The 72,089-nt window shown below is 36.1% G+C and overlaps 3 protein-coding genes across 14 annotated transcripts; 1 reads left to right on the plus strand and 2 right to left on the minus strand.

Moving 5' to 3' along the window:
- The first annotated feature begins 8,661 nt into the window (after nt 1-8,661).
- Nucleotides 8,662-10,559, plus strand: LOC109169001. The gene is made up of 3 exons (XM_019317879.1): nt 8,662-8,781; nt 9,227-9,961; nt 10,051-10,559. Exon 2 carries the CDS (start codon nt 9,229-9,231, stop codon nt 9,892-9,894), a length of 666 nt encoding a protein of 221 aa, XP_019173424.1. The 5' UTR covers nt 8,662-8,781; nt 9,227-9,228; the 3' UTR covers nt 9,895-9,961; nt 10,051-10,559.
- An 8,631-nt stretch (nt 10,560-19,190) lies between these two features.
- On the minus strand, nt 19,191-39,073 carry LOC109168998 (small subunit processome component 20 homolog). Its single transcript, XM_019317875.1, has 32 exons — nt 38,915-39,073; nt 38,708-38,830; nt 38,322-38,479; nt 38,168-38,212; nt 37,321-37,399; nt 37,158-37,231; nt 36,542-36,648; nt 34,858-35,040; nt 32,808-33,011; nt 32,487-32,703; nt 32,267-32,341; nt 31,805-32,148; nt 30,949-31,135; nt 30,287-30,530; nt 29,843-30,185; nt 29,499-29,679; nt 29,237-29,377; nt 28,837-29,098; nt 28,307-28,732; nt 27,458-27,921; nt 26,948-27,084; nt 26,645-26,826; nt 26,174-26,530; nt 25,818-25,943; nt 25,437-25,502; nt 23,505-25,327; nt 23,135-23,414; nt 22,240-22,470; nt 21,070-21,573; nt 20,615-20,777; nt 19,322-19,620; nt 19,191-19,256 (listed from the first exon to the last, which is right to left on the minus strand). Exons 1-31 carry the CDS (start codon nt 38,981-38,983, stop codon nt 19,364-19,366), a joined length of 8,052 nt encoding a protein of 2,683 aa, XP_019173420.1. The 5' UTR covers nt 38,984-39,073; the 3' UTR covers nt 19,191-19,256; nt 19,322-19,363.
- Nucleotides 39,074-49,557: 10,484 nt separating this feature from the next.
- LOC109168999 lies at nt 49,558-60,505 on the minus strand. Of its 12 annotated transcripts, none has more exons than XR_002052148.1 (12): nt 60,229-60,505; nt 59,061-59,328; nt 56,070-56,306; nt 53,963-55,761; nt 53,253-53,321; nt 53,010-53,138; nt 52,858-52,908; nt 52,492-52,632; nt 51,283-52,387; nt 50,904-51,027; nt 49,969-50,332; nt 49,558-49,890 (listed from the first exon to the last, which is right to left on the minus strand). XR_002052148.1 is itself a non-coding variant. In XM_019317878.1 (9 exons), exons 2-8 carry the CDS (start codon nt 56,236-56,238, stop codon nt 52,512-52,514), a joined length of 2,262 nt encoding a protein of 753 aa, XP_019173423.1. In that variant the 5' UTR covers nt 56,239-56,306; nt 59,061-59,151; the 3' UTR covers nt 52,340-52,387; nt 52,492-52,511. The 12 variants fall into 12 exon arrangements, 3 of the variants coding, with proteins under 3 accessions (XP_019173421.1, XP_019173422.1, XP_019173423.1); XR_002052156.1 differs by lacking the exon at nt 60,229-60,505 and having other exon boundaries at nt 53,963-55,101; nt 55,504-55,761; nt 59,061-59,151; XR_002052155.1 differs by lacking the exon at nt 60,229-60,505 and having other exon boundaries at nt 53,963-54,567; nt 54,889-55,761; nt 59,061-59,151.
- Between the last annotated feature and the right edge of the window lie 11,584 nt (nt 60,506-72,089).

The following is a 72,089-nucleotide window of genomic DNA, read 5'->3' on the forward strand; positions in this document are numbered from 1 at the left end:
AAAATAAATCCCTCTTTGTGTGTACAGCATAACTGATCATAGCAAGCTTGAATTGCACATTGTCATCAAAATACATACCTACTTCAATAATAGGTGGATCAGATTTAGGATTAAACTTGGGGTACTTATCATTGTACTTTGACTGGACTTCATTTCCTTCATCATTCTGCAAATTTTCTTGGACTGTAGGTGGATCCTCTGAATCATAATACTCAGACTCTTCTTGTAAAGGAATATCTGATAGTGGCACATATTGGGGTAAAATTGACTCATCTACTCTTGCTTTTCTTTTTCTCTTACCCCTACCCTGATTTGGAATAGTGTTCTGCTCCCTCTCTTGGTCACTATCACTCCCAATACCCTGCTCACTTTCATCCTCACTTTCACTCCCAATATCAACATCTGTCCCTTCTTCACTCCCAAATTCAGCATATATCCCTTCTTCACCTCCTAATTCTTCCTCAACCCCAACCTCATCCCCAGCTTGATCTTCAACCCCTTCAGGCCCCGGTAAACAAAAACCAACTACTTCAGGCTCATCTAGTCCATGTTCAACATAAATCTCACACTTTCTATGTTGACTAGCAATATGAGCTAAGTGTAGACTACTAGCATCATTGTTTAATAGTTTTAAAGCTTCATAGGGTTCAGATGTCAACTTGTATGTAAGTGAGCCTATTTTTCCATATCTTTGCTCAGTTATATATTTGAGTAAATGGGGATAACATATCAAGTCCGGGTCCAAATGCACTACATCAGTCTCACCATTCAAATATTGTAGCTTAGGTTTTTTCACAAAATTACCACCATGGTGAATTATTAATTCCACAGAGTTATTCATCCTGACAAAAAGAAACATATTCAATAAGCCTACCAACAACTATGCAGGACTACAATTATTATAAACATAAAAGTAAGGACCATAGACCACACTTTACGACTTTATAGTTTATACACAACAAACTGACAAAAATAAGCTGACAAAGCACTATGCAGGACCACATTTATACACACATATTCAAAAAAAGATAAAGAAACCAGACCCCACTACTTCATATTATAAAGGGAATACTAGAATCAATTAATTACAAAAGAAACAAAAAAAAAAATCTGGAAATATGAAGTCCATGTACAATACTGGAAAATCAAGTAAATCAAGTTCATAGATGAAGGATTATATTCATTGTGTTCACAGCAGAATCATATTCATTGTAGTATGAAATTCATAGACCCCACTTTGGAAAGGAAATACAATGGATTATATTCATCAACATCACATGCAGTTCACAACATAAACATCAACATCACAGTTCGCAACGTACCTTATTCAGCCGCCACGTCTTCAGTTCATCGATTTCGCCGATTAAAGAATCAGATTGGGGATTTAGTCGATTTTGCACTGCAGTCGTCGAAGAATTCAGACTTGGAGTCGAACAATAGGGTTTGGGTGGAATTTAGGGGGAATTTGGACAATAGGTCACGACTAATTAAGTTATTATTATTTTTTATTTAATTAAGCTGATATGGATTCCACGTCACTAATAAATAAGGCCAAATCAGATGCAAACCGGTGCCATGTCATATTTATTACCGGATAACCTACAAAAAGTGCTAGGCAAAAAAAAAATAATTAGTTTATGGCTCGAAATAGCACTTATTAAAGTTCATGGTGCGGGATGAATAATCGGGAATAGTTCATGGTGCGGGATGACACTTTAGCCAATATTAAATGTATGTTATGTATATAATATAAAAGGCAAGATGGTGGCGTGGTGCTGTAAAGAAAGTAACTGGTGGGGCCCATGTGAAGTAATTCCTTATCTCATTCCCAATAAAAATGGTAGTCACGTGGAGGCTATCTTGTGTAGATGAGTTCAAGCTAAACTACAGTTGCAGCTTGAGTCTTCCTTCATAAAATCGAGGAGTAGTTCCCAGTGCCATAAACAAAGCCTTCCTCAATCGCAGTGTGCGTGATGGTAAGGACTTGGCGCTTGAACCTTCGATCTTTACTTTCGGATTTATTCGGTGTAGATTCAACATTTATGCCTTGATACTTGCTAACGATCGGATACGGACAATTTATTTTGAAATGTCCGGGTTTGCGGCAATTGTAGCATAAATTGTTGTTTTCTTCGACTTTCTCTTCTTGTGTCGTGCGAGAGACGAATTTTCCACGAGCAGAATTTTTGTTGTCTCCTTTTCGCATGAACCTTTTGAATTTTCTAACAAAAAGAGCAAATTGTTCGTCAGTTATAAAATCAATATTATCTATTGACCTGGAGGTTGACGGTTGTTCGGCCATTAGAGCTGGATTTCGAATTTCATGAACTTCATCATCTTTGGCCTTCATTTCGAACTCATATGCTTTAAGATCACTAAATAATTTGTCGGTTGACAATATTCTTAGATCTCAGTGATCTCGCATAGCCGTAACCTTCATATCCCAAGTAGATGGTAAGCCTCGTAGAACTTTGAGATTAATTTCCTTTTGGCTAATATTTTTGCCAAGGTCATTAATTTCTCCAAGGATTTTGATCATTCGAGCTTCCATATCAACAATGGATTCATTTGAGAGCATTTTGAAGTCCTCGAACTTCTTCATAGCAATAGTGAGCTTGTTATCTTTTTCTTGTTCATCTCCTTCTCCGATCTTGATGAGAGTATCCCAAATTTCTTTTGCACTTGTACATTTTCGAACCTTTGGGAATATTGTATCATCAATGGCTTTGAACAGAATATCTTTGGCAATGTTGTCAAGATTGTTCCTCCTTCTATCATCCGATGTCCATTCCGGTTTTGGCTTTGGTACGAATTGTTGAGCATCCGGAGATAGAAGAAAAGCCGTATTTACTTTCAATATTTCGATCGGGCCAGTGGAAATAACTTCCCACATTTCATCGTGTAAAGCTGATAGATGAACCTGCATACGAACTTTCCAATCATCAAATTTATCAAGCGAGAATAATAGATTTTGAGCTAAATCTTTATTCATCTTCTCGGTGGATACGAGAGACAAATAATCCAATTTACACACACTGGGTAAGATGGATCTGCCTAGCAGTCAGAAACAAGGTTGACCCAATTAGGCAACGTGCTTTGAAAGCAAATTGGCCTAAATAGACAGCCTGCTCTGATACCAATTGTTGGTCCCAAAAGAGGTAAGGTGAAAGTCTAGAGGGGGGGGGGGGGGGGTGAATAGACTTTCAAACTTTTTAGCACAGTACCACAATTGCTAAGCCAGAGATAAACCAAAACTCTTAACTAGATTGTTAGAGTATGGTGCGCAGCGGAAATTAATAAACGATACGGTGTGTGTGTAGATCGTGTCAAGATTATTCTCGTGAGAAGCAAGCAAGAGCAGTAAGTAAAGAAAGCAGTAAAGAACACAAGGCAATTTATAGTGGTTCGCGAGGTGGTGTAATCCTCCTACTCCACTTGCTCTTTTCTCCAAGAGCTAATTCACTATATCCACCACTTCTTGGTTCCAAGATACAATGAATTCCGTGATCTAGTGCTTTGATCACCAAGCCCACACTAATCACGCCCAGTGACACCAACACTGCTGCTTCGGGTTTCACGTCGCCGCGTTACTTTCCCAGGATTTCACGACTCCGCGTTACTTTCCCCCGTCTTCTACGATCCGGTAGAAACGTATCTTCCGTGATCTGGTGCTTTGATCACTAAGCCCACACCAATCACGCCCAATGTCCTCCGACACTGCTGCTTCGGATCTCACAGCTCCGTGTGACAATCCAGGATTTCACAACTCCGTGCTACTTTCCTCCTTTCCCTTGTTTTGCTCCAAAACAAGTTTTGCCTTGATTCCAACTTTTGAGACTCTGTAGATGATCTTCGTTGATGCGCTGAGTCTCTTGAAGTTGATGAAGATTTTAACACTCTTGGATATTTCTTTTCTAAGCTCTGTATCACTCTGAGTGTTTATCTCACAAAAGATAGAACAATTTAAGCTCCTGAGATGAAAAACTTTCTTTGAATTTTATATGCTCTGTTTAGCTCTGTTCTTTGCTCTTTGCTTATTTGCTTCTTTCACCCCGCTTTCCAAAGCTTCAATCTTCATCTATTTATAGCTGGCAGTGAGAATATTTCCGTTGGAGAGAAACGTTCTCATTTTTTAATTTCATCCAGCTGTATAGCCTTTTGTCAGAAGATAAGATAACGTTGCAGATATGTCAGAGATTTCAAGTTGAGCTTGAGGTTTTAGCAAAAATGGCGTCCCATAAATTTCCATCTGGTGTAGATCACGCCTCTTGGGATTTTTATCTTCAAAGTATAATCTCCAATATAATCCCTTACTAGTTAGACTAGTATTTTTGCTTCTGCAACTTTTCCTCTGTACTTCGCGTGTCTGGGTCTGTAGACTGCTTCCGGACTTCATCTCTTCAATTGACTTGGGAAATCTCTTCCCTTGTGAAACTTCATCCCTTGCTATTTTGGGAAATGAAATCTCTATCCTTTGCTAGATTTGTCAATTGAAATCTTTGGGAAATCTCTTCCCTTGTGAAACTTCATCCCTTGCTATTTTGGGAAATGAAATCTCTATCCCTTGCTAGATTTGTCAATTGAAATCTTATCCCTTACTTGTTTTAGACTTGCAATCTCATCCCTTGCAATTTATATCATCCCTTTCAATTTATATCTCCAATTGAATTGAAGCCTTGTAGATCTCATCCCTTCAAATTGAAATTGCCTTTCCTTCGAGATATCAATTTGAACTTCAAGCAATTTATATCTCCAATTGAATTGAAGCCTTGTAGATCTCACCCCTTCAAATTGAAATTGCCTTCCCTTCGAGATATCAATTTGAATCTCCAATTGAATTGAAGCCTTGTAGATCTCATCCCTTCAAATTGAAATTGCCTTCCCTTGCCTTCGAGATATCAATTTGAACTTCAATTGGGCCTTCCCTTCGAGATATCAATTTGAACTTCAATTTCCCAATTGAATTGAAGCCTTGTAGATCTCATCCCTTCAAATTGAAATTGCCTTCCCTTCGAGATATCGATGAAATTGCATCCCTATGTCAATTTCCGGGATACCAATTTGAGAAACTTCATCCTTTAGTCAACCATCGCCTCTTACTTTAACTGATGGAATTAAACTTGGCTTCTTTAAAATATATGGGATGTGAGATTCGAACCTATGACCTTACACATAATATTTCAAGCTTCTACCATCTCGTCCGTACAACCTTTGAGTCATCTTTTGGTTTCACTTGGTGTACTCCTTTCTTTCCATAGATGCTTGATCTTCAAGATAGCTTCATGCAAACTTCAAGTCACGTTCTTTCTTCTTCGGGATTTCTTGAGGGATTTCTACTTGAATATCATACGCATACATTTTCCTCTTTTGTTTGCCATTTTCACTAGGCAAATTCTTGATTTTTGGATTTATATCTTCTTCATCCATTTCCTCAACTAATGAATTTATTTTTCCCTTTCTTGGTCTATGACTCGATTAGTCTAATAAAAAATAAAATTGGGGATCTACGAATTACAATATGGCTTATCAAAATCTATTACAATTTATTCCTAACAGAAAGTTAAAGTTGCCGCTCGTCAAGGAAAAATCAATTAAAATTTTGGAAATCTTATGGGCTTGGTTTCGGGCTTGGGAGCATCCAATAGGGGCTAATATGTGTTAGGATCCAACATGACAGATTGGGCTCATGAAATCAAGATGCATTACGCCAGTGTCATTTTAAAATAATTTTGGGCTTAAGATATATTATGCATGTGTCTTGGGTTCATGGGAAATAGATGCACCACGATGAATTTAAAGGATCGTTTTGTTAAGTTTCAAGACTTCCTCGCTCCAAGCACATTAAGCGACATGTCCCGACAAGTCTCGAGGGGGCAATTTGTAGACACAGAAAATTTGAACCTAACAAATGGACTGATAAATGGTTATTGGACCGACATCGGGATTGATTATTGGGCCAATTTAATTAATTGGATCATAGAAATTAAATTGATTTAATTAGTCCAATTAAATAAGATTTGGGCTATTGAATTAATTGATTAGTTAGCCCAAGCCCACTTCATATTTGAATTTAAATTATAATTATAATTTAAATATAATATTAATTTTATTATATTTGAATTAGATAATTATAATTTAATTTGAATTTGAATTAGATTATACAATAATGAACCTAGACTTGATCTTGGACAAGGTTCATTTTCCTAATTAATTAATTAATTAATTAGTTAACTAAAAAGGGGAGTTGGTTGAGGAATTTTGGTTAAGCTTTTAGTATAAATAGGGCCTTCATTTTCATTCCAACACACCACTTGAAAGCTTGAAACACTTGAAAGCTTGAAGAACTGGAAGACTTAATGAGTTGAGAGCATTTGAAGAGCTTGAAGGCATTGAATAACGCTTGAAGTTTGAAGGCATTTTTTGTAGATTTTGCAGGCAATTTGAATCCATTGCAGGTTCTTTGGAGCTTTGCAGAATTGATTGTCTCGAAGATATTGAAGTCTTTTGAAGGCGTTTGAGGATCTTAAAGTAGCTTGAATCCATTGCATGTGTTTTGAAACTTTGCAGGGTTGATTACTTCTAAATTCTTGACGCTCGTTGTTGGAAGTTACGCCACTTAAATCCCGGAAGCTACGCCACTTGAATCCCGGAGGCTACGCTATTTGAATCCCGGAGGCACTTCCATAGATAACGTCAGTGAAGAATCAGAGGACTAGACAGAGATTTTGTACCTGCATTGAATTATACACACGCTGTACAAGGAATTTTGTGAATATATATACAAAGTTTACTCTTTTTTGTGTTTACAGAACCCATTTCCTCTCATCAGTAATCGAAGCCGCCGTCGGAGAATCAAATCCAGATCGACCACTGTTGTCCAGATTTGGGCATGTCTGTGTCTATAAATTTGCACCTTCTGACCGAAATTGCAAAACATGCCTCATGACCTCTAGACTACTCTGCTGAAAGATCCAATCCACTTGATCGATGTTTAAGAACTGATTGGCAAGAATAGTCCGAACGCGCAAAACTCATCTTTGAAGTAGCAGAAAGAAAGCAAATCATTGGCGGGAGAGACACCACATTTTTGATTCCTTCGACGGCGTCACCGATTCATCAGGCCTAGATCTAGATCATCTACCGCCTCGTCGGATTCTTGCAAAGGCATCGAGATTGTCAACCAGGTTCATGGTTCTTCCACACGCTTCTAGAAGAAGGATTAGAACAACGCTGCAAAAGTTTAATTAAAAATCATATTAGGTAATTAAAAGTTTATCTCAAGATGATTAATTAAAAGTTGTTCACGAAAGTGGATTTGAGCAGAATAGTCCAGCAGATGCAATTTCGGCCAGGAGGTGAAGGGAGGAGAAGAAAGTGACATGAAATGACCATTTTTTTCCAAATGTATAAACACTTGAGTAAATACATAAAATGGTTCCTCGACTATAGCTAAATTCACAAATTGGTCCTCGACTTTCAATTACAACCAATTAAGTCCTTAACTTTGCAATTTTGACACGATTTGGTCCTCCATCTATTTGATCATTTATTGACCGTGATCGACGATCTCCAGAAGAACCTTCAGCTCTCGTCGGTGCACGTGAAGGCCTCCAGGATGACATTGCACCGGTTCGGAAACACGTCGTCTTCTTTGGTCTGGTACGAACTCAACTACATTGAATCCAAATGGAGGATGAAGAAAGACGACCAGATTTGGTAGATTGCCTTCGGCAGTGGATTCAAATGTAACAGTGCGGTCTGGAAATGCAACCGGAACCTTAAAACCCCGACGATTGACCATGAAATTACATATATATCCTCAAAAATCACAGTCAACAAACGGTCAAATAGACAGAGGACCAAATTCTGTTAAAATTGCAAAGTTAAGGACTTAATTGGTTGAAATTGAAAGTCGATGACCAATTTATGAATTTAGCTATAGTCAAAGGACCATTTTGGGTATTTACTCTAAACAATTTAAAAACCGTTACATTTTTCCGGTAAAATTTGACCGGCGATTCGACCGGCAGGATCAAATCTGCTAACAATTGCATAGTTAAAGGACTAAACTGAGAATTTTGAAAGTCCAATACTCAAATTACCAACACTCCAATAGTCACAGGACCAAAAGTGCAATTTATTCATATCTTTTATTAAGATTTTTTTCACATGATAACATCTTAATTTGTTACAACTCCCTATATTTACACAATTTTTTTTCCTAAAATTTCGGAGTCAACTTTGAGTAAGATTTTGCAAAACCTTCCAGTGGAGGGTGAGGAGGTCTTTGCTAGCGGCCTCCATGAGAACGAGTTCGACCTGGTGGTATTTGTCAGGGCCTTAGGAACGAATTTCACCAATCTTCTCCTTCAACTTGGCGTTGGCGTAGAATTCATCGACGTCCATGTTGTGCACCGTCTTGTAGTCGTGATACCAATATTTCAAAAATCGCGCCTAGGCACCGCCTGACTGTCGTGAAGAAGGACGGAATCGACCTCCTCTGTGGCCGGTTAGGCAGTCTAGGCGCCGCCTAGCTGGCCGAACCGTCCAAAACCCGATTTTTTAATTTGTTTTTTAGGATTATTCGCCAAACAACGTCGTTTTGGCGAATAACCCAAAAATAAAAAATAAAAAAAAATCACAATTTCGGACGGTGAAGCATTGCAGCCACATTTGTCGACAGTCGAAACCCTTCCTCTGCACACCGCACATCCTCACGGCCTCACCCTCCGCCGCGACGCCGCCCGGTCCCTCCGCCACCCAACGTTCAATTTCAGTCAGGTACATAGTTTTCTCACTTTTCTGTTTTCAATTTCAGTTTTTCACTTTTCAATTTCAATTTCAGTTTTCATTTTTCTGTTTTTGAATTTTGAATTTATGTTTTTGATTTTATATTTTTATGTTTTTGTCTTTTTGATTCGTTAATCTTAATTTGTATTTCTATTTAGGGTTTTTATTCTATTTTTTATTTTATGTTTTTGATATATGTGAATTTCTATTAGGCAGTGTTGAAATGTGAATTAGGTATTAGCTTATTAGAGTATTAGGTATGTATGGGAATTTGGGAATACACTGAAATGTGAATTTGTGAATACAGTATACACTGATATGTGATATGTCTTATGTCTATGCATTAATAATATATTAATATTACTAATTAGGTATTAACTATTAATTAAATAATTATTAAGTATTAACTATTAACTTATTAAGTATTAATAATCAGGTATGACAAGTGATGATAATAATATTTCTCAACCACCAATTCAAACTCAAAGTCAGAGTGTTGGATCTTCTCAACCATCTACAACGTCAACTACAATAAAAAGAAAGTCCAATGATATAGGTTGGGACTATGGGGTAATTAATGATCCTACTAAGTCAATGGACAAGATTAAATGTTTATTGTGTAAGAAAGTAATGTCAGGTGGAGTTTATCGAATCAAAGAGCATATTGCTGGTATATCAGAGAATGTTAGCAAATGCCACATAGTTTCAAAGGAAGATCAATTAAAATGTAGAGATGCTCTCATGATGGCAAAGAACAAAAAGAAGAACAAGAGAGCTGAAGAAGTTAATATAAGAGCGGAGGTAAACATTGATTCACATGAGAGTTTGAGTAATACACCTACAAATACTATTGATGTTGATGAGTTGCAAGACTTGCAACAGTTTGGACATTTGAAGCCACCTCGTCCAATTGGCCCTATGGATAAGTTTGCAAACCAAATAAATCCTGAAAGTTCTCTGAGTTCAGGAAAGGGCAAGGCGCTACAGCGGATAATTGAGGCATTTGACAAGGAGAGAGTTAACCGTGTGAAGAGTACATATGCAGATGGGCTTATGAATCAACTATTCCATTTCATGTTATTGAGAAAGATAGCTTCAAGTTGATGATTGAAGCTGTTGGTTAATTCGGTCCGGGAGCGCATGCACCAAATAGAAGGAGTACATTTGAAGGGTTAGTTAAGTCTTTACTTAGTTATTTTTTATTTTTGTTTGCACACTTGATGGAATGATAGTTGATGCATTTGTTTTGCATATTTGTAGATACATACAAAAAAAAAAAAGTTGGAATCTAATCGCCTAAACAATCTAGTCTTTGTGCAATTCAGTGCAAACTTGATGAACAAAAGGAAAAAAGAGCAAAATGTTGAAACATTACTTGGTAGTGATGCAAGCTTGGCACAAGATTGGATTGTTGAGGATGAAGTTGAGGTTGATGTTGAAGATGAAGTGGCTAATAATGAGGAGGGTGATGAAGCATTAAGACCATGACGAAGTTCTAGATTGAGGGAGCTTGAAGAAGAGAACTTTGAATCCGAAAGTGAAGAAGAAGAAGTGGTTGTTGAATTTGAAGATGGAGAAGTGAGAGAACAAAACCTTGAAAATTGAATACCTGAATTTGATATCTTGTTGAACTTAATTGTCATGTACTTTGTTTGAAATTTGATGACTTGAAGTTTTTTTGTATTGAACTAGTGATATGATGATATCTTTATTTGAAACTTTTGGAGTTTGTATGGACTATTAACTATGAAGTATGGAACTATGGAGTATGGAGTATGGAGTTATGGACTATGGATTAATGGATTATGATTTATGAGTTGTGATTTTGACATTTTGTGGTTTTAATATTTTATTATTTTAATAAGGTTTAATGTTTTAGTGTTTTACAATTTTATCAGTTTTATCACTTTTATGTATTCAATTTCTTAAGAAAATGTTAAACGTGTTTAATGGTATAAAATATTTACTTGTAATTCACTAATTCTTTGAATTGTATACTTGTATATAACTAATTAAGTATCTAGTATATACTATATAATTTACAATTAAACTAATGTATTATAATTTTTTAAATAATTTTTAGACTTTTAGCCATTTTAGGTAATTACGTATTAGAATTTTACAATTTTTAGTTTTGATTTTGTTTAAATATTAAAATAAATAAATAAATAAATAACGTGTTTTGCAACATTGTGTGGCACACATACTTCATCAATCCATTCCTGCATCTTGAAGACATTGCAGGATCTTCTCCGTTTGCTCAGTCAGTGGAATGCTTTAGCGACCTTCCATGTCAAGCATAAGACCATTTTTTACCTTCATGCTCAACTCTTGAAGAGTTCGATGGGTCATTAACTAGGCTGTTGGGATGGGAACTGGTTGAAGACGATGTAGTAGCCATTAATGGTATTTCTGGAAAACTTGAGAGTTGGAACATTTTGAGAGAGTTTGAGAGAAAGGGGGTGACTTTTTACAATTTGCTAAAAAGTGAAAGGAGTAGCCTGGTTTTGGGTTTAAATACCCTTCAAATCGGGTCGAATTTAAGAATGGGTATTTTGAAAATTTTTGAAGGTTTAAAGACAAATGGACAAAATACTTTTTCGATAGTCAAAGGTATTTTGGCTGGGTACAATGGTTATAAGTACGAAATGAGTGGGCTGATAAGGAAAGAGAAATGTAAAAAGTAATTTGTGCACTAAATAGGAGAGAGAAGCACATTAAATGTGAGTTTCATATTGTGTCAATTGGTACAAAACGTGTACAAGTGCGTAAAGTGGTTTTCCTGCTAATTTCGAAAAGTAATAATGATAAGAATAAATATTACAATAACGGCTCGGAGCAATTGTAGGCTGACACGTTCCCCCTGTCGCCTTGAATTCCACATCATTTGTTAAGCAGTTACAGCTAACTTTTCGTATCTCTGACCATCCGCTCATCATTCTGAATCTCAACCATTCGAAATTCCTAAATGTCCATTCAGTCTACTTGACTATTCGACCTATTTTACCATTCGGCATATCTTGTTGTCTCAACCCATTCGAACTATCTTAACCATTCGACCTTGACTTGTTTGTCCATTTGGCCTACTTGATATCTCAAGCCCACTTCTCAACCTTTTGAACTTTCTTCCAACCCTTCGGTTGCTCAAGTCCAATTAAAAGGCCATGAAGCTCAAGCATGGGCCTTGGGAGAAGCGTCCTTGTTCTTGATCGAGAAAGATCAATAGTATTGCAGTCACAAGACTGATAAGCCCGAGTATGGGCCCTAGAGGAGAAACATCCTCGAATTGATAAAAAAGGATCAATAACGTTGCGCTCTCTAGACCGGGAAACCCGAGCATGGACCCTTGAGGAGGAGCGTCTTCATGTCATCAAGTCGATGAAGATCAGTAATGCCGTGGCTAGAAGACTAAGAAGCCCGAGCATGGGCCTTAAAGGAAAAATGTCATCATCTTGTAAAAATGACGTCGTGGTCACAAGACCGAGAAGCCCGAAATAAAGCAGAAGGGGATAAATACCCTCTGTTGAGATCATTAGATCGTGATTCGACCTGACCTCAGCTCGGCATAAATTGATCCCTAGACTGCTAAAAACCTAGTTGCCGATTGAATGACCAACGATAAGCTGTGCTAGGTGGCTAGTTAGGCCCGAGCAAGGCCTTGGAGTGGGAAGTTGTAATAAATCGATTGATAGATCGCTAGACCGGTAAGCTCTAGGATAAAGGGAACGACCAGGCTAAGCAAAAACCTAGACCTAATCTCATGATTCGGAGGAGTCGATCTGAGATTCATAAGAAACGAAAGCAGAAATTCAAACTGAAGATGAATAATGTAAAGAAGAAATTTTAAATTAAAAAGCTCAAAAGATAGCAAGTTTAATGCTTGGCATAATCAGGGCCAAGCTATCGGAATCTACGTTCACAAAATGGAAATAGCCCGACACAATCAGGGATGGGCTCCAAAACATCAAAACTTTACTCCTCAACGGGGGGAATTTGCTCTTTGTCCAGTTCGGACGACGAAGCGGCCGGTTCAGAAGAGGTCGGATATGTGTAGGGAGCGGCCCTGGATCAGTGACTTTATCAAGCAGGATGCCCAAGACAGCTGCGAGGTCTTCGTTCTCGTGCGACTCGGCCAATGATGCTCGGACTTCTGTTTGCATGGCCCGTTGACCGCTGGAAAACGCCCATTTCCCTTAGGTCCAGACAAGATCCCCGCCGACCTTGGTCTTCAAGAATGACCAAAAGAATGGCTCGACAATAACCCGGTCACTGCACAGGTGAGTGGCTAGCCGGCCTAAGTCAACAACCGTGTCGTAGAGTAAAGAATCAGAAACTCGGTAATCTGAGATGGCAATCTCAGCTTTCTACTTAGCTTCCTTCGCCTCTAGCTAGGCTGCCGCCAGCTTCCGCTCGAGATCCTGAATCTTCATGTCCCGGTGAGCTAGGATATTCTTCAATGGATCAACCTCTTTCTCATAGATGCGCTCTGCCGCTTTAGCCCGACAAAAGAGGTCAGTTATCGTGTGAGCCATCTGCAAAACAAGTGCTAAGGAAAATAAACAAGAGAACGTTCACAATTGAATAAAATGGAGCGAAAGCGAACCTGCATGATGTCCCAAGCATTGCGTTTACCGACCTAGTTAGTCGACCAGTCGAGGGTACTCTCGTAGCGAGGGACTAGACTGCAAATCTTGTCCTGTAGGGTGGTCGAGTGATCTTCTCCGCCCATCAAAGCGTTGATCACCAAAGTCTAATCAGGGGAGGCCGCTCGCTTTTGCCTCTTCTGGGAGGCAATCTCCTCGACCTTAGGTTCGGGGGCCTTATCCATTCCCCTCTTTGAATTTTCCCGGGTGAGTAAGGCGTCTGACCCTGAGCTGGTCGGAACTGCAGTAGTTAGGGGAAGGGCGGTCAGAACTAACGCCTCACTAGGGACTCCCTCGAACGTCCCAGTCTTCTTGGCTCCTAATGTGACCTTGGGGTGAGCGGCTCAAGGAGTGGATGACCCGGTCGTGAAGCCCTTATCCAAGCCCATATCTGCAAAATAAAAACCGAATGGTCAAAATCATATTTCCAGAATGTAATTTATGATTATTGAGTGTAATTTTGCAACCTTCTACACTCGGATCGGGTTGGGGAGGTGGCACCGCAATTGTAATCGTTTTTTGCTCGAGTGTATATTTGATCTCCATACCATACCTCGGATCTTAGAGACCAACCGCGATTGGAAAAATGTGATAATTGTAGAACTCTGAGGAGATCTTCACCGCTACCGAGGTTACTGCTCGAGTCTTAGTCGGGAAAGTATGTTTGCAGAACTGCAAGGCCCAAACCTGGGGGACCAGTAAACACTAGATATACTTCCCCAAGTGGGTTATGTTGTAGTGATGGCCTCGAGACTGTGTAATGAGGGAAACCCCCACCCCCCCCCCTATCCCCCGCCCCGTGTTTAGATGGAAATGCCCGAACAAAGAAAGAGGAAATGAAAGTGGTCGATGGTCTAAAGAAGGTTGTGCCGAGCATAAATTTGAGGAAAACAAGCCAGAATGCAATGCGCATTCGGGCTAATCTGACCGGGGAGGACCCCATAATAAGAAAAAAATGAAAGAGAAAGGGTGAACGTTGAAAGGGTGTTTGCAAGTAAAACTACTTGGGAAGCTCTCAAGTTAGCAACGAGTAGTAAGCGCAAATGGGACATCCTAGAGCGCCCTATTTATAGAGGGTGGACGATGGGGAAGACTTTTCAAATTTCAACATTCAAAACGGATCACGAGGCAGTTGTTAGACGGCCGACATGTGCCCAGCGAACCGTGCGAACGTTAATCCATGTTTGGCACTGTGCATTTTCACCACACTTGATCCCCGCCCACAAGGAAAGGCTGCATGGGTTTCTTACTCAGATTATCTTAACCCGAACCCTTCCTCCGTAGACTATCGTCAGGCCTCGGGCTGGGGGACTACTTGATAAGGATTATATTACCCCAGATGTTTCATTATTCTAACACGAAATGTACATTATTCTAACACATAACATACATTATTCTAGCACATAATTTACATTATTATAACACATAATGTACATTATTCTAAACCATAATGTACATTATTTTTACTCATAATATTCATGATGATGTTTTCCGTGATCGACACAATAATTTGCCTGCAAAGTGGAATCCAGCCACTTTGTGGAATTGTTTCTGCAAAGTGGGCGGAATCCACTTTGCGGAATTGTTTTCGCAAAGTGGACGGACTCCACCTTGGGGAGTTGATCCGCAAGGTTGACAGATGAATTATCCTGAGATTATAATTGTAGCATGGAGTAATGTTAATGGTATAAATATTATTGAACTACATAAATAGTTTGATGATATTGGTTCATGCCTAGAAGATGGAGTTCGAAATGAAAGACTTGGAAAATCAAGTATTATCTCGACCTATATATTGGGTATTTCTTTGGAAAATTTTATACACAAGTTAACCTACTTTAAAAAATATTTTTGACGTGTTTCATATGGATAAGTATTATATTTTTGGACTCAAAGAGGATAATAATGATACTTTGGGACTTGAAGTTCATTACTTATTTGCCTTAGAGCACTGTTTTATAACCAGAAGTTCCATAATTGCATTAGGCTTGATGTTGTATTTGTGATGAACATGCCAACAATATTTAGGCCCTGTTTGGTAAATGGCAGTTAGTTATTAGCTGATTGGGTTAATTAGAGGGTATAACTAGTTGATAACATTAGCTAATTGTAGAAAGGTGTTTGGTGAATTGACTGTTAGCTGATAGTTGTTTGGTATAATTTCTTTTATCAAAAAGCTAATTGAAAAAGTTGCTTGGAGTAGCTTTTTAAATTTAGCATTTTGGAGTTACAAAAAGCTAATTAACCAAACACTTATATTGATTTTTTAACCAAATCAAACAATTAATAGTGGTCAAATAAGCCAAAATTGGCTGATAGGCTAACTATTTACCAAACAGGGCCTTAGTGTTTTTCCTATAATGAAACATTAGGAAAATGTTTAACATATCATCTGGTATCTTTAATGTGCGGAAGTGGTGGCATACTTTATGTAAGAAACATAGATATTGTTTTTGGTAGGCTACTTGAATACTAGTTATTTGCCCGATCCCTGTAATGCTATGTTGCAAATTGGTTATGCCATGGATTACCCCCAGTGTCCTATATGAGAATATTAAAGCTTATGTTGTATAAATAAGAAATGAGTATATTAAGGGGTATTTGACAAAATATATAGTGTCAAGATTCAATCCACATGATCTCTAGAATAGTCATAATATTATTTTATAGAATAATTGCTCTAGTGACTGTCTAGCATAATTGTTCACTAAGTCCTTGCCTATATTCATATTTGAGAAATATGTTCATAAAATTGAGATGCACAGGCTTGAAAGGTTGTCTTCAATGAGAGCGACAATATCTAGGCACACTTGAATAGACAAACCCTGAAAATCCTAAAAATTATGTCACGAAGGCTTATGGTTGTACTCTTTTTCCCTTACCTAAGTTTTTTCCACAGAGTTTTTTTAGACTAAGGTTTTTAATGAGACAACTAATGCAACACATGATTTAATATATTTCGTGTACTCTTTTCATCAACTAAAATTTCCCCCCTTGATTAATAATAAGGTTTTTTTTTTATACAAGGTATGAGTATGGAAGGATAATGGCCATGTGCAAGGGCGGATTTAGCGTGGGGACAGCTGCTCCCACTCACCCCACCCCCACCCCCACCCCCACCCCATATATAGCCTTTGTATGTATATATATATATATATATATATATATATATATATATATATATATATATATATATATATATATAGTACATGATTTACATATAAATATTTGAAAACTGATAAAAATAAACAATAGTTAAGTTGGACGAGTTAGCAAAGGCATGTGTGGACTTAGGAGATGTTTGTGGTTTGAATCCTACCTCTCTCAACATAGGGTTTTCTTTTATTGCTTCGTTAATCCCTTTCATAAATGTTTCATTATGGCTTTTCGCTTTTATATATATATATAGTTTTTTTTTACGCGCTTTGCGCGAATGGGATAATGTCCAATGATTATTTTTAAATAAGTATTTCAAAGTATATCAACGCAATATTATATCGGAGATGTTCATGCATATGTAAATAAATATTGAATTTGTTTATTTAAATCGGTAATTCAAAATATATAAATGCAAGATAATATTTATTGAATTTTCTAATTCGATATTTGGTAGTGGTAGTTTTCCCCTACATGTTTCCTGCATTGTGAGATGTGTGTCGTAGGTTATCATGTGAAAGTATTGAACAAAATATTAATATTAATATTTATTATATTTGTATAAAATACTTGGTAAATAAATATATATATAATGTATTTTGTATTATAACTTTGATATTTAATTACAAGATAATGTAAAAAGAAGACAATGGACAATGCAGTGAATATAATAAATTGATAAATTTGAAGGTAATGAATCTTTGAATTGTAGAAAATAAAGATAATATAATTAATGAAATTATATCTATTTTTAAATTTTTTATAATGAATATTTTTTTTTTAAATAAAGGCATTATAGACATCTAATTCTAAATTAATTAAATGCATATGTATTATTTTTTGTTGTAGCTACTACTTTATTTAGTTTAATAAGAGTAATAAAGTGGCGTATATACTTTTCATCAACAAATAATGCAATCATTGATTTTTATTTAAAAAAAAATGCATACAAAAAATATTAATGCAAAAGTATAATTGAAATATTAAGTTTTTTCCTGATTTAAATAATCAAAAGAATATTAAATTTTTTTCTGATCAAATGATTTTTAAAGTTCTTGATTTATAATCTTTGATGCTTAACTTTGAATGTTATGTATTTAGTCAGACTAATTATTTGAACAAAGTTTATGTTAAATTTTATATTATATATATTTTAAATATATTTTAACATATTCGTAGTATATGTTTAACAATTATGCCAACTCTAATTGGGGTGTGGTTCGAAACTAAGACTTTTCTTATAGAAATTAATGTATAAGTTAAAATAATAAATACTTAACGGAATATTCCGTTACTTTAGTTTATGCTAACGGAATTTAGGTTATTTAAGGGAAGAAAATAATATAATAGAGGGCAAATAAGGAAAATCAATAAAAAAAAATACTAAAATAAAAATAATATGAACCATTCATTTTAAGAAACAATAGTATAATATGAACCATTTATTTTAAGAAACAATAGGACCGACATTTTTTTGTTCCAGTTAAGGGCCTAACATTATTGGCTCTTATTAGAATTGTGTATATATATATATATATATATATATATATATATATATATATATATATATATATATATATATATATATATATATATACATATATATATATATATATATATATATATATATATAATGAGATGTATAATTTATAATATGTTTTTTATTTTAATTATTTTATCAAATTAATTATGTTTCATATTTTGTTATGAATATGTTTATAAAGTTTTAATATGTTTTAGTTTTCGTTTATATCCAACAATATTTATGACTTTTTTTTAAGTGTTTCATTGTTTTTCAAACTATAATGTTTTGCACTATATCCAACCATATTTATGACTATTTTTTTTAAGTGTTTCATTGTTTTTCAAACTATAATGTTTTGCACTGACATTTTTTTCTGGATTGACCATGTGGAGTGTTATAAAGATTTGTTTCAATATGACCATTATCCCACTTACTCCTATTTTAGTGTTGTTCTTTTCAAAAGGTTGAACCCCAACCCTAAGGGCCCACACCCCATGGTTCATTTGCAATTATCCCATTGTGTGTGTATCAAATAGTAACGTTATTAATAAGAGTGGCTCTTAAGGAAGATCTAATTTACAACAATTTATAATTTATTACTATCAGATTCAATTAAATTTCTTTAATTTTTAGTGAATCTGAAGGAATTGATTAGCCAAGGATGAGCTAATAAAGTGAATTGGAGAGCAAAGTTTTAGCAGAAGCATTTTCATTCTTCTTTCAAGTATTTTTAGTATTTTTTAAATTATTTTTAAATTTAAATTTTTTATATTTAATAATACATTTAATGTAATTTTAATATATAAATTTTATATATACTCATACTAAATTATAAAAAATTGAAAAAAATAAATTTTAGTCAAGTCTCATTGACCAAACCAGACACAAAATAAGATGAAAGGAGTAACATAAAAGATAATCATCAAGTAAACATGATTATATACATCCCTCAACTTTAACCAAACATGTTAGAGACCCAGCTGTGCCTGTCTGTATGAGTCGACAATGAAGGGTTCTTTTATCTCTTAATAAAAAGCTTTTTTTTTTTTTTTTAATGGATAGGATACTGAGGATACATGGATAGAAATAAAAATAAAATTTGATCGTGAGATACATATATAAAAGCATTAGTGTTAGAGTTGATATGGTGTGCTCCAATATGTAGCAAACACCGCCATGAAAAATACTACATGTAATCCCATTCTATATATACAACAAAAATGGCGGCTAGACTCTAGTCTAGTCTAGTCTATTGCATCCATCTCGTCATCTTCATTGACATTATTTTCCTCTTCTTATTAGCTTTATGCTTGGCTGCAATTCTTATCTTCCTCTTGGCATTTCGCATTGGATTTACAACAGCCATAAGCTTTTCTTCCTGTTTCCTTTTATCTCTCTTTGCTTTCAGCTTTTTCCTTATTTGGCTGTAAACTTGAACAAAACTCTGCATACCCAACACATCTCTTATGCTTTCACAAACTTCCTGTGCTAATTGCTTCACATCATCTGAACAGTAGAATATATAAAGTGGAATTGCATCAGAAAATATGTATATATTCAAGGGGAGAAACTCAAAACAATATTAGAAAATATGATATTCATCAACCACTGAAAGGCAGGCCAGGCCAGCAAATGAAAGTTAGTTTTATGTTCTGCTCTAATAATCATTCAAGAATCTAAGATACCCCACATGAAGTAGTTCAGTTCTGGAATTCTGGATCTTCAGAACTTGTGCCGGAGGCCCGGCATAGCACATTAATTAGCAACTGGTGGGGAGACTAAAGGAGAGTCTACGGTAAGAAAGCGGGGCAAATTTTTCTGTGGACCATGGTCCATACAGCTGTGTGCACCATGAATCGAAGGTACATTTTTAATATATTAAAAGTACATCATTTGTGTATTGATTGTAAATTATTTGATAGTATACAAAATAATGTACTTTACATACACAGATAATGTATTATTAGTATATTAAAAATTTACTTTTTATTTATGGTTCACACAGAGCTGTGTGGACCATGGTCTATGGAATAATGATTCAAGAAGCGGTGGGGCTAGGCAATGTTTGGGGAGGGGGTTTGTTGGGACACAATGTGAGGGAGGGGATGGAGGATCTTTGATGGCTGAGAGCATAGTATTAACTGAACACAGAAGTGGAGAAGAGGAAGGTACAAGTGTCAATTGATTTGAACCACCTAGGGCCCTAGGGGCTTTATAATAGTAAGAATGAGATGCATATAACAGTCAAAAGGTTGTTTATGATAGTTTTGATGGGGGTATTTTTGTCACTAAAAATAAGGCCTGGTTCATTTATTCAGTGGAACCAAAACTCCTCCCAGAATGGACCATTCAACAGTCAAAAAGGTTATTTTATCGTACTTTTGATGGGGGTTTTCAGCCTTCTCCAGAGGAACAACATGCAGAACCCAATTTTGTTAGAAACCAAAACTTGAACAAGTATCCAACCACCCCCACAGAGAGTCAAGTATAGAAGATTCACCTGAAATTACTTTCCCAGCTTGTCCTTCACAAACTTTGTATAGAGGCAGCAGGATTTGATAAGCATAGCTCTGGCTGTCAACCTCATCTTCAGACGATAATACTCTTGATTGGTCAAGAAGTTTGATAGAAATTGATTTGAAACAGTTGAAGACGATTCTTGTCTGCACATATTAATAAATGAACATTGATCGATAAGAAACTTTAAATAAATAATAAAAAAAACATTTATTTGATCACTAAGATAGCAAAAGATAGTAAATGAAAAATAATTGGATGGGGATAAAGATATTCTTTAAAGAATAGTAATAAATTATTTTTAGACACTACTAAAACCACAAAAGGTAATATAAGTTATTTTCAAGGATAAATAAAGAGAAAAGTATATTGCTGCCTTAGAAGGCAGGCATTTTCAGTAGCAGTTGTGTAACTCTTAATGTTACATATTTTACCAACCTGCAGTGCCTCCATCTGAATAGGAATCTTCCCCATTCTCTTAAGCAGACAGGAGACGATCATAGAGCCTTGGTCCTCGGTTTGCTGTTCAATGCCCTGAGCACTATAATAAGAGCTGAAAGCTGTAAAGATGCTTCTTCCCTTCTTTGGATCAAGTAAATTAAAAGCTTTGAGGAAGCGGCTTTGCTCCTCAGGGCCAAAGGCAGAATGACCACTACCATGTACTAGTAATGCCTGTATACCGCAAATTGCAAACACAAGGTTTTTTGTGATTAGGGCCTCGTCAGCATCTTTGACCAGCTGTACGTTCAGTTGGCAAATGAGAGAAACGGCAATTTGGAACAGTCTACTTGGCTCCATTAAGAAGAATGACCCCAGCACCGCCTGGTTTTCATTGCAAGCCTTGGTCACTCTGGCAAAGTACAAATCTATAAGGCGGACCGATATGCTGCGCACCCACATGTGTGGATATAAGAGGAAATCACAGATTGTTTCCCACAAATCCTATGACAGTTCAGGAAAAAAAAAAAAACAAAGTATTAAATTCAAAAGAGGAAAATGCACCAGGAGATTAAACAGTTAAAAAAGACTAGCATGATTCATATAGAGATTGAATGGGTTGACATCTTAGAGGAGCCTAATGAAGCCTTAAAAAACCTAGAATAAAATTGCTAGCATCCTCTAATAAAACCTAAAATAAAATTGAATGCTGGCAGCTATGTTATTTCAGGTGTTGATTGACAAGTATATATATCGAAGAACAAATTGCATTCCACTCAATACATATATGTAAACATGCATAAAAACAAAGTTGTACCCAATCATGCTGCTTAGGATTATAAGGGTGTCTTAAAAACATACAGCAGAAAATTTGGAGTAAATAAACTTTATTAGACATCTTCTTCATGTTTGCGAATAAGTACTATTTAAGGCAGTCATTCAATTTGAAACAAATCAGTAACTCATGATAAAACAGTAAAAAGTTAAAGATGGACCAAATGGTTTCTTGTTTCTCCCAAACTTCCTGTACAGTATGGGGTAATGAACTCTGTACTTATATCTACCCACAATGAACAAAAATTTATAGAAACATGCAAATAAATAAGTTCACACCAGCATGTCCTTTTTCACTGCAGTATCAACAGGTAAAAGGAAAGAGCACTTTGATACCTCAAGCTCCTTTGTGAAGCACAATGCAGTAAATTGATTATGAATCTTCTCTAATAGAACCAATGAATAGTATACTTCCTTCCAGAGGGGAACTACTTCATCAGATAAGCCCAGTTGTCTATTCGCAAGAGCAGCGCAAGCAGATTGCAAGATTTTTTTCGTAACAGATAAAACATCAGCAACATACTCCTGAAAACTGTTACCCATCACTTCCACCAATAATCCCAAAACCTGAAAAGCAAAATAATGAAGGCTTGCAATAAGTAAATACCTATGGCGTAAAAGCAAACAAAAGGTGGAGACACCTCTATCACAAATCCAACAGGATTTCCTTTTTCTTTTGGGTCTTGTTTAATTGTGATAAAATTAAAACTCCACTGATATCTCTCAATCACAGGAAATAGCAATAAGCACCATCAAGTGAAATGCAAAGAATATTACAGAACTGAACCAGGAGAAACAGCAGACTAACGTGTGATTCAAAGAACTTAGTTCGAAACATAATACTAAACTACCAATTGTCAGTTATCGCAAGACAATAAGGTGACATGAAACCAGGCCAAATTCCATGTTAAACAGCACATGTTTCCCATACATTAAATTTGTCATTGATGCTCTGATAGAGAAAAAATAAAAAGATGAGAATACTACGCGACAGCAGTGAAAATGAATCTGATTTTCATATAGATGAAACTGGTGTTGAACTCCTCAGATACAACATTGAGAGCTTTATTGTTATTAAGTTATAAAGACAACACAGCAAGGAAAGGGTGTAAACAATAATGGGAACTATGGTCAGAATACAAACACAACAAAAATATGCAATATCTATAGAACACCTATGCACAAAATGCCACAACAAAGTAACAGAAAGGGTATGGTTACATGTCTTTACCTGTGCTGCAGAACTCCATAAATGTTGTTTCTCACCCCTATACCAAGAAAAACTATATTCAATAATAGACGCAAGTGACCCAAATTTCTTCATGTTCTCTGCAAGTAGCTTTATGGCAACACCAGCCATAGACCTGACTTTGTTATCTTGGTCATTAGCCAAGCATATTACCAAATGCATAAAAATAGTCTGAGACTGCTCTTGTATTCTGTCTGGAATTTTCACTATGATAGCACGAAGCATTTCAAGAACAGCTTCTCTACCAGTTGAATGTTCATATCTGTTAAGAATTAAGCTCACATTAAACAACCAATAGGTAGAAAGAAACATGCAAAACTTGAAAGTAGTAAGTGTAAGTCATGATTCTTGCCTCAGGTTTGCAAGTAAGGAATCAAGATGTTGCTGAAAGCGTTTCACCGAAATTGGATAGCAATCTAAGAACTGTAGAAAAATCTTACTGCATTTCCTGCGAATTGATTCAACTTGACTGGTCACCATCAACTCTGCAACACCTTTGACGACATCATAGATTTCAGGAGCCACCAACTTTTTCTTTATTATAGCTTTCAGCAGAGAGAGAGCCACAAATGAGGGATTTCTTTCAAGATCAACAAAAAATGGGAATTGGATAAGTGATTGAAGCTGTGCTTCAGAAAGTGTCATCTTGGTATTTTGCAGAAGCACTGTTAACAATTTAATACATGATTCCATCAATGGAGTACTGGAATTTACTGAACCTTGGGCAATATCCAACAGTGAATTCTTTATCCGGTTAGCTTCATTTTCAAGGGTTGGCAAAGGCAGCCTGACTATTGAATATAGGCATTTTAGAGCTGCAAATATGATATTTTCATATTTTGAACTCAAACAATCACCTAATAGCCTGACAAAAGGGTCTAACATTGATAACAACTTCTCATCCCCTTTGTCTAGCTCCATGTTCCTTAGGTAGTTCTGCAGTATCCCAACGGCAAATTCTGTAATCAGATAAGAATATCGCCGATCAACACTGATCAATCTATTTGAATTAGTGTTTTCAGCGCTCACTTCATCTTTATTTTTTTTGCCTTCATCTGAGATGAGTGTGTCTTCATGGCCAAAATGTGCATCCTTTAAGCCATCCTTGATGAGACCATATGCAAACACAAAGAGCTCTTTCTGATTCACAGATGGATTGCATTGTATACCAGAAGATATATGATTCAACATGTTCTCCAATTTTGTTTTCACTTTTGGAGTCAGCTGCTTCAGTAGATGCACAGTAACAGGCAAAAGAAGCTTCAAGGCATGGGTTTTGAATGTGATGTTTTGGGCAATCAACTTGAGGGTCTCATAGGACTTCTGCTTTTTAGTCTCCTTCATTTTTGAAGCAATCTTCTCTACCTCTTTCTCTTCTGACACATCGCCAAGTATATCACTTTCAGCAACAGAAAGAAGATCTTCTAGACAATAATCCAAATTTAGACTAGAGGGATTTTGAAGAAATTTTGTCAATATAAAATTCAATGTGTATCCCAGAACATGCAATTCAAATCCTCTTTTCAAAGTGCCTCGCAAGACTTTGATGATAAATTGCAAGTATTCCAATCCAAGCTCTTTTAAGCAAGCTGCCAAGGCAGATCTAGCTTCATCTCGGACACTTTCTAAACGATTCTTAAGGAAGTTAGAAATACGATGTATAATGCTTGGAAGTTGCAATTCCATGATGTCACCAGGAAGTAACTTCAGCACCTTGAGGGCAACTAAACTGATAGTTACATTGACATTTTCAGAATCAGACATCAAAAATTTCTGTACCTTAGGAAGCACGTCTTTCTTGAGACAAATCTGAATCTTAGACAGGTCACCATTGCTAGTAAAGGAGTTTGACACTGCAGATATTTTTTTACTAGTGTCTGGATCTGACATATGCTCCATAGAACCTTCAATTTCATGAACAAAATTGGCTTCTGAAAAATGGAATTGGTCTAGAATGGTGCAGATAAGCCGCATTAACACTTTTTGTTTGTCTTGTTTCAGAGTCATCTCACGGAAACATCTGACAAGTAATCCATAGTATGCATTCCAGTCCATCCATTTAGATATTGATGCAAGAGCTTCTATACATGCATTTCTAATATTTTCTCCCTTCCCATTTTGTAAATCTAATAGCATATTGAAAAGGAGTGGCACAAAAACTCTATTCATAACACGCTGCAATAATAGTGTTTTATTGTGTAATATTAGAATCAAGGAGAGAAAATTAAATGTTTAAGCAAACAGAAAGCATTTAATTGTATAAAATAAAATGGGGGTGTAATACCTCAGAGAAACTCCCAGAAGCAACAACATTGCCAAAACGTGATAGAGCCCTTGCCCTTCTGTGCCTCTGCAGAAACAAATATGACAACAAGGGATGGAGCATTAAATAAATCATATGATATGTTCTTCCACCCAAAAAATAAAAAACCAGAACGAAAACAATGATTTCATTTCTGATTATGAAAAACAGGGGAAAACATCAATATTCATATTGACATCTAAAAGATTAAACAATAACTGTTTTGAGTGTTTTCCAATTTTTTTAAAAATAATAAGAAAGATACTTATACCAGAGAGAGAGAAAGAGAGAGAGAGAGAGAGAGAGAGCACTTGTATTTTACACATTACATGCAAAATCCAATCACAAACATATAGGTCCTACCTGTAAGTGAACAACGTTGTTAAAAAAATCCTGTTCTGGATCTTCACTGCAGAGAACAGTATATGTTTTGAATTCCACCATCTTGTGAAGCTTCAAAACCATTTCACGCAGTAGACCAATCCATAGCTGACAACCAGCACAAAAATATTAGAAACGACCATTACTCCTGATAGTAGGGACACCCACTTAACTAGCAGTTATTAAATATTACTCTTAAAAGTAAGCATCAAGTTCTAACCACTGCAAGTACTCATGAATAAGAAATAAGATGCACAATGGGGAGGAAAAAAAAAAAAAACAAAAACAAAAAGAAGCGGAAGACTTAAAAGTTAGAGCTAAAACTACAAAATGAATACCTTTTGAGCTGCGCCTTCTTTGTTCATTGCATTTCCCATGTGCTTTAAGAGAAAGTTGTTTATTATGTACATAACCCATGATCCAGAACACCCTCGCTCAGGTTGCATTTCTTGTTCAAGAATTTGACCAGAATATTCAACAAATGATGACAACAATCTAAATGCACTCTGCCTGAGAATCAAATCCTCAGATGACAAGTCACGTATAGAATTTGACAAAATAATTAATGCATGTTCTTCTTCAACATTGTGGAAGAAATCTACATTCAACTTTCCATAAGCAGAAATAATAGTATCATAATCAAGATCACCCATATCTGAAGCAGAGGTTGCATTCAGTTCACGAAGAAGTTTTGCCTGCATGAGGTGATTAAAGGGAGTTAGGTACACCAAAGAATTAACATCCTCAGGTGGGTAAAAGAACAAGTACTCACAATAACACCAATAGGAAATTCCAAGGCAGAAATGTACCAAATTAAGTAATGATGAATCATTTCTGGCAAGAGCATCAAGAACATCACAAACAGAACCCCGGACATCAAGATCACCAGAAATGAGAAGTGGAGATATCGATTTGAGAATCTTTTTAATGCTTTCATTCCCTAAAGGTCTTGATATATTCTTGATGATCTGGAGTGTGTCCACACAAATATCTGCAACATAAATATGCAAATGATAAGAGCAAATACAGAAAAAAAAAAAAAAAAAAAAAAAAAAAAAAAAAAAAAAAGATAACATCAAAACTGAAATACTTGAACTCAGTGAGACTCTCACCACAAGCATGAGATTTCTTTGATAAAAGTGGAAGCAAAACATCAACAAATTTCCTTGCAGCTAAAGGTTCCTCTACATAAACGGATAACAGCTTAAAAACATTCAGCTCATTCTCTCCAGGATATTTGGCGAGTTTCCTGGTACAGTAAGGAGTTAGTTAAACAGAATTCAAACAAATGGAACACATCAAGGTACTTGCATCATCTAGGTAATCATGATTCTATTGTTCGTTTTCCTCCTTTTCCAAGAGTGGGATGAGGAAAATTCAAATTTTTATACTAAAAAGGGTATACCAAATTGATATATCCTGTCAGTGTTGTAACATGGTTACCTGTATATGTGTGCATTACATACACAAACAAGTTTGGGGGAAATATTAACTAATTATGTCTACCCAAAACACACACACATAGAATCACTCAACCAAGGTAAACATAAAGCACCAAGAAAATCATATATATCAGGAGAGGCAGTCATCTAAAAAGAGTTCCTATAATGTATAATCCATACCTTTTTATTGGCCCATCATTCACAAAAAGATTATGCAAACTGGACACAAGAACATCAAGATGAGGAAGCAGTAACATCTTTATAGGGTCATCTTCACCAGACTGTTCATTATTCAGAGTCAAAAGGTTCTCAATGAACTTAAGAACACTACAAACAATAGCTTTGGATGCTGTTGTGATGGCTAACATAGAAAAAATATCAGGAACAAGGTTCTTCTCTCTATACAACAATGGTACAAGTTTGTAGCTTCTACTCATTGCAAGAAAGCAAGAAAATAATGAGCTTGGTTTCTCACTACTGGCACCTTCCTGCTTGAAACCAGAAATTAATGGTTTCACAGACTTAAAAAAGGAATCCCAAAATTTGGAACTAAAATCATGATTTTCATATTTATTAAGAATAAATGAAATGATCCTCAAGCACAAAGATCTCAACTCCTTCGACTGCTTCATAGCTGTTTGTGTCTGCACAGAAACCAAGATATCAATTAGTTCATCATTGTCATTGAAATATTTAAGTGCAATGAGGCGCATTCTAGAAGCAATCTAACAGTATCTTTTAAATCAGTTATTGGTGAACTTGGCTATCTAAAATTCTAAAGTTTTAGATGTGAAAGATAAAATAGGGATATTAATCTGAAAGCAGTTCATTAATAACAATTGATAAAACTAAAGGCAGGTGAACAAATCAGCAAAGCAGCTAATGTCAAGTAATCGCACTCCTCACCTACATAATACTGTCACACAAAGTGTCATTCTCTTTGAATATTTGTGATAGAAATGCCAAACACTGTAAATTTAGACTTCCCTATTTACAGTTGAATAAAGGGATAGCAGCATTAAGCATTACCTCAGTTTCGCTCTCAGTGGCATTGCTACAATTAGCAAGAATCAGACTACTATCTGTGTTGCCAAGAGTCAATGCACAGCTTTCCAACAAATATGAAATGCATTCCATTAACAGATTAAGAAACGGGCTAATATGTGCTTCATCAAAAACAGCTACAGTATCTTCAATAACGTGCAGGAAGCTGTATCTCTTCTTCCAGGAAATGTTGCTGATGATATTTGTAGTAAAATGCTTAAAGACTGTAAATGAATTATATTCATCATTTAAGGCTTGAGGATTAGTCCAGAGTGACTCAACGTTTGCATCAAAACCTGCATCTCTTCTTACAAGAGGCTTTACTAATAGGGAAAAGAAGAGTGGCAGCTCTTCCACATCAAGCTGAGCTAAAAAGCAAAGAATTGCCTTCCGATGACTTACACTTGCATGCTAACATATAAGAAGGGAGAAAAAATAAATAAATAAATAAATAAAGTCATCACTGTGTTGGAAAATGAACTGGAATTGAAGAAGATTGACATGTCTAATTATACCTTCCTTGAGGCAAGAGATTTTAACTTCCTCACTTTTGGAGCCAGTATGCGGATGACAGTAGGCACAAGAAAATGTCTATGATGTGCATCAATGAGATTCGAATCCCTTGACAAGCTCCAAGTTGTGAGCTCCTCTCTCAAATTCTTTGCACTGATCAGATTTTTTAGATGCTGATCGTAAGGGAGCAAAAAGGTATCTTTCCAATTCATCAGGCAATCAAGAACTTTCATCTGCAACTCAGCATCATTTTCATCAAGAAGCCTGGGTAACACCAGCAAGAAAAAGGCACATACTGTTACTAGGGACTTGCAACATCCTTAAAATTCAGACCAAAAGAATAATGCAAAATGTTTTTTTTTTAAAAAAACATTATGCATGTGATTTCATGATTTTACCAACCTATATTGTAAGACGTCTTTGAAAAATTGACTCTGGTAAAATGCCTTGGGATTTTTCATTAATTTGAATAAGTTTAGCCATTCCTTAAGAACCTCCTTCCACTCCTTCCCTTTGCAATTCAGTATATTATATGATTCAACACTGCATTTAAAAACAAATAATAGAATGATAATCAAGGAAAGGAAATATTTATTTTTTAAAAAAAAAACATTGCACATAAATAACATCTTACTAAAAAGAATATGTATAAAAATGGAATCACCTCACAAGATCATCAACATTGTACCCTAGAAATTTCAAGAATAAAGGTATTATTTGCCGAGAACGAGATTCAACAACAGATGGAACTCTCTGTAAAGATTGAATCAATAAAGATAAAACTGTTGCAGATGGAGTGCTATCTGACATTGAACAACGATAAGAGCAGAACAGCCCGATCAGATCTAAATAGCAGAGGAAAAAAAAAAAACATCAGAAATTATTGACAAGCACGTGAATCAGAATAAAGTGATTGCTTATTGGGGAAATTGTAATCAAGCTCAATGCCTAGATCATGGGGCACTAGAAGCACAAAATCAAAATCTGAAGATTTAGAATGCAACATACCAGCATCATCCTTGCCAAATGACTCGGTATTGCTCTTATAAGCTTGATCATCATGACCCAAAACGATAGAGAGGCAGTAATCAAGGTACTTCACAAATATGTCCCAAAGTATCCCAAAGTATTGGCCAAGTAGGACAGAAGTGCAGTCCGAAGCTGGACCCCATAAATGGCTAAATCTGTTGTGGAAGATCCCTATTACACCATTCAAAGCCACAGGTATATACCGTTCGTCTATCCTTGCAGCAGATAGACTCATATGAATTTTAGAGATAAGCAGAATAACTTTTCTGCTGGTGGCAATTGAAAGAGGCATTTCTTCAACTGACAGGAGGAGCTGAACAACCTGATAACAAAAAAAATTTGATGAAAAAAAGGCACCTTGTAACAACCAAACAATGCATGCTACAAGTTTACAAGAAGAGAATATAATGTTACTGTACATACATTATTCTGCTGGTCATCTACAGCACATATCTGGGAATCATCAATTCTTCTTTTTTTCTCAGCATGTCCGTTTGTAGAATATCCATCACATAAAGGTTCATAATGGCACAAGATTCTTAAAGTCGATAGGCGGATTTCCTTGTCACAGTTGCACAAATTTTCAGAGAATATATCCAGGGCACCCACCACTTTACTTGCAGCAAGCTCTGGATGATATCGTTTAATAGGAGTATTGGCTTGTTTTCTGGATGTGGAAGCATAGTTATCAAAAATTAGAGTATAAATAGAATCACAGCTCACTACATGAAACAGAAATCATGTACAGTGTTTCTTGGACAGAAAACAAGAATAACAAGAGACAGATGGAAAAGGAGAGCGGATAGGTATGTCTAAACAAAATCAAAACAAAAGGAAATAAAATAGTATATCTACAAGAAAGTAAAGCCAAAAGGAGAGAAGATGATACATCTACAGGAAAGTAAAGCCAAAAGAAAGTGGAAAGTATTTTCTTTTTCCAGGAAAGAGAAAAAGGCCAGAAAGTGAAAGAAATTTACATGGTGTTACCATTGGTTCAGTGTTGTAGTGCACAATGACCAGAATCATGCACACAGTTATCACAAAATATAAAATAGTTAATAAATAAATAGATGCAAAAAACTTACCCATAAATAGAATCCAAAATATCAGCCACTGCAGATAATATCTGAGAGCACATTCTGTGCCTTCTTGCAAGATCTAAAAGCTTACTCACTTCAGACTCCAGAAAAGCAGCATTTTGATTGTCCAGAATTTTAAGAAAAGAACCCAAAGTGGCACCAATCAAGCACTGCCAAGTTTTTCTACATAAATCTGTGAAATTCATCAGAGAGCAAAAAGATAATCACTACAAAACTTCTAGAAATAGTGTATTTAAAAGAATCTACAACTTATATTATTATATAATGTTGAACTAATTGTTCTCAATCTGCCCATGAATTAGCAACACATACAGTACCATCGAACATGATAATAAAGGACAGAACCCTTTTGACAATTTTGTAGAGACAGATAATTATTTCCCAATTAGAAAAAGGTCAGAAAGTGCACATTGCTCCCACATCATGCACAGTTTGGGGAAGGAAGAAGCACACAAGCTTTTGTATGTTTACAGAGATGCTTCAGAGCTTCCAGTGCATTATTCCATAACGTAAAAGTCAACAACACCAGCAACCCTAACAAGCCTAGTCCCCAGGTACTTTAAAAGAAATCAGCAACGTAGAAATACAGGTATATCAGGGAGAACGGTACTAACTACTAATAGACAATCCCTGAAGGCAATTCTGTACCGGACGGTTAATTAATCTAATTAAGGTCATATGCAGAGCCCAAGGCTTCCGCATCATGCACAGTTTAGGGAAGAAGAATTACGCAAGCTGTCCTGTGATTCAGTAGGAGTTTCCAAGGAACAATCAAAACAAAACAAAACAAAATTACCCAGATAGGTCAATTAAGTATATGATATTTGATAAAATGTCGTACCCAATTTCACCGTTAAAAGCTCATCTATAGCATATATTAAGTCCATAAGCAGTGAAGGATTTCGTTTGGCATCAATCATGTATGGATAGCAGCCAATAGTTCCCCATAGGACTGCCAACCTATCCTCTGTAAGTTCAGCAGAGGAAAAATCCTTGTTCACTGCATCTTTGATTAGCTGAATCCAAAAATTTATAGCTTTATCAAGGAAACTGCAAATTCTCAAAATTTTCTCATTGGGTATTCCATCTAAGAAATTCTGTTGTTGTACTTGTAGCCTCTCACAAAAAATGTGCAGCAAATATATAATCTCATCCTCTGGAATCTCTAGTAAATCATTTAAGGCACTGAAATCCAATTGCAAAAATTGAAATCAGTACACATTACACAAATAGCAATTAGCAACTATATAATTTATCATTTGTACTCCACACATCAAATCTAAGAAAGTAAGAAAAGCATTACCTAATAATGTTAGCTCTGAAAAAATAGAGAATAGAGGGGTCCTTTGATACAAAATCTTTGACAAATGTAGCCAAACTGAAACATCACATGCATAAAATATCAGAAGACAGATAAATTTGTTAGATAAAGTGAGATACAAGCAGAAACTTGTAAGTTGTAACAAAACATTTATCAAAGAAATAATAACAAGAAAAACTAACTATTAACATCAAAATAATACCTTTTATTCCTCGAGTCAAACACAGGAGCCCACTGCAACGAAGTACAGGAGAGAGCTGATAAGTTATTAGTTTTGTGGAGACCATCAACAACACAAAGCATCAATGACAAAATTTTATCAACAAGCTCTGATGTTGGGTTCAGTGCCTCCAAGGTGGATGATGGCACAATGTAAGTTTGTACAAGCAAACTAATCACTTCTAGCATTGGTTGGTAATCTGTACAAAGTGAACAACCTTAAAATCATTCCAAGATAAGATACAAGCAAAGTAGATAAATAGACAATAATAAAAAATAAAGTAAATATCATTTTATACTCCACCAGAGATTTTCTCCACATATTCCTTTTGCACAGTAGAAATGAGCAGCGATAAAAGTCGGCAAAGATGCATAGAATGACCATTAGCAACACTATTAGTTATCTCCTTAAATAAGCAATCCCACATCAAGTCCAGCTGCTTAGCATCCAATTCCTCACACAATCTCTGAAAAGCACCAATGACAACTTCAAGAACAGTTTCTGGACCTGCAAAAATGAAGTAGAGTAGGTAATGCACTAAAGAAAAGTCAGAACCAGAAATAAAAATAGCTGAGAGAAATCATAGAATTACTTGCTGACAGTGAACCTATCATGTTTATTATATGATTCAAATTCATCATTGTTTGCTTAGTTTCTTAATCTTCTTTTATATATATAATAATTTTAAAATTGGCATTTTGTATTCAATAGAACTTCTAATATAGTTTCAGTGTGGTATTAATACTCATAGGCCACCCAAGATAAGCCCAAAGTTTATGAGGCAATATTGGCCAGGTCAGCCCAATCCAAAAGTCCAAGCCATGCATGAAGAACAGGTAGAAATTGCAACAAGAGAACTGGTTTCACACTACCACTGCCACAAGACATTGCCAGTTTGCCACCCCTCACAACCAATGAGAACAACCCAACCAAGGCTAGTGCCCATCACTCAATCAAGTCAAGAATACTCATATGATTGTCTCTAAGGTTCAGTATTTATAAAGCCCTGATCCCAGTTTTTAAGGGCAACTATAATTCCAAGATAATAAAATCCTTCAACCTTTTCTCTTAGAGTCAAGTCCAAATCAACTAATCAACCAAACACTAGAACAAGCCCTTGTTGTCATACTTAACTCCAACAGTTTTAGAATATGTAATACTTGTTAAATCAAGATTAAATAATCTACCATACAAATAATTGACAGTTTTAGAATAAGTGGAAGTGTGAAACAATTAAATATACTCAATTCAAAACTTAGTTAAAATTTTCAGACATAAAATTTACTCAAACCAAAATAAAAGTCTATTGATATCTATTCGTGCAAGAAGCCTTTTTTGTTAACAGGGATATGTCCATTGTAATTAGGAGAGTCTTAAAAATTTTTATTAAACGTTCATTGTTGTAGGCCAGATCTTTTATTATTGAGGATGTATTGGTCTATGTATTCATAAGAAGCATGCAGAGCACTAGTTGAAATGTTTTTAGTAAGGTTATTACTTATTAGTCCAAATAGTTTCTTTGAGCCTCTTGCAAGCCATTTACTAAGTAGTTTCCTAAGCTGAGTCCAATACACATAACACAATCAGTATCAAATTGACACAATAATACTATAAAAATAATAATAGAGGTTCCTCTTTTCCAGACTTGAAGATTATGATAATTACATTTCCACTTAGAGTTTTTTCTCCAGCTGTGATTAGGGTTTTTGATTTCTTCCTTCCACTTCCCTTAAGTTGCTACTATACTAAACTGCTCCTCTGATCCTAGCTACTGTTTGTGAGTTACAGTAACAGTTTTATAGCAGTCACCGTACCAACCCCTGTTTCTGATTATTACAGCCATAGAACTTCAACATTATATCTCATACTCCAAATCAGATTCACGCCTAACATGATGAGAAGCTTTTTGTACCTTGACCCATCAGAGGCAATTCAGTTCTATACATTGTTGTTCCCCAACAAAGCATATCTAGAACCCTTCCGTAACCATATATATCATGTTATAAAGCACCATGACCCCAAAATCTAATAAACAATCACGGGGCTAATTTATTTTGGGTCATACAGATCATCAACTCAACCTATATGGATGAATATGCAGAACTGATTCTACAGCTTAAACAAAGTGAAAGTCCTTTGCAGCTCATTTCATTTCAAGAACAAAGTTTGGAGGATGCAAATATGCAACAATGGTACTAATTACAAAGAGGGAATAAGATTAATACTTAACCAGTATATACACAGCTGTTTTATGTTACATCTTCTCTGAAACACACTCCTAAAGCAGACAACAGAGAATGTAGTGTATGCTGAGAAACAATGTTAGTTAAATACAAAGTATAGAAGAACTCACCTCCATTAAAATGATCGTCGATGCTATATAGGGAGTTATCAAGCAGAAGGCGCAATACTTGATCTGCCCTTGAATGAAACCTCGATGATGTTCCCCTCATGGCATACCACAGTAAGGAACTGATTCCAGACTTTCTTGTCAATGATGGTTTCTTCACAACTTCAATCATTAAGTTTTGAATTCCTGGCAATTTGCAGTAACACATTCCATTATATACAAAGAATAGTGCAATGTGTGCTGAGAAATAAGAGAGGGGTGGAGGAAGATATAAACAGGCTTAAAAATGGAAGCATATGCCATCATCATATTAGTGGACATAAGCATAGAAGAGGAACATAAACAAACAGATAGGTCACGAGACCTCAAAACATTGAAAACACATCTGAGTAGGGAATGCAATCCACACCATTGACAGTGAATAAAACATTACCATCTCTAACAGAGACAAGACATCTTACTCTACCCTGTTACCACACTGGCTCTTGATCCAAAAAATTATTTAAAAGGGAATAGAATCCAGAGTCAAAACAAAAGCCCAATAATATTTTTTTTTACATCAATCTTCAACAAACCAAAGCCACAAAATCTGTGTCACTTAAATCCAGACAACCTAGCACAGTTATCATAACAAATTGAGGTGCAAATTTTACCAGGAAGAGTGAAATATTAAAAGGCCTACTAACACAGATATCATATTTTTAGACACTCTTCCTCTCATAACCTCTAACTACACACTACAAGAAAGAAGCATTGCAAGGTCTGCAAACTAAGGCTGCAGTGTTGCAATAATCTACACAGGAGAAAGATCAAACCATTGTTGCATACATAAAAGTACTTCCTACAGGAGTACCCATCCTTTTTTTTTCTTTTTTTACATTGAATTAATCAATTAAGCATTTAAGTATGTAGTTGAAGTCAGTTACATTGAAATTTGAAACACACACAAAATTTGTGAGAACATCACTTCTCAAGTCTGAGGCACATAAATTTGGCAGTTTATAGTCTGAACAAAAATAGATTCTAAGAATATAGAATACAGCAAGGTTATGTTCAAGACTCTAAACAGCCAAAGCAATTCATACATCAACACATAGGTCTAAAGAGTTGTGCAAGTTCCCACTTCATCTTCTTCAACATTGTCTCAGTACAACATTAAAACATTGTTGTATTCACCAGATTTTTCTTCCCACAACATCAAGCCTTCAGTTCAAACAATTTGAAAATTTTCACATTAAAATGTTGTCATGGCTGTTTCCTCTTGAAAGTCTAATGTAGTTTTATAAGCATTCTTATTCTCATATAAAGTAACATATTTTGAAAGAAAGTTGCCTCCCCAGAATAAGACAGTAATACCATTACAGATCAAAAGCATAGCAAGGAAAGCCAGCCAAAAAAAAAAGTAGTACAGCAAGAGCAATCTGCTACAATGCAACATCTATTACAGAAAAAAAGTATATTCACCAAGGTGCAAAACTGAAACCATTAGATTCATGCAAAAGTGCAAAACCAACCCATTAGATGCATGTTGAGTTTAGAACACCACATTCTATGGAATCATACACCACTTTCTACATGTGTCATCAGAAAGAACTATTACAGGAAGTGCAGTCTGCTATATACATCTATTCCAGAAAAACTATATTGACCTAAGTGCAAAACTGAAACACAAAATTACAGTCCTTACCTTTTTTAAGTTGCTTGACAGATGCATTCCTCAATAAGAATGATACTGACTCCGCCATGAATTCTTGCACATAGTCTTTGGGGAAGTATCTCAATTTGACAGTAACCCTAGAAGAGAAATCAACAATTGAACATTTGCACATTATGCAAGTAAAGCAAAGTAAAATCCATGAAACTGAGCTACACATAGCCATTAGCATGGAGAACAACCTCAACTACTAGGAAGTTATGCAAACATGTGCACACAAGACAAGTAACAATACCCTTGACGCATCATTTTTACCAGGGGATTCAGTCTCAGGGGAGACAATACAAGTACAGTTTATAGCTCAGCAGATGGCAACGAAAACAACAAAATTTTACATTGTTAGTTGATGAACTTCTAGAAAGCAGAATGATGATCTAGAAATGCGCTGACCAATTTCCTCATATAATTGTCCCTATAACTTCACAGATACATATTGCAAAAGAGAGTAAAAAATAAGTATTATAAATTTTAAAGGGAAGACTCTTTGAAGTCTTGATAGTACAATTTTTTTTGAAAAGATGAACAGAAATCTCAAGAAAGCCAGAAGAAGCTTATGCATTTAAAGAGGACACAGCAAACTATAGCTTACCTTAGAACATAAACTACGTCTTTGGTAAGGTATTTCTGTAGGTACATCATAATGTATGACCATGATGTAAAAATCTGCAAAATTAAGATCAAGGTGGATAATGTCAGTTTGAGTGAGAAACTTTAGAACGAATTGGTATTTCTCAACAAAAGGATCCCATGACCTGCTCAATTATTTCTGGTTCTCTATCAGCACCATTTTTTAGAAGAACCACCAAAGAATCAGCAACTCTCGGAAGAAAGCTGGCAACAACAGTAAATGAGAAAATGTTAAATAAAAAAACAAGGATACTATTAGGTGTCTAATGTGGCAATATTTGTTCAAACAAAAGAATATTATAAACTTAAATGCTAGAAATAAGGATTTATAGCTAAAGTCATCTGGTTAATAGCTGCCTGGAAGTTCATATTACCAACAGATATAATCCAAAACAAAAAAGAAAGGAGAACAAGAGAAATCAAGGAGCCAAAGAAAGCAATAAGTTGACTGATAGCAGTGGTATCCATTACTACGAAGTACAATAACCAATAAAAATAAGATGGGAGAAAAATAATGAGTCAACCTTAAGGGAATGCCACAAGATAAGAATCTCCTAATTCCTAAAAGTGCATAAGCAACTGAAAGGCAAAATTAAAGGCATACCCAATTCTCAAATCCTCTTAAGGTCATTAATAACCGTGTAGAAGTGTTTTGTGAAATGCAGTCTATGCATCATTGTCTATTTTTTTGTGCTGTGATGCTTGGATATTTAAAGGAAGGAGCTGATGCATATTCCTTGTGATAGTGTAGTTATTTGGCCAAGCAGCTCATCATACAATTCTCATTTCTCAAGTTCAAAATAATTTGTGGATTTAATAGAGTTATAAGTTGTTTTCTTTGCATTTAGTTTCTGATCAAGTCCTCAGCGATTTATTATTCATGATTTATTTCTTTCATAATTGACAGAATGTTCCTCTAGCAACAAATAAAAATGACCAAGATATAAAATTCGAGTTAGATTTTAAACTTACGGTAAAAAGTCATCCACCAGATCTCTAGATAATGCTGTAATCAACCTGCAGGAAATATATAATATAATTAATAAATGGAAAGATGAAATTTCAAACTTGCTATTACACCCAAAAAGAAATATAAAGCTCCCAACGAATTTTCCACAATGCATACCTTAAAATGGGCTCAAGAGATAGTCTTCCCTTCATGTTCAATCTAGATAGAAGTTCTGAGAGTATCAATTCCTTCTGAAGTACAATTTGAGGTAGAGTTTGTACCAAGGGCAACATTTGTTCATAAAACGAGATAAAATCCTCAGCTGTATTTAATTCCTGTTAATTTGTCAAGGGAGAATGGTGAAAGTTTCACAAAAAGAGCAGCATAATATACGTGAATGACAGCAATATAAAACTCTATGCGCTGACCAATTTCCTCATCAAATTTTATGAAATTATTAATCAGAAACTCTAACAAGAAGACCTAAGCGTCAAAGGATGCCCTAGAATTTTAAATTTTAAATGTAGAGTTGCAATACTTAGTACATATAAAAGCTCACATACTCTGTATTGCACAAGACAGTCACGAAAAAATGAGGACCCTTCTGAAGGCTCAGTTTTTAGAGGATCAAGACTCCGGTATACATCAATATCAATGTCCTGAATTCGCTGCGAAAAATTCTTGAACTGCAATGTAAAACGATTCAAGCAAATTAGCTTCAGCCCCAACTTAAACAATTGAACACACAGTATACACACTAAAATCCTTACAACAAAGCGGCGGCGGCCGGAGCTCTTGTTGAGAGACTTAACGGCCATAGCATCGGAAGTTGTCGCCATGGTGAGAAGAGAAGGTCTGTTATTTCTTTTTTTGGAAATAACAGAACACGGCAGCAGCTAATTGTTCAGCAACAATGCGCTGAGAACTGAGCAGGTCTGTTAAGATAGAGACAATAGGGTTTTAGTTTCCTTGTATCTAAAACCCTATTCGAACTTTCATTACATATTTAATTTTAATTGTTGAGAAATTTATATATACTAGTACTAGTATTGCCCCGTGCCACTGTATAAAATTTAAGTAACCTTTTTTACTTTGTTTATGCGGCAACTTTTACCGAAGGTTACCCGGAGGTTAACTGGCTGAAAGGTTGGAATGTCGTAGTTGATGTGTTTAATTGCACGTTTTAAAAATTTAGGAATTTAATTGTTGCATAATATTTATGGACTTATTTGACCATTTTTTCTATGATTTTTTAGATAAAAATACATCTACCATTAACGTGCACATGTATCCATCATATATTTTTTTACATTCTTTATTCTTTAATAATAATAATTATTATTATTGTAGATATTATATATTGGATTAATATAATAAATAAATTTGATTTCATATAGATTTTAATTAGTAAGAATTTGTTAGTTATTTTGTAAAAATATAAATATTGGGCATATGTTTTTGCGCATTGTGCATAAAAAAAAAAAAAAAATTAAAAAAAAAAAAGTGTGTGTGTGTGTGTATGATCGGGTGCGGTAATAGCTTCTAGGTGAAAGAATAAATTTAATCTTAGCCCTTTATCTAGCCAAAATCAATAACCAAGATTGAAGAAAAACTTTTTAAAAATGTGGTGGCATTATGGTAATTTTGCATAAGAGTTAATTTCAATTTTGGTCTTATGACTATTAGGATCTTGTTAATTGCAGTCTATGAGTTTCAAAACTGTCAATTTAGTACTTTAACTATTCAATTTTTACCAATTTCAGTCAATCTAGCCAAATTACCGAAAAAAAAATATTTAAAAGACAAACTTACCCTCAATTTTTTAAAATGCTAAAGATTTTTCTTTTTCACATGTTGTCGTTGGCAACGATTTCTCCGGTGAATGGCGTCATTATGTTTCCTGCTTTTCATTGCTTCTTCTTTCTCATATGGACACCAATGTATTTCAATGCTTATATCTGGTTAGTAGTGCTAATTCTATGAACACTGTTGTATTTCAAAGCTAATTATAAAGACATGGTTTTATATTATAACAATACGCACTTCAGTCAAACTATATGCAAACGAGCATGGGATTTCAATACCACATCTAATTTGTCTAGTATCTCCATTAAACATTGCTTACTTGTCAACGGTGGATATTAACAGGGCAGAATAGTGCTTTAAACGGAGCATGGAAGTGAAAACTCTCGACGCAGATGAAAAGCAGGAAAGGTAGTGATGCCATTCACCGAAAAAATTGTTGCCGACAACGACAGGTGGAAAAAATGAATAAAATATGTAGCATTTTAAAAATTTGAGGAGCTCATCCAAAGGGGTTACTTGGAATAGTTCGTGAAGAGACCGAGACAGGGTCAGGGCCATAGCAATGTGTGGAAGACCACCTCGGCACCACACAAGAGAGAGCTCGACCAACTCACCGAGGAGGAGGAGAGGGAGCTAGATAACCCCCAACCCCAGAAGAAACAAGTCATCCACGTCATCTTCGGGGGCCAAAGGGGGGGAGGGGGGGGGGGGGGAACACGCCAGCGGAGAGGAAACCTATCACCTTCACCGACACCGACCTGCCAGATGGTTCCCTCCCCCACCGAGACGCCCTGGTGATCAAAATTGAGATCAGTGACATGATCGTACACCGGGTGCTAGTAGACACGGGTAGCTCGGTAAATGTCATGTACTACGATATCACCCTATCCGGGAAGTAATTGGGGCAGGTAAGGACCCCCTATCCGGGTTCACGGGGGACTCCATCGAGACGGAAGGGTCCATCAACCTTGAAGTGGAGATAGGCACCCCACACCATGTCAAGAGGTGGGAGGTGGAGTTCGTGGTGGTCAAATCAATTGCGCCCATAACATAATCCTAGGCGGACCCGCCCTGGAAGACCTCAGGTGTGTGATCTCCATAGAGCACCTGTGCCTCAAGTTCCCAACACCAACGGGGGTCGGGGTCGCCCAGGGGACCAGAAGGTGAGTCATAGATGCTACCTACGGGCGTGCCATCAGATAGGTAAGAGAGGCATGCATGTCCACACAATAGCTGAAAAGGCGCTACATGAGGAGGAAGGGCGACCACAGGCCGAGCCCTTGGTGGAAACCGAGGAAGTTGTCCTAGACCTTATCCGGCCCGACTGGGTCGTGAAGGTGGGGGTCGGCTTCCCGGCCAAGTTACTTGCTCGGATCATTGACACCATCTGGAGCTTCAAGGAAATATTCGTGTGGGGTCCCGAGGACATGTCGGGCCTCAGCCGAGACGTCATCACCTATAAACTAGTCGTGGACCCCTCGGTCAAACAGGTATAGCAGCGCAAGAGGTACATGTAACACCCCACTTTTTCTAAAACTTAATTACAATATTAAATCATAATTAACATAACTAAGCATCGGATAAACAACTTAAATAAGATAACTAGTGGGAATTTCTCCGTCACAACCACCACTCCGTGGTAATTGCACAGGCTAAGGGTAAAACTAGAAACAAAGATTTAAATACTAACATCCATACATAAAATTGAAAGTCATAAGGGGGAAAAAGACACCCCAAAGTCTACATCATCAAACGTCATCCATATCATAAATCTAAAATCCAGATAATAAAGTCATAATAAAAAACATAAAGAGAGTTTAGACTTCTATAACTACTAGACTAGTCTAACTCGTCACTTCTCAACGATGTGCCCACCTGAAAGGGGTTTTACAAGCAACACATAGACAAAAAGGAAAACACCCGTTAGCACGAGGCTAAGTATAACCACACTCAACCCTGTAAAGTACTATAGAATATACTTTGGAAAACATTTGATAACATTCATAAACAACAATCTCATCTCATAGGCAACTATATTCACGCCACATACTTTCTATATACTTGCAACCTATAATATCAACAGGCATGCTTCAAAACAAAAGACTTAACAACATAGATATTTCAACATGTGAACATCACAACAAACTTATCAAAGCAACTCATGCTTACAAATAATTTCATGCTAATAAACCTTATGAAAGTTATCTTCATGCTCTCAAGTTCTCATCATGTAAACTGGATATACAAGAACTCAAAATGTAACAAAACAATCATGCTCGAAATACAATCCTGAATCATCCTTCTCATTATGCAATCTCATGCAATACTCTACTCAAATGCAAACTCGTGCAATACTATACTCATATGCAATCTCGTGCAATACTATAAGTATACTCATACACTAGTTGTAAAATAGAATACTTTCTGTGGAGGTCTCATTGAGTCATAAATTGGATATACAAGAACTCAAAATGTAACAAAACAATCATGCTCGAAATACAATCCTGAATCATCCTTCTCATTATGCAATCTCATGCAATACTCTACTCAAATGCAATCTCGTGCAATACTATACTCATATGCAATCTCGTGCAATACTATAAGTATACTCATACACTCGTTGTAAAATAGAATACTTTCTGTGGAGGTCTCATTGAGTCATAAATGACTTGCTTTCTTTCTTTCTTTTCTTAGAGTCGCAATGGCTCACTTCTTTCTTTCTTTGAGTCGCAATGGCTCACTTCTTTCTTTCTTTGAGTCGCAATGACTCACTTCTTTCTTTCTTAGAGTCACAATGACTCATTCTTTCTCTTTAAATGGACGAGGTAGGAACTTCACCAAAGCGTGAATGAACCTATCCGGGCACGGCGTCTAGCCGACCTAATACTCTGCTCGTCCATCGAACCACTCTCTTGGTTCTATGCTTAAACTCTGTGGAATCAGGTATCGAACTATTAGCGTGCACACCCCCTGACCAGGATTCCAAGCCTGACGAGCAGTTTCCAACCTCGTAACGTGGGAATACACCGCGTTACATATACTGAGACCGCAATGTCCATTAAATCATCCGAGAGGACATAGTCCAAACGGGGTCCTCCAAAACCTCACCGATATAGATAATACATAAATATATCTCTCATGCATCAATCTCATGCATGCGACAACTCAACAACTTCTCAATGCATCAAATAATGATATACCACATGCTTATGGATTTTTGAAAGTAATACTTGGGCTCACGTTGGCCCCTTATGCATTTTTGAAATATGATATATGTGAGATGTAAAATACTCTACAACATGCTCCAAGTCCATATATATAATCCATAAAATTCTCAAGGATACAATATCATACTCGGTTTTCAACATAGCAAATTCTATATATTTCTATCAACAAAATATGCTTCAAATCTCATTGATCAAATATCACATTCTAGTCATGCTTTCATAATAAATCATATTTTCAAAGTGATCATGCTTCTCTATTCAAAACAAATATAACATCAGACAACAAGGCAAACATTTCTCTTTCACAGTGAACTTCAAATACACATACTGTGTAGCAAAACCATTACTAAATCCATCATAACATGCTCATTTTTAATCCAAAATCAACGAAGTCAAAGCCAAAACGTGCGTCGAGACGGCCCCGAGGTACCGAGCCACAAGGGCCCGTGATACCTGGCCCGAAAGGACACGTAGCTGAGCCACAAGGGCCCGGTCACTGCACAAAATCCTCTCAAAACAGTACTCAAGGGCCTGGGGGGACTCCTCATGAGCCGCCCCATGAAGGCCATTACATGACCAGGCCTAGGCAACGACCCTCTCCTAGGGCCGTGCCCTAGGCCCGGTTGGCCCCGGCTCTAGCCGGTGGTCCTCCTGATGGGTCGCGGCTAGGGCCGCTACTCTGGTCTGGTACACACTGTGTGTGCACCAGATAGGTGATTTCATCTGCAAAACTCATTCCAAGCATGTCCAAAACATCCAAAACATTATCAACATTTCAAGGACAAATACTAGATCACTTCCAAGCTCAAACACAACAAAATTTCACCATTTCTACTCATTTCTACTCAATATAATAGGCTTCACAGAGCCAAAATCAAAGAGGGAGTCCATGAGGTTATACCTCAGCTTCTTCTTCTTCTTGACTGGGATTCCACATTCTTCCCAAGCTAGTTACTACCTCCTTCACCTCATAGACACCTCAAACAAACCACACAACAACCTTAAGGACTATAACCTCAGAGATGAAAGCTAAGAAAACATGAAGAAATGGAAAGCTAAGATTGGATGAGAGGAAAATGGCTTACAGTGTTGTTCTCTGATGCAAATGAATGGGAAGCCAAGAATGGAATCAAGAGGCAATGTCTGATAACTATTCATTTTATAGTGGCTCAAAACCCTAGGTGAATCAACAATGATTGGTGGAGGGCAAAATGGTAAAAACTTGGCTAGAAAATGTCTCAGGCAAAGTCTTGGAGTGGTGTGGTTCACCATACTCTATGGATCATGGCTAGAAATGCTATTTTAAATACTTTGGGGTTGAAAATGAATTTTCTCAAAAAGTTTTCTAGATGAACACTTGTTTAAAGCTTCTTTGAATTCTCCCGGTCTCACTCAGATTTGTTTCTCAATTTAAAATTTGGTACGCGAAGTACCCGAAAGTTTAGGATTTTGGAATAAAATAAGTTTTGGTGTTGAATTAATTTAAAATGAGTCCAAAATAATTTATTCAAACACCAATTGATCGCGAAAATTTTTAATGAAGTGAAAATGACTATTTTGGAATTTCTTAAAATTGAATTTATAAAATAAAATTTTGAGTTGTTACACTCTATCCCCCTTAAAAGAAGTTTCGTCCCGAAACTTAAAAGAAACGAGTGGATCAAGTTCTCGAAGGGTAAAGGAAGATACAACAAAGAGGTTGAGAATTTTCTGTTGGAGTATTTTGGAAGGTTTAGGAATCTCTGAGTTCTCGTCTAACTTTAGCTAAAGTCTAAGCAACTAAACACATAACGAATCTATTAACTGAGCTCAAAAGCTTAACTAGTTACCTTGGTCAAAGCCCCCCGATGAACCTCCTGGCGGCATGTAGTTCGGATCTCATCCATAGGGAGTCCATCTTTGCACATTCTCAATTCCCATTCTTTGTTCCATCACCACTGCCCTTTGATCAAAGTTGGCAAATCCATAATTCACTTGGGCACTCAGGTTGTCAAATCGGTTGTTGATCATGGCATATAAGTCCTCGTAAGTGGGTCCTTGAGGTCCACTCATATAACCCTGTGGTGCTCCCGACGGGGTAGCTGGAACTGGTGCTCCCTCATGACTCATCCCAACTCCTTGATCGGCTCCCATGGCATTCCCTTCGCCACTAGCCTCAGCTATATGCCTAGCTTCAATCCCAACATTCGTCCACTTTCTTTGTGGCACATTCAAGCTAACCACAAGAGCAATTCTTTCATCTAAGGGCTTCTTGGCAATGTCAGCCAGGGTCAGGTACTTGTTTTCAGTGGTCTGGTACAGCTCATAGTACCTCAAATTTGCGGCATTCAAAGCCGTTCTAGTGGTTCTTTGTATCCTTTCTCCCAACTCGGGCAAATTCATCTTTTTGAAAACCCAACTCAACATCATACCGTAGGGAAAATTCTTCCTGTTCTTTGATTTGAAGTAAGACATGTGCTTAAGGATCAAAACTGGAAAATTAATTGCATGTCCAAAGCTCAACATGAAAGCAATTGTACAGGTCCAACTACCAATCTCTGTGGAGTTTTTCCTACACGGGAACAAGCATTCCTCTATCAATAACACCAACAATTTCCTCTCTCCAGTCAACGTGGGTCTCTCAGGGCGGTATTCCTTAGGGAACTCTTCCCTACTTCCAGTCATGTATCTCAAATATTCACGGTATGACAACTCTTCGTGGGCAACCCACTCATCCCGATCATAGATGTCCAGTTCATCTAAGGGTTGGTAAACCAATTGGACAACTTCTGTGGTGTCAATTCAACTTTTGTACCTCTCACATTAGAGGTAATCATAGTCACACCATTTTTATATTTTGTGGACAAGTTCTCATAAAATTCAATCACCAAATCAGGATAAATTTCTTCTTGAATTCTCAAAAATTTCCTTAACAAACTAAGATTCTCCAATATACTATTAAAATCCTCAAAAAAGAACTCAGGAAAATAAATTTTACCTCCTATTACTGAGTAGGTAGGTCCTTCTTGACTGGTTTCCTCTACTTGTTGTTTTCCCTTCACCATTGTGGTCCCAAGCTTTTTGACTTGATCTTGTTCAAATTGAAGTGGATGACCCAACTAGTATTTTTCTTGCACTTAGAATAGCCTGTGGAAGACACTTTTGAAGTTCCCTTGATGAAAGATGAAGATTTGAAGGAGATAGGTTTTTAGTTGGGGTTGAGGCAATGAGCAGCGAAAAGAGGAGAAGAAGAAGATGAATTTCAACACATTGTTTTTGGGAGAGAATCTGGTAAAGGCTTAGGGTTTTGAGGCGGGGCTTGGAAGCGGCCCTTCTTGGGCTCCGGTTCGAAGGTCCGGTGTCAGCGCTTGCTGACACGGCCTCAGGTCATGGACCATCACGTGGTACGTGACCACGTCCCGTACAACGGAACGGGGTCCATTGTGGCCCGTGATGTATGACGTCCAACAGCGTGGTGCATGACTTCTTCGGAGAGTGATGAAATCAGCATTGACATCAATGCTTTGTCGTGGCGATACCACACGGCATGAGCCGGGTTTGGTTGTCATTTGCTGTCGGCAACAACCGGCATGAAGGTCGACGGGCATGGGTTAGTCCCATCAATAAACCTCATGAGCCCGTGTCCCTCTAAAAATGGAACTACTTGTGTCCTCCAAAACAATAAATTTTTGGGGGTAAGCTTAATACTGATAAAGTGATGGGCAGTAGAAAGCGAATTAACAGCAATATAACCAGAGCATCAGAAACGATCCGCTCAGGGGAGTTAGCAGATCCATTAATATTATCGACTTGGGTTCCATTGAGAGAAAATAGGAAAGGAAGCTGAGACTACTGATACCAGATGAGAACTGTATAAACTATATTAGATGAACAATTTATAACTGTACAAATTGAGAGAATATATACAAGAGAGAATCATAGGAAAACTAGGATAGAGAGTCATAATGCGACTCAAATACAAAGAGTCATAACACTAGTCCTAATAAAAACAACAGAAGAAAAGAATTGATAAGTTCATTACCATCTGACAAGAATTCATTGTTGTGAATCTTTTTGTGTCTCATATCTGCATTATCTCTATCTCTTGCTAAGCCTAACAGGTCGGCTAGGTTTTTTGGTGCTTTCGATGGACTGGGAAGGTGGGCATTAATGAAGAATTAGAACTATTAACGAGGAATAAATTTTTTAACGGAAAAAATTAACTGTGTGGGGTATTTAAAGGAAGAAAATAATATAACCAAAGATACATTTGAAAATCTCAACAAAAAAAAAATTAAAATAAAAACAATCTGAACCATTCATTTCATTTAATAATTTGACAGACATTTTGTAGTACCATTATAGGCCTAAATTTATTAGCTCTCATATATATATATATATATATATATATATATATATATATATATATATATATATATATATATATATATATATATATATATATATATATATATATATATATATATATATATATATATATATATATATATATATATAAGGTTCAAGTGCGGTGGTGCGGCGTCACCAATAGTTCAACAAATATACACCATCAACGTTAGGAAAACACACTACAAAAATACACACAAATTAGGTACACATCACCAAAGACACACCCTTAGGTGTGAGTAAAAACATCATCCAGTATTCGAAAATACACCATTGGGGTGGTTTGTTATATGGTGTATTTTTTTGGGTCTGTTATGTAATTTTTTTATTTTTATTTTTTATTTTTTGCATTTCATTGTGGTGTGTTTCCCTTACACTGTTGGTGCATGTTGTTAACACTGTTGGTGTATTCTAAAATTCCGCCGCACCGCTACACCTAAAGCCCTCGCCGCATTTGAACTTTTTCTCATATATATATATATATATATATATATATATATATATATATATATATATATATATATATATATATAATTGCCACCACACGTTTTTAATCAGTGTTAATCCTGAACGTTGATTTAGGAAATATCAATGGCTCAGATTTAACCACACAACTGCACCTGGAAAGGCCTACCGCACGCGAACACAATTATATATATATATATATATATATATATATATATATATATATATATATATATATATATATATATATATATATATATATATATATATATATATATAATTGTGTTCGCGTGCGGTAGGCCTTTCCAGGTGCAGTTGTGTGGTTAAATCTGAGCCATTGATATTTCCTAAATCAACGTCCAGGATTAACACTGATTAAAAACGTGTGGTGGCAATTTGGTCTTTTTGCATCTAGGTCAAATTTAAGGTGCTTAGTTTTCCTTCTTAAGGTGCGTGGTTTCTGTGCTTAAGGTGAGTGATTTTTGTGTTTATGGTGAGTGATTTTTGTACTGTGTGGCTTAAGGTGCGGCAGGTATTGGATATTTAAATGTGTCGATCAAAAACTTTAGGTGCGTGATTTTCTTTCTTAAGGTGCGTGTTTGTGTGCTTAAGGTGCATCAGTTGTTGAAACTTAAGGTGCATCGGCCTAAAGCTTTAGGTGCGTGGTTTTCCTCCTTAAGGTGCGTTGTTTTCCTTCTTAAGATGTGTGTTTTGTATGCTTAAGGTGCGTCAGTAGTTGAAACTTAAGGTGCGCCATTTTAAAACTTTAGGTGCGTAGTTTGTGTTCTTAAGGTGCTTTGTTTGTCTGCTTAAGGTGTGTGATTTGTGTACTTAAGATGCATCATTTAAAACTTTAGGTGCGTAATTTGTGTTCTTAAGGTGCTTTGTTTGTGTGCTTAAGGTGTGTCGTTTGTGTACTTAAGGTACGTCTTTTTGTGTTAACCGCACAACTGCATGCAAAGTTATATATATATATATATATATATATATATATATATATATATATATATATATATATATATATATATATATATAAACTTGCCATCCCTAATTAAGTGTATCAATTTCTTCAATTTTGTCATTTTCTAAACAATATACAAACCTCAAGACTTAGCTCATGTCTCAAGACTAAAACTCTTTATCATGTGTTTGAATATCTTATTTGATGCGATTAAGTCAATATTTTAAATATTCTTGAAAAAAATATATACTGATTACCTATAATCAATTAATAGTTTTTTTTTTTTTTCAAAAACATAATCAATTAATAGTTAATTTGAGGAAATCATATAATTTGAGACTAAATATAGAACCAATATCAATGTAATATCACCACCTACAAACCCTGTTATTTTATTAACAATTTTGTTCATCTCGTTTATTGTTAGTAGAACTATTTCTTCTTTTTGAGTTTATTAATTGCAGAATATATTTGTCATCAATTCCTTATAAATATTGTATTGAAGGAGAATAATAATAATAAATAAATAAATAAATAAATAAATAAATAAGAGTTGGACATTAGTATGTTGAGGTCAAGCTGGGACAGTCATTTGTTTTTGTATTTCTTTTGGAAGAACAGAACAAGTTTCTCCATCTTCATTCTTCAGTTTTGACATTGCAAGAAAGAAACCCCAACTTTAAGAATTAGACTGTATCTACATGTATCCTTCTGTGAACTAAAGCACTATCAATCCAACAAACTATTTTCCTGTTCCCAGCATGCAACTATGTGGTCATGGCAGCATCCAAGCTAGCTAAGAAGACAGCAACAACAAACAACAAACCTGACTGACCAAAATGATTGGGTTTCACTAGATGATTATTTCTTGCAGCCCTAAGGAGCTTCACAAAGTTTCCTCCTAACAAAAAGATCAAGAGAAATAAATTAGCACAACTATTAACAGTAATTATAATTCAAGATATAATGCATGCAGTACCTGATGACTTATGCGTGGGGTAACCCCAGCCAAAATGACTAAACATACAAACCTATAACCACATCACGGGTTCAAATCTCAGCCTTCTTGGTTTGAGCCGGTCAGCTATGGACAACCTAAACTGGCTACCTCCTTGTGGTCCTTTGCCAACTAGGGTCACAAGGCGAGGATTACCCTATACACACCCTCAGGTAATGGTTACAGGTTTCCCTCGTCACCCAAAAAAAAAAAAAAAATAGCCAACTCACTGCCACTCCTGGTTGCTGCTGCTTTCTCCTCTTGAAAGTCTTCAGCAATTCCTTCCCTTTCTCTGAAACCCTTCATTTGCAAATTCCCATTGGTCTGGATTGATTTTTCTGAATTGCTAAACCATCACCAAAAACAGTTCCAGTCATACACAATTTACAACACTTCCCAATCAGATAGCCCAAACTAGGGAAACAAAAATGCAAATTAAATCCTTATATGGGTCAGTGTTTACCCTATCTTCTTAACCAGTTTCTTAACTGATTTCAGCACTATAAAATGTGGTGACTAGTCTAGTTAGTTGTGGTGGGTTGACCAATCCACAGTAACGAATGAATACAAAGAGATGTTACATATATCACAAGTCAAATCAAATCATTTGTCAATGAAGTGAATTCTAAAATACATAAGCCCAAGTTCTAGCATCGAACAAATATTGGTAGTGAAAGCAGTAATTCTAGCAGTAGCGTTACCTTATTCCCATAAGAGAAATCACTTTGAAGGTAGTTGTTATGTAAAGCTTATTTGATGTTTTTGATATTGTGAGATAAATACTGAGCTTATACACGTTTGACATGATTATGAATTGTGTAATAGTCTTTACCTTTGTAGTTTTGACCTAAGAATCCACAAATAACTTGGAGTATATTATCAAACTTGTAGCCCACGTCAAAGAAAAGAACACTTACATTTAATAAAGAAGTCGCTCCTGTGATATATAGACTGGGTGGTTAGCCATTGCTCAGGCATTCTCTTTGTTTTTCTTAATCTTAATAATGCAGGAAGAAAAACAAAGTAACATGTTTATCTAACCTGCAGTATATAAAGGAATGCTAGTGTTAGCCATGTCTCTGAGAAGTGTGTACTATATAACTGAAAAGCACATGCAGGATTTCCTTATGGTTAACTCATATTAAACTGAAAATTTGGGTCAAAATAACTAATTAGGAAAAAAGGAGTCTCATTTCATGGAAAGAAATAAAAACAAATAATTCAAGAAAAGGAGAGCAAAGGGCATATTGGAAAATTTTCTGCTTCTTCTCAATCACATGAATAAGGCAAAATAACCTTTTGTTTATCTCTTCCCATTCCTCTCCATGGAGCAATATTGTGACATTGAATGAGTACTGTAAATGAGAGCAAGGATGTACAAACTTCAAAACTGCTGAGGCCATCCTAAGAGTAATCTTTTGAACCCTCAGCGATGCTCTTTGATGTTGGAACTCGCAACAGAGGCACCACCAATTGATTGGTCTAACTTGATTCCAGACTCGAACTTAGCTGCGAATGCTAATGTTGATTGGAGAGCCTTTTGTGCTGAGCTTGGTATATTTGCCAAGAATGTTGTCTTTGATGAGTTGGGCATTCCTTCACTGTGCCCCACTGCAGATTGACCCATTAGCTGATTTGATGGAAACGAAGAAGATGAAAACTTAAATTGCATTTCCCCCGAGCCACCAAGTCTATTTAGTGAACCTTGTATCCCTTGAACCACAGGTGACGCAGTCTTGTACTCTTTATTACAGATTATAGCTTGCTCTGTTGAACAAGTAACATCCAATGACACTTTGCCAAATGAGAGTAAGCTTATGCCCCGAGGCATAGATTTAGGGGGAGTTCTGGTTGTCATCTCATTTCTACAACTACCACCACTCCTTGGAGATGAGGCAGTATCCTTACCTTTACTAAATTCATCTAACTGAAATTTTCCAATTCTATAATCTCTGTTAAGAAAGCTTGGTATTGTCTTAGAACTGGAATCAGTCAAAGGAGCTCTAGCAAGGGAAAGGAAGTTTATCCCATGTGGTATCCTTGAAGTTGGTCCCTTGATAACGTCGTTTGGCTTTTGAGTATTGTCTGACTTAGAATGGATTTCCTCATGATTAAATTTGCCAGAATCACCTTCCTTCAATGATGAACCAAATTCTTTATGATTAGTATCGCCAACTGGCAACTTCCCATGACTGAGAAAGCTTACACCTTTTGGTGCACGCACAGCAAGCTTTTGGACAGTGTCACCTACAGTATGCCCTGTGTTCTTCCCAGGAAAAAGCTGAGAGCTACCATGAGCATTCACTTGCATCTTTGGGCTTAAACTATTTGGAAGTAAAGGTGAACTCAACTCAGCCTTGGAGATGATAGGAGGTGCCGAAGACTCTGTCTTAGCTGGCACCTGAAATAATGCCAGTAACATATGGTAAAGCAGTTGAAGTTGAAAAAGAGAAAGGTCATATTCCAAACAAATATAGTATTGAACAATACAGAGAGGATTCATACCTTGTGTGAGAACAAACAGTCTACACCTCTGCTGCAAAAACCGTTGGATACAAAATTATTGCATGGATATTTGGAGAGCTGATGATCAAATGGGCAATCATCACCTTTCATGCAAGAATGGCGTGCAAAATGGCAGCATGGCTGAAACATCAGAATCATCATGTCATATACATATATATAATCTTTAAATACATGAACACTATACAAAGTATATTTAACATGGTTTAAGATGACGCTTAAGGTGCATATCAAATTGCAAATGAAATTGAAAATAAAATTTAAATATAAAATATAAAAATCAAAGAAGAGGTCTAAGCCCTAAATCATTGCAGTAATGAGGCAGGCATAAGAGCAACCACAGTATACCTTGGATTTGGTTAATGGAATTATATCATGAGAGAATTTGCACTTTTCACCCTGTAAAAGAAACAGTATGTGAATACAAGCATGCAAAATTTACAAATTTCCTTAGAGACCAATACCAATAACAATAACAATATTGTAGGACGCCAAATCACCTCGTGGCACCTTCCTTTCTGATAATGGCGGCAATATGACACTGTTTTTGGTTTCACAGTTGGTGGCAGCTTTAGTCTTTTCACTCCTAGCTTTATGTTCTTTTGAGCTCGCTTAATCCTCTCTTTGCACTGTGAAATATATTAGATATATTGTAGGCATCAAATGTCAAAAAAGCAGGGTGAAAATTCATGAGAATAATAAATGCATAAAAAGGAACTTTAGTTGAAGAAAGAAACAAGTACCTTTTTCTTTGCTCTTTTTTCCTTGGTTATAGGGCCTCTCTTCTTTTTCCTTTTGCCTTCATTTACAACCTGTAACGAGAAAGACAGCATAAAGATTCAGGTGAGATTGGCATACATCAACTAGAAAGGAATACATAAAAATCTCTTAATTATATTAAACCCTGAAACCTTATAGGGTAAGAAATCATACTTAATAGAGCATTGGAAAGGAAGTAAATATCTAATAGCATGAACTAAATTGAACGCAATGTTGATAAATTTGGAGAAAAATACAAGGCATCTTCAAAATCATCTCAAAGCATCTGAGAAAGCAACTAATTAGAGCCACGTATATAGTTAATCCTTGTGACCCCAAATTTTACTTTAGTTTTTTATGGGCTATATGATGATTATGTTCATTGTGGGACAAGGCTATAAAAGTATGAGAACTATACTGATTCTCAGAGTAGAGCAGAAAGAAGATTTCTGATTACTGTACAACCAACAGTCCAATTTTACACAAGCAGCAAACAAAGGCTTTTGGTTTAGTAAGATACATATTACAAAGAAAACCCTGCGCTTGCTTCAAAAGAAATTGCAACCCAGTTATGCATGAGCTTGAACTTTACCACAAATAGTACTTAAATAAGGTTAAAAAGAGAGGGACAAGAAAACATTCAACCAATGTTAAGAATGCAATGAAATCCAAGGAGGAAATCAGTTATCCATACCTCTAACTCAGCATCAGTAACAGAACCTTTACTTTTAGTAGCATTTTCTAAGGAGACTGTCTTCAATGCCAAACAAGCTGCAGAACTGTCTACCTTCCCAACACCATCTACTTGTCCATTAACTATTTCACTATCTATAACATTATCAAACCCATCAATCTTCTCAGTCTCAACATCTTTCTGGTAAACAACCATTTCAAAGTCACTCTCCTCCACCTCAGATTTTTTTCCAAGAAGCTCCTTAGAAATATTGCTGCAACCATCTGCTGAATCATTAGAAAATGAAGTCAGTACATGCTTTTCCTGAAGTTTGGTGTCCAGAACATCAAGAATGAACTCTTTTTCAGCTGTGATACTCACATGAGTATGCCCTTGCTCTAGTGACACTGTGTCTTCAAACATGTCACCATCTGATTCATCACTAACCCCAGCATCCCCAGAAATTTCCCCTTCTTCAATCTCTTCAACTACAGTTTCAGGAACTGATGAATTAGCTGCTCCAGAGGCAGAGATCAAATTTTGTAATTCCATCTCTTTAAGTTGCGATCCATGCTCCATGCCTTTCAACAAATTCTTCTCTGCAACATGGCTTTTCTCTTCACTGCTCAGAGCAAGTAGAGTCAGTTCATTATCCTCGTCCATAAAACATGATTCTGGGTCATTAGACTTATCTTCTTGTTCATTATACACCTGCAAAACAAGAGTACCAGCTTGGTTGTTGTCCACCAAAGCGTTTGAGATCCCATTGTTAGCACCATTCTTTTGAGGGACTCCCCCATTAACTTCCATTGCATCATCATTGGGATCAAGAATACTAGCTTGATTGTTGTCCACCAAGTTTTGCAGTTCCATATCTCTAAGTTGCAATTCGTGCTCCATGTCTTCCAAAAGATTATTCTCCGCAACATGGCCTTCCTCTTGACCACCCTGAACAACTTGAGACAGTTCATTATCCTCATCCATAAAACAAGATTCTATTGTGGCACAAGCTTCACGAATAGATATTTCTTTATCCATATGTTGCAGTTTTGTGATATCAGATTCCCCCACTTGCAATTCTGGGGTGTTAGACTTATCTTCTTGCTCATCATACAACTGCAAAACAAGAGTACTAGCTTGATTGTTGTCCACCAAAGAGCCTGACCCATTGTCAGTACCATTCTTTTGAGGGACTTCCCCGTTAACATCCATTGCATCATCAATGTGGTCAAGAGTACTAGCTTGATTGTTGTCTACCAGATTTTGTAGTTCCATCTCATTCAGTTGCAATCCATGTTCCATGTCTTCAAAAAATTTATTCTCTGCAATATGGCTTTTCTCTTCACGACTCTGAACAAGTTGAGTCAGTTCATTATCCTCATCCATAAAACATGACTCCATAGTGGCACAAGTTTCATGAACAGAGATGTCTTTATCCATATTTTGGAGTTTCACAAGATCAGATTCCCCCAATTGTAATTCTGGGGTGTTAGACTTATCTTCTTGCTCATTATATGACTGCAAAACCAGAGTACTAGCTTGATTGTTGTCCACCAAAGAGCTTGAGATACCGTTGTTAGCACCATTTTTTTGAGGGACTTCCCCATTAACTTCCACTGCATCATCAATGTGATCCAACAAATCAATACAATATTTTATTTGCCCCTCACTGATATCACCCATTTCCTGCGATATGTCATGAGTTCTGTTTTTCTCATGATCAATATCATTCACTAACTTAATTTCGGCCTCCATGTGTTGATCAACTAATGCACCATGAGCAGTGATCTCTTTTCCTGATTCTGAACAACCAGTTTCTTCTTGAAAACCAGAAACCCATAATCAGTATGCATCGACACAATTTCAAGAAAAGACAAATAACAAAATAACAAAAAAAGAAAAAAAAATAAGGATCCAAACAATAAATGTATTATATGCTTGATGGAATCCAATACTTAAGACTTTAGTAGTTTAATCTTCTGCAAAGTAAAATTTACAGTAATGAGTGCAATACAAAAATACAAATGCAAAGCAAATATAAATCAAAAGAAAGCCCAAAGTTGCTTAGGAATATTTTTTTCGGCCATGCCAATATGCGCAACTGTGCAAGTCCAAATTTTTAAATTACCTTGTTTTTCCTGAGAAGATTGAAGTTCAGAGCTGGTGGGGCAATGGGATAGGATGTGAATCAGCGTGCGGTAAGTCTCACTCATCAAAGTTCGGCGACGATGAGGCGGAGGGAAATGGAAAGCATTTTGGGAAGGTTTTGTCCTGTCCAACTCAGAGCAATTTTCCATTCCTGCTGAAACCCTGAGTGCTCCCTCCCTCTCCCTCTTTGAGGTTTTCAGAAGTAACTTCCAAGAAACTGCAGCACCAAAGAACTAATAGTCAGTAAAATTGGCCGCATGCCGACTACAACAAAATTGAGCTTTTGAGGCATTTAAATCTGCCCTAATAGTAGGGATGCCAATAGGGCCAACCCACTCAGTTTTGGGCTAATCGACTTTTTGGGGTTGGGTTTAAAATTCTTGGCCCTAACCCTAAAACCTTGGGCTGCCGGGCTTGTCGGGCGAGCTCAACTAAAACTTTTGACATTTTAAACTTTCAATTTTAATAAACTAACACATTTATACTAATAAATATAAACTTATACATCATTCGATCAATATAAACCTCCATTTGTAAATTTCAACTAAAAATAATTAATATATTTACACTATATAATATAATAATTATAATAAGTTTTTTATTTTTCATTGTTTATTTTAATAAAAAATATTTCATTTTGTAATAAATTTATTAAAATTTTATTTAGAAATTTAATAAAAATAAAAATTACTAAAGATGAGCTTAAATATAAATTCCCTATATATTTTGTTCCACATCACTTGTGAAACAAAGAATAGCCTTAAGTGGCTCGGGCTATCATGCTAGCCCACTAATTTTGGGCTAGCCCATTCGGGCCATCGAGCTTATCGATTTCGGACTTATCGGGCTAAAATTTCTTGGCCCTAATCTTAAAAGTTTTCGGGCTTATCGAGTAAGCCCATCAATTTCAAGCTAAGATTAGCATCCCTACCTAATAGTACGCCTAATGAGGCATTTATAGAAAATGCCTCCTCTATTGATGCAGCATTAGGGGTAAAGGGACATGTTAAGGTGCCTGAAGGGCATTAGGGCTAATGGGGCATTTAATGTTCATGGAGAGGTATTAAAAATTAGACATCACTTTAAAGATGTAATGAGGCATTTTGAAATGCCTCTAAAAATGTAGTCCAATGTTAGATGTTTTGCGGCATTTTAAAGTGTCTCAATGATGCTTCTAATTTTAATAGATGTTTCATTTTGTACAAATGTACAATTCAGCAGAAATTTCAATAAAATAGTTCACAAGTGCTAGCCATCAAAATTATATCTACCTCCAAGACCTTTGAAAAACAAAACTCTGTTTACTGAAATAAAACCTAAAACTATATAACAAATTTATAAAATTAAAAAGTAAAAAAAAAAAAAAAAAAAAAAAAAAAAAAAAAAGTTATGAGCTCTTGTGCCTGTGTAAAGTTCCCTGAATAAAGAACAACCTCACTTTTTGCTGTCAAATTTGTGTTTCATCTCCAAAAATGTCATGTAGCCTCTTTATCGACATTAGTCAAAAATTGTCTGAACCATTTAATATGCGAAAAAGTGGCCTCAACCATTGACAGAGTAATTAATTGGAACACAAAAACAATGTATATGATGTTTATAAAGAAAGAATTACCAATAATTACAAACTCATAAAATTAAATTGTTAGCAGGAATTACCAATTGAAATCTTTCTATACAAAGACAAAGACTAAGTTGTAGCTCTTATATTAATTGACTCTATGCAATCAGATTGTAAGTATAAAGCAGAACATGTTAAACCTTTATGGTTCAACAAAGAAATAAGTATAAACAGATGATGTAAGTATGAGTTATACCAACAATGAAAATCAAGAAGGACAAAATTAAAATGTGCATTATATTGACCAAGGCACTAGTCCATTTTATTTATTAAAAAAAAAAAAAAAAAAAAAAAAAAAAAAAAAAAAAAAAAAAAAAAACAGAAAATTTACTCCTCATAATATACAAATAGGAGATGTTCACTGAGAACCTTCAACTCTTTGGTTGTCGTACTTCAACTGCATTTCCCCATCCCAAAAACAAACCCACCATCTAATTCATTCATGAATATCACACAATCAGTTTCCTAATAGGCTCATAAATCCATTTAAGAATATAGATAAATAAATTTGGTATTTTTCATGAGCACTTAAGCATATATGCCCCAAATATTCTTGAATTCCTACTTTATTCCACCTTATTCTTTTCCCACCAAATTACAATTCATTTCTCCCTAATTTCTTCCTCCCAACCAAACACCCTGTACTACTCAATCATTCTTGGACCCTAGGTAGCACCTAGCACCTCTGCTGTAGTTCATCAAAATGGTTTACTAAAACCTAGGACTGTAGGAAGTGAACTAACATATGGGATGCTAAAAATACTACTGAACATTTGGTTAATCTAGGTATGAAATGTTTTTGTTATATGCTAAACAAATTACCTTATAAACCCTTGGATTAGAGAATATTGGCCAAAGAATTCCCGTCATGTCATGCAGGCAATTACTTCCCCAAGATAGTGTTACCTCTTAGTTTATATTGACTCATAATAGGCAACGTAACAGTATACAATGCACTTACAATAACATACTCCGTATACGCAATTTCATAAGCATGACTTGCAAGCACAAACAGGACAACATTAGTCTGTTATGGTCTAACTACTGTAATTTACTCGGACAACAAAATAAACTGAACTTGAATTAAAGAGGTGAGCCATAAGAAAGTTCTAAAACTATGCTGCTACTTATGGACAACAAATTCTCTCTCCACTCAACACCTTCACTAGCTCTAGCAACTGTGACTCCATCTCCACCCATCTTATGAATCAGAACTTGCCAATTCCTTCAAGTTCTCATAAAATAATTAATAATCCAAAACCAATTCATATATTCCTCTATCAAACACATCAATTTTAGTTAAATCCAACAAGAACTACAAGATTACAAAATTTTTAAATTTGTGTATATTACCAGAGGTGGAGCCATGGAGGTGTTGTTGGAACGGGGGAGGCTGAGCCCTGAGGTTTGTATTCCACTTTGAGATAGCATGGAGAAGATGAAGGCTTTCAGCAACTTAGTTTTCTATGATTTTGGAGTTTCAATGTGAAGGTGGCCGGACTACCATCTTCTTCATTGATCAAGGCCGGTACTTGCTACCACAACTCACTCTTCTCGCTAGTGGAAGAGAGCGAACATATGAATTAGGGGTGTGGCTCTCATGGACTTCGGGGGTTAAGGCCTAAAGAGTTTCAATCAAAATAGGTTTTTGTGACAGTTTAGTCTAAAATTGCAACATCTAAAGTGCCTAAATATTCATATTTGGTGTAGCGAGCAACTGAAACAGAGAATCCTATGCGCTTATTCAGTTGAAAAAAAAAAAAACCGTATCTGTTTCTATATAGGGGTGGGCATTTCGGTATTCGGTTCGTTTTTTTTTTTTTGGTTTCGGTTTTGGTATTTCGGTATTAAAAAAAATGATACCATCCGGTTTAACATTATAGTTCAGTTCAGTTTGAAAAAGTTCAGTTTCGGTTCGGGATTAATTTGGTTCGGTATTCGGTTCAGTTTAAGAACCCCAATTTTCAACATTTCCTAATTTTTCAAACACATTACCAAACAATACATATTCACATAGTCCAAATTCAAAGTCACAAAATAACAATCCAAAGTTCAAACATTTTACTAAGTATTAACTACCAAACATAAGACTACAAAGTACAAACATGAAACATCACATAGTTAAAATCCAAAGTTCAAAGACTACAAACATGAAAGTATGAAACATCACATAGTCCAGTAAACTGGTGCAGTTTATTGGAATTTATAAATTCCAGTAAACTGGTTCTAGTTTACTGTAAGTTAAATTCCAGAATTTAACATGGAATTGTGAGTTGACTGAGTTCTTCAATAGGCAATTAGGCATTGCTAACAAGTTAACCACCAGCACAGAATTACTCAATCGTGAGTTCTTCACAGATTCTCTCAAGCAAACATCCAAAATTTCTACTCAAATCCTAGTAATTTACAGCTAATAAATTTCCTTCTAACAAAATCCTTCTCAAAAAAGCCATGGCAACAAACAAATAAAAGGGGGAAAAAGGCACAGGTTGTAGAAAATAAAAAGAAAGTAGCCCCTCACCTCTCTGGTCGCCGGTTGGTCTTCAACGGTGGTAGACAGCGGTGAGGCTACGGTGGCGAGGAGCGAGGAGACTGGTCACTGGTGGTAGACGGCGTTTAGAGTTCAGACTTCAGACTACGGTGGTCGGTGGCGAGGAGAGTGAGGGCTTGTGGGTGCATCGTGCGTGGCTGCGTGGATACCGGCTTCGTATGGAGTTATGGACTATGGCGTATGCGATTGGGGTTGTGAGTTGTGACCGCTCTTCAACGATGGTAAACTGCTCCACCAGTTCTTTTTTAATGCACCGCTCCACTAGTTTAAGTGTTTAAGTTATTATTATTACTACTAATTCGGCAAATTATATTATGCACCGCGGTGCATAATCGATTATGCACCGCGCGTCTTTTTTTTTAAATGAAAATTAACAGTGTTTGTTTCCGCCGTTTCGCACTCTTTTATAAAAAGTAACTCTGTTATTCAGTGTCATTTTGTATACACTGCAGTTTCAGTTGAACACAACTACAGTTTCATTTCGATATAACTATAGTTTCATTCGATATTTATAGACACAAATATGTGAAAATGTTATTTAATTTTATTTTATATACACTATAGTTTCATTAAAACACAACTACATGATCATTTTGATATAATTATAGCTTCATTGTACAATATACACTCAAATATGTGAAATGTTATTCAGTTTCAGTTTATATACACTGCAGTTTCATTTCACTATAACTACAGTATCATTTTGATATAACTGTAGTGTCGGTTTGGATATACTGTAGTGTTAGTTGGTGTTTAATACACCAAATAAGCGGACTCCGTTAACTCTAACGGCGGGCCGTTTCTTTACTTAAAGAAACGGTGTCGTTTTGACCGCGGTGCACATGCACCGCGGTCTATAATATAACGACTGTACTAATTCACCCGCGCGATGCACGAAAAAAAATTATGTTATTATAAATATAAATAAAAAATAAAAAAATTAAAATATTTTAAATTATTTAATATAATAATATTTTTGAGCTTCCATTGGTCAAGTAGTATTTATTATTTTTATAGAATACAAAATTACAATTAAAATTAAAATTAAAATTAAAATTTTGTATGGTTAATATAATCTCTAATTATGTGCATATTTAAGTAAACTTATAGAGATAATTTACATAATTACATTAATTTATTCTTAATTGTATTTCATCTATATTATAATTTTCACAATACAAATAATAACTAAGATAATTACATTTGGAAAGCAAATTTCAAATTTTGTATGTGTAAATTTAAACTCTAATTGAACACATTTTTTATATGATTATATAATATATAGCTATTTTATTTTTCAAAAGTATATTTTTTATATGATTATATAATATATAGCTATTTTATTTTTTAAATGTTGTTTTTTTTATATAATAAAGGATATTGTGGCATTAATTGCAACATTAATTATTTCCCAAACCATATAGCTTTATTATATAAAGGATTATTTAAGGGAAAATTGCAATTTTCATTTTTAAGTTGTAGTATAACAAAATATATTAGACGGTGTTTATTTAAAAAAACATCCATCTATTAAGTGACGTAATATGTCATTTATGTAGTAGTGATTATGGACCAAATTTAAAATTTTAGTATAACTCAGGAACGAAAAGTGCAACGCCAATGATAACTTAGGGACGAAAAGTAATCATGATTAACACTCAAGACGAATTCTACAATTACTCTATATAACTCATGGACGAAAAGTGCAACACCAATAATAACTTAGGGATGAAAAGTGAGCATGACCAACACTCAGAGACGAATTCTACAATTATCATATAACTTAGGAACAAAAAATGCAATTTTTCTTTATTAATATTAAGATTAATATATATATATATATATATATATATATATATATATATATATAAACAAAACAGTCTTCGGTTCGTTAACAACCGAACCAAACCAAACCAAACCAAACGGTCTTTGGTTTAGTTCGGTAAAAAACCGAATCGTTCGATTCCTATAGAACATGTACCGTTCGATACTTCAGTAATATACGAACTGTTTTGCCACCCCTATTTCTATATATACACGGAGAGAGAGAAAGAAAGATGAGGCGACGGATTAACCTAGGAATGAAGCAAAAAGAAGGAGCTCTGTTGGTGTTGCACGGCAGTCGGCACATAAGAATTCCAGTGAGGGAAGATAGAAGAAAGAGCGCGGGATGGATGGAGCAATGGTTAATTATAAAGTGGCCCATGGCCCAAAACTGCATTGTTCGTTGAATGTAAAAGAGACGGATCAAATTAATAGTTAAATGTGTAGATTTTATTTATCATTGCGGGTAAATGTGTTCATTCTCTAGCAACTCAGTTATAAGAATGAATTGATATCCTAATTCATTTGTATGGAAAATATATTTTTGTCTAGATATATAACAATTTTTTTCATTTAAAAAAAAACATAATATCACCGGTTATATTTACACGTTATTGAAACCTCTTTGTAGACGACATTTGTAATGGCAACACAATCTTATCCATCCTCGTCTAGAGCTAACACCTTCAGTCCATCCGGACGGGTGACTCGGATGAAAATATATAATGGTAGAATATCACTCAATTAGTGATCCTTTTATATTTTCAGTTAATTAGTAATATCAGATTCATTTTAAGCCAATTATTCTTTTTTTTTATTTTCAGTCAATTAGAATATATCGAAGTATGACTATTTAATTGACATATAATTAACATAGTCATGCAATAATGTAGTAACAATATTCTATGTGCAAAGTTTTCTCAAAATAGTTTGCTCATTGCATGACTATTTTTCTCTAGGAAATCAATGAGCTCGGGTCCATATGTATATCATATAATACCTATACTATAGTTAATTGGTTTCCAAAAAATAATCGAAAATTAAAATATCTTGCTTGCTTTCTCTCCCTCTCTAGGGTCTTTCTTTTCTTCCTCCCGCTAGGGTTTACTTGCTACGGACGACGAACGGTGCACGATCACCGGCTAAGAGCATGGCGACGGAAACACAGCAGCACGGCGACAGAAGGATGGATGACTTGACCGAACGATGGGGAGATATGGTGTTGGAGGATGAACAATGTGGCATGGAGGCCGACGTACCGGAGCATGTTCCGGCCGGGATGGGGGCACCCATGTACTGTGTTGTTAGGCGTTTCTTGACGCAGAAGCTAATCAAGGTGGAATATATGCGTCAGGTAATGGCTTCTGCATGGCAGCCTGTATTTGAGATTCGTGTGACGAAGTTGCATAATAGATTGTTTCTTTTTGCTTTCTATCATGAAACGGATATGGTGCGAGTGTTGGAGAAGGGTCCGTGGTCCTTTGAGAACCATACACTAGTATGTAGGCAAGTATGTGATGGATACCTTCCGGGGGAGGTCAAACTTGATACTGTTGATATGTGGATACAAGTCTATGACCTACCTATGGGTTATACTTCTAATGCAGTTCTTGAGCAGGTTGGGAATTTTGTAGGGTCGTTTATCCGGTGTGATGATCGACAGGTGGGTGGCCCATGGAAGACGTTCTACAGAGTGCGTGTTTCGGTACCAGTGGACAAACCGTTAAAACGCTGAATGAATCTGATACGCCAGGATAAGTCATGGGGTTGGGTGAATCTGAAGTACGAACGGTTACATAACTTCTGTTTTTGTTCTGGTTTGCTAGGACATCTTGACAGCTTCTGTGCAAAAGGCACGGGTTTCCAATATCAAACCGGAGTTTTACACTTTTACCCGTACGGGGCATGGATGAGAGCGGGACAGACCAGGGGTCCGAGACCGGTGGGGGAGTCTTGGTTGCTTCCACCGTTGGGAGCTGCTAATGAAGCCTCACGGTAGAATAGGAACCCGGTTCCGGCACCGGATAATGGCGATGGGGCAGACGTGGTTATGGCATCTATGAGGGAGGGGCGGAGGAGGGTATCACGGCCTCTTCTAAAAGACGGAGGGCGGTGGTTGGGGGCTGAGTGAGTCGGCCCCTGTAGTGGATGGTGGAATGGAGGAAAACAGTGGTTAAAAAAACTTGCACATGGCGGGTCTTGGTTCCCAGACCCGCCGGATCCAATGAGTACCCTAAGCTGGAACTGTCGTGGTTTGGCCAACCCACGCACAGTTCGTGAGTTGGTGGACATGGTGTCCCGGAAAAAGCCCGATTTCGTCTACCTAATGGAAACCAAGGTAGGTCGAGATCATGCGGAACGTGTACGTGTTAAGATTGGTTTCAAAGGCTTATTTTTTGTTGATAATGATGGCTTGAGTGGTGGACTGGCATTGTTATGGAGAAGGAATAATACGGCAAGGCTTATATGTTATTCCGCTAATCAGATTGACATAGAAGTTAGTATGACGGGCTTTCCAAAGTGGAGGCTCACCTGTTATTATGGCTATCACGAACGTCACCGACGCACTGAAGCGTGAGATCTCATTAAGTCTCTTGCGCCCAAGTCTGACCTACCATGGGTTATGCTTGGTGATTTCAATGATCTTTTATATCAGCATGAGAAGAAAGGGGGAAATCCACACCCGAATAGGCTGTTGCGGGGCTTTGGGGAAGCTATTGAGCACCGTGGGCTGTCCCAGTTGCCAATGGAAGGATATCAGTATACATGGGAGAAGGGGAAGGGCACGGATCGGTGGATAGAGGAGAAGCTGGATAAGGTGTTAACCACGAGTACCTGGAGTAGCATTGTTCCAGGAGCAAGAGTCACTAATATTTTAACGCGAAAATCAGATCATTCAGCTTTGTTCCTTGGTATTCATGATCCAATGGGTACAAGGGGACCATATAAGAAACGTTTTCGGTTTGAAATGGCCTGGTTATATGATCAGGGCTGCAGGTCTGTTGTGGAAAATTCATGGAACGAGGGCATGGGTAGTGACTTACAGGAACGTGTTATGCGATGTGGAGAAAGATTATCTCGTTGGGGGGGGGGGGGGACCAGTATCATAAGTTTGGTGAGCGAATACTGCAATTAAAGAATGATCAATTGCGGTTAAGATGCCGTACGGACTCAGCATCTTTGGCTGAATTTCAGCGTTTAGAGGAAGAGTTACAATGCATTGAGAACCAGGAGGATGCATACTGGAGATAAAGAGCTAAGCAGCACTGGCTGCAAGGTGCAGATGCCAATACAAAATACTACCACAGGTATGCCTCTCATCGCAAAAAGAAAAACACTCTTTTAAGAATTTCCAATGATAATGGGGATTGGGTGGAGGGAGAGGCTATGAAAAATATTATCCTGGATTATTTTGCTGATATTTTATGCTCTAGTAATCCCCCTGATGGTCATAGTATTTTTCGAAATGTTATACCAAAAGTCTCACAAGCACAAAATGATTTACTCCTTCAACCATTTACTGTGGAGGAAGTTAAGCAGACCATTTTCTCTATGTTTCCTGATAAGGCACATGTGCTTGATGGTATGAATCCAGGCTTTTATCAGCATTTCTGGGATGTGGTAGGTCAGGATTTGTCGAGTTTTGTTATTGAATGTCTTGATTCAGGAATAATGCCACCTGCGTTGAATGAGACAAATGTGGTGTTAATCCCAAAGAAAAATACGCCAGAGAAGGTAACAGATCTGAGACCCATAGCCCTAAGCAATGTCATTAATAGAGTGATGGCGAAGATGATGACACTAAGAATGAAACCCCTGATGGAGGGTATCATTTCGGATTCACAGAGTGCGTTTATTCCAAATAGGTTTCTTACTGATAATATTTTGATAGCAGCAGAAGTGAGACATTATCTAAACAGGAAGCAGTGCGGGGCTGTTGGCTGGGGGGCTCTCAAGTTGGATATGGAAAAAGCCTATGACCGTATGGAATGGCCTTTCCTAGTAGGAATGCTTAAGGCTCTGGGTTTTAATGACAAGTGGGTGAATCTTATTATGATGTGTGTGACCACGGTGTCATATAAATTTTTGATAAATGGTATGAGTACCCAGCCAATCATACCCACCCGGGGTCTCAGACAAGGAGATCCTTTATCCCCATATCTGTTTATTATTTGTGATGAAGGTCTATCCTTGTTACTGCAACAAGCGCAAACGAATGGTCTGGTTCATGGTTGCAGAGTAGCACGGGGTGCCCCACCAATATCCCATTTATTCTTTGCAGATGATAGCTTGCTTTTCTTTATGGCAAACCATCAGGAGGCAAATCAGATTAAGAATTGTTTATCTATATATGAGAGTTTATCTGGACAAATGGTTAATTATCATAAGTCCAGTATCTGCTATAGCAGGAATACAGGTGAAGGAGATAGAGATGATGTGGCGCAGATTTTGGGAGTGATCCAGGCACCTAATTTTGGGAAATATCTGGGCTTACCACCATTTGTGGGAAGGAATAAAAGGGGGGCATTTGCCTATATTGAGGATAAAATCAGGCAAAGGATTGGATCATGGAGCAAGAAGCTACTGATACAGGTGGGAAAGGATGTACTATTGAAAAGTGTGGCTCAGTCAATGCCTACCTTTTTTATGGGTGTCTTTCTATTACCCAGTTCTACCTGTACAGCTATTGAGAGAACAATGAACCGCTACTGGTGGGGTTCAGGTACAGACAGGGGAATACACTGGAAAGCATGAGATAAGTTATGAATCCCCAAGAAATATGGAGGTCTGAGTTTTAAGGATCTGAGAGCATTTAATTTGGCAATGTTGGGTAAACAGGTATGGAGGTTGCTTACTGAGCCTGACTCATTAGTGGCTCGTGTATATAAAGCCAGATATTATCCTAAGGAGTCTTTTTACGAGGCAGGCATGAGGAATAATCCTAGCAATTGTTGGCGCAGTATTATGGCAGCAAAGGAGCTAGTTTGTGGTGGGGTAAGGCGACGAATTGGGAATGGAAACACTACGTTAGTATGGGAGCACCCCTGGCTACAGGATGATTTAGACCCAATGATCGAAACTGAAATGCCACCACAGTTAGCTGGAACTAGAGTCGTGGGTCTCCTGGATCCAAGTACTGGTTCATGGGACCAACATCTGCTCACTGATATTTTTCGACCAGATGATATCCCAAAAACCCTCAAAATTCCAGTGCACGGGGATCCTAATGGTTGTTACTCAGTCAAAGACGGCTATAGACGCATAGTTGGAGACTATCCTAACGCTAATAATGGGGTTTTTGATGGATGGTTAGCCTTATGGAAAATCAAAGCACCCCCCAAATGGAAAACATTTCTATGGAGAGCTCTAAGTGATATCCTCCCCACTAAGAGCAATTTGGTTATAAAGAGAGTAGAAGTGGACCCGATGTGTGCCATGTGTGGGATTATGCAAGATCCATTTGGAGCCAATCTAGCCTCCCACTCCCCAACATTATGACAAATATTTTCCATGAATGGTTTAGTGCACTCTTAAATGTTCTAGACACTAATGGAATATTGTATGCAGCTTCTATTTTATATCATATATGGAGAGCAAGAAACAGAGCTGTTTGGAATGCTTGTCTACCGTTGCCAAAGAAGGTGCTTGTGACAGCTATGGCCACTATGCAAGCGTGGAACATGCTGCACCACCGAACGCCCACACCAGCCGCAAAGGGACCACCACACGGCCGATGGAGCCGGTCACGCCGCACAGCAGGTTGGCCTCCAGCCAGTGGTCTCCGTTGTGGCCGAAAGCATGTATCAACCGCCGCTGCCACGATCCGGCCACCCCGCGGAAACATCAAGACCCAGGAGATGCTACATGGATGCAAGCTATCACCAGGATACCAGCTTAGCAGCGGTGGGGGCGGTACTACTATATGCCGACAATTACTATGTCTCGGCTTTCAGCGCCCCACTACTGAATTGTTTTTCCCCACTCATGGCTGAGGCATACGCGTGTAAAGAGGTTTTATCATAGTTAAGAGGACGTGGCGAAGATTCAATACGACTACATACTGACTGCCAGACGCTACAACGCTACCTATGCACACCGAATACCCTGTCCAGGTCATATGTTGGATATGCTATCGATAGTTGCAGGGATTTTATGTCTACTTTAAGTTTTTGCTCAGTCAATTTTGTTCCTAGACTACAGAATTTATTAGCACATACTTTAGCTACTTTAGCTTTAAATTCGACTACAGCTATGTACTGGGACGATGTCCCACCAGACTCTATTTCAGTTTATCTATAAATACAACCACATTGGCTGATCTTCAAAAAAAAATAGTTAATTGGCTTCCTATTCGAAATAGTTAATCGGGGATCATTTTAAATTTTTAGTCAATTATTATTATTTATTTTCTTTTTCAATTGGCCTAATTTTCGTATCAAATATTGATTTCAGTCAATTATTTTTTTGTTACTACTTATCAATTAGTTAATTATTAATAACATATTATTTTTTTTAATATTTATAGTCAATTATTAATAACGAATGTCTTTTCCAATTTATCTATACTATTATTTGGGTGGTCTGGGTCTCTGTGCATTTCTTTTTCAATTGGAGTCAATTTGGGATATTTTTAATTTGTAATCAAGTATTAATATTAGTTCATTTTTCCAATTGACCTAATTTCCGTGCCATTTTTATTCTCAACCAATTATTCTTTTATAATGCATATTAATTAGTTAATTATTAATAACATATTTTTTAATATTTCCAATCAATTATTATTAATAATAGATACATTTTCCAATTTACCTATATTATAGTTAATCCGCTTCCTTTTCAAAATAGTTAATATGTTGGTCATTTTAAATTTTCAGTCAATTATTAATATTCATTTTATTTTTCAATTGGCCTAATTTCGGTGTCATTTATATTCTTAGTCAATTATTTTTTTAATCCATATCAATTAGTTAATTATTAATAACAAATTCTTTTTTTAATATTTCTAATCAAATATTAATAACATATTCCTTTTCCGATTTACATATATTATTGTTTGGATGCTTTGGTCATTTTCTTTTTCAATTGGCTTAATTTCCGTGTAATTTTTATTCTTAGTCAATTATTCTTTTTAAATACATATCAATTAGTCAATTAGTTAACAGATCCACCATCCTTAGCATCACATTGCTTGTTACGCTCCAAAGTTCCAATAGTACTTTCAACCACTTCTCAATGCAGAAAGTCCTAAAAGGCAGGAAAGTCAAATAACTAAATAAAGTTGGAAAAAAATGTTAGTGACAAAATAACCTTATATTAATAAAAGTTTGGGCGGGAAACTACATAGGAGGATTTTATTTTTACCAATAGTATAGAATTTTTTTTTTTTTTTTTTGAAAATAGTAGTATAGAAAATTTTAATTTCATTAAATTTTAAATAAATGTTACCATAATTATATTTAGTAATTTATCATATATAAATTTCTTACTTTAATAATATTAATCATATCATAATATATTCTATTAATAAAAATAAAATCCTCCCTGCATAACACACAAGATTTTAGATTTGTCAAATTGATTTCTTAGGTGCAACTATAATTTTAAGAGCTGATTTTTGACAACAATAAAAACACCATTAGATATTCAGTACTTAAAGCACAACCCACAATAAATAAAAAAATAAATAAACAAATATATATATATAAGAACAAAACAAAGACAGTAAGAACAAAAAAAAAAAAAAAACAAAAACAAAAAAAAAGTATAAGAACAGTGATTTTTATAAGAATCTAATTACAGGAAATTAAATTTAGGTCAATAAAAGCATACAACAGTAAATGGTACTTTCAAGCATGCACATACAGGGATATTTTAATCAACTGACCTTTAATTTTTCCTCAGAATTAGAAGAAGTATCTTCCTTCTCTATATGTTTACATATACAGAGAATCCGTCCCTCTCCAAACTTTATCGACTTGATGAACAAGGAATTCCACTGTTTCCCGGTCGATCTTTCTAGATCCGTATATTCTCCACAAATAAACAAAAAAAAAAAAAAAAGCAACATTGGCTTTTTCTTACGAACAACTTTTCTTGTTTAAAAACCAGAAAATGAAAAAAAAAAAAACACACACACACAAAACCCAAAAAGAAATAAGATAATGAAAGTCTCACCAGTGCAAATCACGTATCAAGTGACACGATCGAGACGTCAGGCGGAGGGAATGCCGGAGGGGGGAGATTTGGTATAGGCCTATTACACGATTGAGTCGTTTTTTTACCCATTATAGGTCTAACTTTCCTTAGCTCTTATTAGTATAGTAGAAGTAGATAGTAGATTTATACTTTATAACCTAGAAATTTACAATTTTGAACAATCAAACGAATATAAGTTACAAACTTATCAATTATACTAAATAAATTTAAACTAATACATAAAATTATTGTACTCTATAATTCATTACCGGTACGATGGGGGGACTCTTTATAAAATGTATCGAGACCAAAATTACCTTGCATGTAAAATAATTTATACTACTATATCTTAGGTTACAAGCTTAAATTATTAATAATAATAATAATAATAATAATAATAATAATAATAATAATAATAATAATAATAATAATAATAATAATAATAAAAAACAAAGAGAAAAAACTAATATAAACAAGATAAAAGCAATACAAGTTGACAAGGTGTAGTTTATCAGTGGATGGAAAGTATGGTGGAGAATGAAAATTTTCTCGAATATCGTTCTTAAAGGATGGACACTTGAAATTGAATATTGTGTGGTCAAACACAAGCATGCATTTGCAATAGAAAGCTAGGAAAATTCATTGTATCAAGTGCAAAGAAGTAGAGTTCAAGTAGTAGAGAGCAATGTAAAGTAAAGGCAAGCAAGTAAACTAAAATAGCAATGAGATGGAAGGTGAATTGGCTATGTAATCAATTGAGGTCTATGTGAGATGACTACCAATGTCATAGCCACTTTGGGTCTTCATGGCCTATCATAGAGCAATGTAGCACCCGAGTGTCAACATTCCCTCTATGAGACATTTCATCGAACACTTAGTCTACATCCCATTTTGGACTTTGTCCTTTCGGATCCAAGGCGGGAATTGCAAGTGGAAGGAGGCTAGGATTATGCCTTAATCTCTTGCAAGCATAATCCTCCCTAAACCTCTTGCATGAGGTGTACTTCACACACAAGAGTCAATACAATTTTCACTTCCAACAAGACATCCACACATAGTCAAATCTACCTCAATCAATCCATACACAATCACAAAGGAAATATCCAATTCACATAGAGATTATTCTAGTCAAGTTTTGTCTAGATTGAAAGGAAATATCAATTGAACAAAGCAATGGAAATGGAGTTAAAGATAGAAAATGCAGGAAAATACCTAATTCAATAGAAATTAACAATCAATCCACAAGATGCATCCAATCAAGCAAGAAGAGATATACTAGATTAAAGAAGAGTTGTCAATTCCTCTTAAATTCTTGAAGATCTTCCTTCTCAAATAGAGAGAGTTGAGAGCTGACAAGAGGTCAAAAGATAGGACTTGCAATCCCGAGTTTTTATCGTTCTCAAAGAATGACAAATTTGGTAGTGCTAAATTGGTTTGAGCTAAGGAATAAGATTCATGCTTATCACATACACTAGTTTTTTTATGCGCATTGCGCGAATTGGATAATGACCAATAATTATTTTTAAATAAGTACTTCAAAGTATATCAATGCAATATTATATAGGAGATATTCTTGCATAAGTAATTGAATGTTGAATTTGTTTAAAGTATATAAATGCAAGATAATATATGAGAGAATGATTATAATTGCCACTAAAATAAATGTTTGCAACTTTGTAATAACGCTAGTCTAAATACTTAGTCTAAAAGCGGTAGTCTAAATAAATACTACTTTTGGTTTAAATTTCTCTAAGTCTTCTTAATTCTCTTTTGGGTATCATTATCATTGTCTTCATCTTCAGTACGACAGT

This window comes from Ipomoea nil, unplaced genomic scaffold (genome assembly GCF_001879475.1).
Source record: "Ipomoea nil cultivar Tokyo-kokei standard unplaced genomic scaffold, Asagao_1.1 scaffold3238, whole genome shotgun sequence".
NCBI classification, from domain to species: Eukaryota; Viridiplantae; Streptophyta; class Magnoliopsida; order Solanales; family Convolvulaceae; genus Ipomoea; species Ipomoea nil.

Bases quoted from the DNA above. Each gene is read 5' to 3' on its own strand.
- LOC109169001 (XM_019317879.1), top strand. From the start codon at position 9,229: ATGACAAGTGATGATAATAATATTTCTCAACCACCAATTCAAACTCAA.
- LOC109168998 (XM_019317875.1), bottom strand. From the start codon at position 38,983: ATGGCGACAACTTCCGATGCTATGGCCGTTAAGTCTCTCAACAAGAGC. The intron at 22,471-23,134 runs GTAAAGACATGT...TTTGCTTTTCAG, and splicing joins TATGGAGTTCTGCAGCACAG to GTTTTGGGATTATTGGTGGA. The intron at 21,574-22,239 runs GTATCAAAGTGC...GAACTGTCATAG, and splicing joins GCTTCACAAAGGAGCTTGAG to GATTTGTGGGAAACAATCTG.
- LOC109168999 (XM_019317876.1), bottom strand. From the start codon at position 56,238: ATGGAAAATTGCTCTGAGTTGGACAGGACAAAACCTTCCCAAAATGCT. The intron at 52,909-53,009 runs GTGATTTGGCGT...TTTCTTTTACAG, and splicing joins AGAAAGGAAGGTGCCACGAG to GGTGAAAAGTGCAAATTCTC. The intron at 52,388-52,491 runs GTATGAATCCTC...GCATTATTTCAG, and splicing joins ACTGTTTGTTCTCACACAAG to GTGCCAGCTAAGACAGAGTC.